This window comes from Ochotona curzoniae, unplaced genomic scaffold (genome assembly GCF_017591425.1).
Source record: "Ochotona curzoniae isolate NIBS_2020 unplaced genomic scaffold, NIBS_Ocur_1.0 scaffold_3208, whole genome shotgun sequence".
NCBI classification, from domain to species: Eukaryota; Metazoa; Chordata; class Mammalia; order Lagomorpha; family Ochotonidae; genus Ochotona; species Ochotona curzoniae.
This window is the reverse complement of record NW_024467106.1, coordinates 33,010,700-33,080,964: the sequence shown is the minus strand read 5'-3', so window position 1 is coordinate 33,080,964 and position 70,265 is coordinate 33,010,700. Positions and strand designations below refer to the sequence as shown.

The 70,265-nt window shown below is 47.1% G+C and overlaps 3 protein-coding genes across 4 annotated transcripts; 2 read left to right on the top strand and 1 right to left on the bottom strand.

Annotated features, from left to right (window-relative positions):
* Positions 1-35,573: 35,573 nt before the first annotated feature.
* On the top strand, positions 35,574-41,458 carry SPINK4 (serine peptidase inhibitor Kazal type 4). The gene is made up of 4 exons (XM_041004639.1): positions 35,574-35,687; positions 38,123-38,163; positions 39,849-39,961; positions 41,323-41,458. The coding sequence occupies exons 1-4, from the start codon at positions 35,627-35,629 to the stop codon at positions 41,366-41,368; spliced, it is 261 nt and encodes an 86-aa protein (XP_040860573.1). The 5' UTR covers positions 35,574-35,626; the 3' UTR covers positions 41,369-41,458.
* A 6,127-nt stretch (positions 41,459-47,585) lies between these two features.
* BAG1 (BAG cochaperone 1) lies at positions 47,586-58,128 on the bottom strand. Its single transcript, XM_040962827.1, has 8 exons — positions 57,886-58,128; positions 57,741-57,795; positions 56,437-56,565; positions 53,871-53,953; positions 51,505-51,618; positions 49,860-49,967; positions 48,359-48,421; positions 47,586-47,826 (listed from the first exon to the last, which is right to left on the bottom strand). Exons 1-8 carry the CDS (start codon positions 57,943-57,945, stop codon positions 47,737-47,739), a joined length of 702 nt encoding a protein of 233 aa, XP_040818761.1. The 5' UTR covers positions 57,946-58,128; the 3' UTR covers positions 47,586-47,736.
* A 248-nt stretch (positions 58,129-58,376) lies between these two features.
* On the top strand, positions 58,377-69,601 carry CHMP5 (charged multivesicular body protein 5). 2 transcript variants are annotated; one of them, XM_040962751.1, is made up of 9 exons: positions 58,377-58,450; positions 58,564-58,661; positions 59,318-59,422; positions 60,907-60,953; positions 63,724-63,817; positions 63,925-63,996; positions 65,420-65,528; positions 66,504-66,616; positions 68,899-69,601. In XM_040962751.1, exons 2-9 carry the CDS (start codon positions 58,593-58,595, stop codon positions 68,947-68,949), a joined length of 660 nt encoding a protein of 219 aa, XP_040818685.1. In that variant the 5' UTR covers positions 58,377-58,450; positions 58,564-58,592; the 3' UTR covers positions 68,950-69,601. The 2 variants fall into 2 exon arrangements, with proteins under 2 accessions (XP_040818685.1, XP_040818686.1); XM_040962752.1 differs by lacking the exons at positions 58,377-58,450; positions 66,504-66,616 and having other exon boundaries at positions 58,480-58,661.
* The last annotated feature ends 664 nt before the right edge of the window (positions 69,602-70,265 follow it).

Genomic DNA, 70,265 nt, shown 5'->3' with positions numbered 1-70,265 from the left:
AGTAGCATGTTATTTAACTTCATGGTGTTGTACCCAGGTTTTGAGATCCCCAGAAATCATCAGGAGTCTGAAGTCAATGCAAATGCATAAGGGTGGTTTATTCAGGCTAGCCTGAGCTCTCAGCCTTCACTCTAGCCCGGCAGGACTGGGAGAGCGTCAGTAGCTGAGCAACATCAGCAGCAGAAGGGGCAGCAGAAGGGCTGAGGTTGGACAGCACAAGGTTTTAATAGATTTCAAGAAAATTCCACACAGTTCTACAGTCATGATTGGTCAGTTTAACTGTTAACTTTTAAAAAGAGCAAGGGAGGGTTATGGGAGGGGTGGTGGGAATCCCAGTACCTATAAAACTGTGTTGCATAATACAATGTTATTAAAAAATAAATAAATTTTTAAAAATAAAAAAAATAAAAAGAGCAAGTTGGCAGACTTCGATTGGTGGGTTTGAAGCAAGCAACTTTCAAATAGTACAAACTGGTGGGCTGTGGGGTAGTGAGCAAGTCTTGTCTAACACTAGAGGCCTCCTTTCTGAGGAGTGCTCTGCCTATGTGACCTGCCAGGTGACCTGCCAGGAATCACATAGACTGTCAGACCTGGAGTTCCCACAGCCCCCAGCCAAGCAAGCAAGACAGAAATCACAAAAAGCAGAAAACACTGAGGTTCTTCATTGGCATTATAAGTTTCTGTTTTTTCTTCCTGTTGTTGGTTTTGTTTTGTGGCTTTTCACTTGGGGGATTTATAGCAACTGTAGTGGAGACTGACATGTCCAGATGTAAGGATATGGTGCAGTATGCATCTCTGCTTCCAGATTGAGGATGGACTCCCAGTAAAACTGTTGGATATGTCTTAACATTGGGATGCTGAACTCTCTGCCACTGTCCCTGCCTGCAATGATGGGCTTAAGACTATCTATGAAGAACTATGCTGTTGTAATGATATGGGAGAACTCATTGGGGCAGGAGTGGGCTATTAGGGGAGGGAAGAGGGGAAATCCCAGGGTCTATAAAGCTGTATCATAAAATAATAATATGATAATAACAATTAGAAAGAAAAGAAAGAAACGCTTATATTCTCAAAGTCAGCATTGTGGCAATTTAAGCATCTGTGACACTAGCATCCCATTTGCTGGTTTGAGTTCTAGCTGCTACACTTCTGATTCAGCTTCCTGCTAGAGTGTCTGGGAAAGCAGCAAAGGATGATTCAGGTGCTTGGGCAACTACACTCACCTGTGAGACCTGAAAAATGTTATCCAGCCCAGCTCTGGTCATTGTGGCTATTTGAGGAGCGAAACTACAAATGGAAAATCTCTTTCTTCTCACTCTCTCTCAAATAATTACAATTTCAAAAATATTTTTAAATTATATTCTGTAATGTTAAAAAAATATATTATGGAATCCCATTTGGGCACTGATTTGTATCCCAGCTGCTTCACTTCCCATCCAGCTCCCTGCTTGTGGCCTGGGAATGCAGTAGACGACGGCCCAAAGCCTTGGGACCCTGCACCCACTTGGAAGACCCTGAGGAAGCTCTTGACTGTTGGCTTCAGATTGACTCAGCTCCACTCATTGAGGTCACTTGGGGAGTGAACCAACAAACAGAAAAATCTTTCTGTTTCTCCTCTCTGTAAAATCTGCCTTTTCAGGCCAGTGCAATAGCCTAGCAGCTAAATCCTTGCCTTGTGTGTGCTGGGATCCCATAAGGCATCGGTTTGTGTCCTGGCTGTCCCACTTCCCATCCAGCTCTCTGCTTGTGGCCTGGGAAAGCAGTCTAGGATGGCCCAAAGCTTTGGGACCCACACCTGCATGGGAGACCCAGAAAAAACTCCTGGCTACTGGCTTCAAATCAGCTCAGCTCCAGCCATTGTAGCCACTTAAGAAGTCAATAGAGGACAGAAGATCTTTCTATCTCTCTTTCTCTCTGTAAATCTGACTTTAGAATAAAAATAAATATTCTTTTTAAATCTGCCCTTTCAATTAAAATAAAGAGATCTTTAATATATATACATACATATATATATATATATTCTAATACTATGTTCCTCTTATTTTCACCTTACCTTAATTGCAACATTCTATGGTTTAACTTTAGAAATCCATAATGTAAGTTGGTTATGCCAGCTGTGAATGCTGAATGTGGCAGCTGCAAAATACTGCAAGAGAAGGGCACTGGGTCTCACCAAGTCAAGAACTAGGGGTGTGTGAGCCACTCACGCTGACTCACGGAGCCAGCACACCAAGTACTCGGTAAACAGAGCCTATTGTGATGAAGGCTGTTATCACGCTTCCTCCCTTCCAAGCACAAATAGGTTGGAGACCCAGGGGACCAGCATAGCTGTGTACCCGAAGAGAAGGTGCAGCCAGGAGTCAGTTCTCCTGGGAGTGGGACGTGGCACAGAGTGACGCAAGCCTGAGTCCTGAGAAACTCTGAGCCTGGCATGCTGCCTCTCTCACAGAACCAGAAAAAAATCTCCCCACAAAAGACTTTCTCTGAAGTCCTGGAAGCCAGATGAGCTACAGGGACCCTCTAAAGCTCCCTCGGAGCATCCCAGCATCCAGAGCTGTTCTCCTGAATTCCCCAGGGCCTGCCAATGTCTAGTTCCAAAATTGCACACCAGACACACACATTGGGCACAGCTAACAGCTGTGGGGAAGGCTGGGATTGGCCCAGAAGTTAGGCTGTGTCACCCCCTAAGGGGAAGGAAGGAGACCAGAGAAGAAGGGAAAAAGGATGGGCAGGAGCAGGCCAGTGAAGCCACCTGGAAGCCTGACTCAAGAGGAGGGAGGTGATGCCACATCCCCTCCTCACCTGCATCTGCCTCTTCATCTCTCCCCAAGCCATCCACTGCCACACAGTGGACTCCCCACAGAACTAATCACACCCCCTCTGAAAGCCATGCAACCCATGCCTGTGTGCCTTTATAAGTACAGTCCTATTCCTGATTTCTCCAATTCGTCATTTATCTAACCGCAAGCTTCCTCGAAAATATTGACCTCTCTGTGAAGCGGTTCCCACTTGAGACAATTACTTCTTGTTTCCATATTACAACCCATACGTGTTGCATCCGGCACGTGGCCTATCAGTTAAGATAATCACGTCTGCTGTCGGAGTGGCTACCTTGGATGCCCAACCCCAACTTCTGATTCTCGCTTCCTGCTTATGTAAGTGCCATAGGACAAGCCATTTTGTCCATCTGAGTACTACTATTTAGCACCATGCACAACAGATTTTTTTAATGACAGCATTGCTTAGTGTAGTTGACAACGAAGAGAAAAAATGAACAAGAAAGGGGAGTGATCAGTGGTGGTTCAAGGAACGGAGCCTCTGCCACACCTCTGGGAGACCAGGATTGAGTTCCTGGATCCCAGCCCTAGCCCCACCCTGACTCTAAGAACATCTGGTAAGTGGACCCATGAATGAAATCTCTTTTTTCCCTCTTCTCAGTAAGATAAAAATAAAATTTTAAATAAATACATTCAATTTGAACTTCTCAAATAAAAATAAAATTTTAAATGTTTAAAATCCGTGGGTCTGCTCCTGCCCATCCTTTTTCCCTCCTTCTCTGACTAAGGTATGAAAACATGGTCATTTATTAACCCAGTAGAGTACTCTCAAACTTCAGTGTGCCTCAGAACTCCCGGGAAGGTCCATTCCAACACAGAGTCCTGGCCTCCTTCCCCCGGAGTGTCTCATTCTGACCCTGGTCTAGCGTAAGACGAAGGATTTTCACTTCTAATAAATCCTGTTGGTTTGGAGATCCCACTTAGAGAACCACTGACTGAATCCCTAGGTATGGCCAGTAGTTAGTTGTTAAATTTATTATTTGTTCATTTGAAGGCAGCATGACGAGATATAGATAAAATCCCCCATCTGCTGGGTTACTTCTCAAATGCCTGCAATGACTGGGTCGGGGCTGGGCTCAAGTTGGAAGCCAGGAATGCAATCCACATCTCTCACACGGGTGGGAGGAAGCTTGAGCCATCACCACTGCATTGGCAGGAAGTTGGAGTCAAGAGTAAAGGGCTGCAAGTGAGCACCAATCCCAGACACTCCAATCTACAAGGCAGGTGTCTTAGCTAGAGTCTTTTTTTTTTTTTAAGCTTTACTTACTTGTGTTTTTGAAAGGCAGAGTTGCAGGAAGAAAGGGAAAGATAGGTCTTCCATCTGCGGGCTCACTCCAAAAATGGCTGCAATGGCCAGGGGTGGGCAGAGAGCTTCATCCGGATCTCACATGTGGATGCAAGGGCCCAAGCACTTGGGTCGTCTGCTGCTGTTTTCCCAGGAGCGGAATTAGAAGTACAGCAATTAGGTCTCATGGAATGTCTGCATCGCAAACAGCAGTTTAACTTGCAATGCCACAATGCCAGCATCCTTAACTAGAATCTTAACTACCAGGCAGCATGACTGGTTAAGCCAGTGCCTTTTTACTAATTCATTCCATGATTTTCTGCTGAAGGCTTCTCAGGTGCCAGACAGGGGCCAGGTATTGAAAAAATCAGTAAGAAACAAAGAACAGGGGCCAATGCTTTGGCTCAACTGGCTAATCCTCCATAGCCAAGAACCAGCATCCAAACATATGGGTGCTGGTTCATGTTCTGACTGCCCCCCTTTCCATCCAGCTCCCTGTTTGTGGCCTGGGAAAGCAGTGTAGGATGGCCCAAAGCTTTGGGACCCTGCACCCATGTGGGAGACCTGGAGGAAGTTCCTGGCTCCTGGCTTTGGATCAGATCATCTCCAGCCGTTGCAGCCATTTGGGGAATGAACCAGGAGATGGAAGATCTTTCTCTCTGCAAATCTTTCCAATAAAAATAAATAAATTTTAAAATAATAATAAGAAGAAGATGCAAAGCAGAAACAAAACCTGCCTCAGGAAACCTCTAGTTGATATGGGGGAACACACAGAGCAAATCAACTTATCAGTAAATATCTAGTAACACCTCGTGATCAGTGCCTGGGAAGAAAAGAGAAAGACTAGAATAACCTGTTTCAGACTGGGTGGCCAGGTGAGAAAGGCCTTTGAGGGAAAGGAGCCTTTAGACTGGAATAATTTAAACACACATCTACAAAATGCGCGTACTGCGCTGTGTTGTTTCTTTTGAGTTTTTCCCTAAAGCTGCTAGGCTGTGTGTTCTTTGAAAGCTAAAAACCTTATGTTACTTTTAAAAATGTTATTTATTTATTTACTTATTTATTTGAAAGAAAAAATGAGAGGGATTTCTCAGTGTTAAGGCATGTTTGAGAAGAACATGAACACAGTTTTTCTTTTCTTTTAAAAGATTTATTTATTTTTATTGGAAAGGCACATTTATAGAGAGAAGGAGAGACAGAGACAGATCTGTTCACTAGCTCACTGCCCCAGTGGCCACCGATCTGAAGCCATCAGCCAGGATCTTCTTCCGGGTCTCCCATGCCGATGCAGGGTCCCAAGGCTTTGGGCTGTCCTCAACTGCTTTCCCAGGCCACAAGCAGGGAGCTGGATGGGAACTGGAGCAGCCAGTACAGGAACCAGCGTCCATATGGGATCCTGGTGCATGCAAGGGAAGGATTTAGCCACTGAACCATTGTGCCAAGCCTTAATCACAGTTTTCTAAATTTTTGCTGGCGTTTCCTTCCTGGAAGAAACTTCTTAAAAAGTATTTCTACCAAGAGTAGTATTGTCATTAACAACTTGGCTTGCTACAGCTTTTTTTTTTTTTTTGAAAGGGAGATTTACAGAGAAGGAGAAACAAAGAGAAAGATCTATCCACTGATTCATTCCTCAAACGTCCATAATGGCCAGAGCTGAGTCAATCTGAAGCCAAAGAACCAGGAGCTTCTTCCTAGTCTCCCACACGTGTGCAGGGGTGTCGAAGACTTTAGCCATCCTTGACTGCTTTCCCAGGGCACAAGCAGGTAGCTAGATGGGAAGTGGGGCAGCCAGGACATGAACAGGTGCCTATATGGGATGCCAGCACTTGGAGGTAGAGGATTAGCCAGTTGAGCCATTGTGCTAGCCCCCTCTCTACAGCTTCTAGCAGCTTTCTGCCATTTGCTCAGTCACTTGGTTGCTCCTTGGAATAAGAGATGCTGGATTCCAGTTCCTTGCCATTCCTCATCTCCTACTGCAGAGCTAGAATAATTGATCACAAGCAAAGATTCCCCTTAAGCTGAAACAGCTACAATGGAGGCTAGCATGAGCAGGAGCGGACATTTTTATAAAAGATTTATTTTTTTTTTTATTTGAAAGGCAGATTTATAGATAGAGGAGAGACATAGAAAAAGAGATCTTCCATCTGCTGGTTTATTCCACAACAGCTGCAATGGCTGGAGCAGTACAAGTCTAAAGCCAGTAGCCTGGAGCTTCTCCTTGGTTCCGTGAGTGCAGGGGCTCAAGCACTTGGGTCATCCTCTGCTATTTTCCCAAGCCATTAGCAGGAAGCTGTATCAGAAGTGGAGCTAGCACTTGGAACATGAATCAGTGCCCACATGGGATGTCAGCATCATAGACAGAGGCTTAACTTGCTATGCCATGGCACTGCCTCCTCTGGAATGGGCACTTAACCTAGCAATATAACTCCCACATCCCCCATCTGAGTGCCTCAGCTCAACTCCCAGCAGTAGTTCAGGACTCCAGCTTCCTGCTAATGTGCACCCAGAAGGGCAGTGGTAACAGCCCAACAGTTCAGTCCCTGCCACCCACGTGGGAGACCTAAGTTCAGCTCCCAGCTCCCACACTTGCCTTGGCAGGCATTCTGGGGAGTGAATCAGTGCTCATCTGTCTCTTTGCCTCTCAGGTAAGTAACGGCTTTTAAAATTTTCAATACATATTGAAAGAACAGAGAACAGGATAAACGGGTGCCTTTCCCTTCAACCCAGATGAACTGGTTGGAGTCTCGGTAGCTTACAAAACTCATTCTAGCGTTCAAACTGCTCCTCCTCTGATCGAGGCACGGAGTGAGTCCATGAGCCTAGGCAGTGTCTCACGACCTCAACCTCTTCCTTCCAGGCTGTCCAATTCTCAAATGCCCCTAAAGGAGCCCCCACAAAGGCCTTGATTGTGGCTGTTAGTGGAAACCAACTGCAGCTCTACACTGTGTCTCAAGGCCCTTGGGATGATTGAACTTCGCACATTCTTGAAGCCTCAAGGTTGTTAGCATGCTGTGTCCTGTCAAACCTCCAGGCCAAAGCATCGGACTTGGAAGGCAGAGGCCTCTAGTGTCTCAGTGTGGCAGCCCAGCCTTGTCTGGAGGACACGGCCAGTTTCTCCTACAACGCTACAGACTCACCTGCACCCCGAAGTCCACGCTGTATCAGGGCCTTGAGCAGGTCCATGAGCCCAGCGGGGTCTTGTTTGAGACACATCCTCCACTCTGTACATGCAGTTGTTCTTATAGTGCCGCCTCTGGGGCTGTCAGCAGCTTTCATGTGAGAGCACTGCTGGAAGGAACCTAATTTGGTCTGTGAGTCCGTCTCCCCTGACTCCTTCATCTGATTTTGCATTTTCTTGTTATCGTAGCTGTGTCCTATGGGAGTCATGGGAGCATGCTGTGTGCCAGGTAGACAGTGGGGTTATTTAGGGCAGTGTTCCACCATGTCTGGAGGGCTGACTGGGGTGGGAGTGGCAGGGCAGGCAATCAGGTAAATGGATACGTTTATTTTTATTTTTTTGGGTTCACCATCATAAAATCTAAGTGCTGGCTCCCAGGCCTGCCTTACCTACTGATCATCAGTTCACACTTAGTTAACTTAGTGTGCTGGGTCAGCATTTCTCTTTGTCACGAGAAACTGACTCAAGGTGCCCTTGGGATTGTGTCTGTCCAAAAGTGGACTCAAATTTGTGCTTTGATTTAGCAGAGGAAAGTGAAACAGAAGCACAACTGTATTACAGGAAACTCAGCCTGCCCTGCATACCCTGATACGTGTCTGGTGTTTGCCCAGGCCAGGGTTAGCCTTAATATTTTTTTTTTAAGATTTATTTATTTTATTGGAAAGACAGATGTACAAAGAGGAGGAGAGACAGGAAGGAAGATCTTCCCTCTGATGATTCACTCCACAAGTGACCCCAACGGCCAGTGCTGTGTTGATCCAAAGCCAGGAACCAGGAGCTTCTTTCCAGGCCTCCCATGCGGGTGCAGGGTCCCAAGGGTTTGGGCTGTCCTTGACTGCTTTCCCAGGCCACAAGCAGGGGGGAGCTGGATGGGAAGTGGAGCCACCAGGATTAGAACCAGCGCCCATATGGGATCTGGGCACATTCAAGGAGAGAACCTTAACCATTACGCTATCGCGCCAGGCCCTAGCCTTTGTTCTTGTCTTGAGTTGTATGTTAGTTTATATCTGAAATATTCCTGAAATGAAAATTTAAGGCTATAGAAAGGATATTTTAAAAAATTAATTTTAGGGCCCGGCGCCGTGGCCTAGTGGCTAAAGTCCTCACCTTGAACATGCTGGGATCCTACAAGTGCACTGGTTCTAATCTCTGCTGGCAGAAGATTAACCTCTATGGCACTGACCCCTGGAAGGGATTTTGTAAAAAGCCTTGCCATCTAATTCATTGGTGTGTCTTATTACATTTCAGTATTGAAATAAAAACTTTGAAGTATAACACTACAGAGATCCCACAATCCGGGAATGACGGTTGCCTCTCAGGCCGTGTGTGTGTGTGTGTGTGTGCGTGCGTGTGTGTGCATGTGTGTCTGTGTGTGCTGCCTGCTGTTAGTCTGCGAGCTCACAGGTCAAGGGTCACTTCACCCTTGTCATTCTTGTGGCACCCAACACCGAGTGCCTGGCCTGGGCTAGGTGCTTACCATGTGTGAGTGACTTCCGGTCTCCTTGGGAACACAGGAGGCTTCACTTCTTTGCTCCCACACTGCGAGGTTACCCACGCTGGCCCGGGAGCAGAGCTCAGCTTGCGCATGAGTTAGAACCGGGACTCTTGGATCGAACCAAATCGTGCCGTGTCCTAGCATTCTTGCCCTCCTGTTCCTGCAGGTCACACGCCTGCCCCAAGCTCTTAGCTCATGTTGCTGTCTGGGAGGGGTATTTGGTGAGGAAGATTACTGAGCAAGTGTGGTAAGAGAGTGGGAATTCATGAGGACACTGTCGTGCAGGGCCTCCTTACTCTAGTTCTCCCTGCAAGAAAGGGGGGCAGATCCTGTGTCACTGACGATCCACGGTGTAGCTGGGCATCTGAGTTGTGGGAGACCATGTGTGGCTTCTTCTCGTTCTGGATTCCCCTTCCAATTGCTACATTGACGCTGGTCTTTGAATCCAATAAAGTTTTGTGAGTGTGCAATACTGTACATGGCAGATTTGTAGATGTGAAATAATCTCAAGTGTATCGTGTTTTTTTTTATACAGAGCCACTAGTATTGTTACTTTGGCCACTTTTGCTGTCAAAAATAAATATCAGGACTCTTTGCAAAGAAAGAGAGTGAGAGAGAAAAGAAAGGAGATGAAGGGAGAGGTAGACTGAAATCTTCCACTCACTGGATGGCTCCCCCTAGTTACTCACAACAGCAGGAGCTGAGTCAGATTGAAGTCAAGAGCCAGGAACACCATCCAGGCCTCACAGGTGGGTGGCAGGAACTCAGCACCTGAGCCATTATTTGCCACCCGCAACATGTGCAAGCAGGAAGTGGGGTAGAGAAGTAGATCGGTTGGCTCTTGAACAAGGTACTCCAATATGGGATGCTGTGCTACAACATCTACCCCAAGAATTTTTTCTTAATATTTGTCCCTTCACCTCTCTGATGAGTTGCAACTCCCACTGGTGAACATGAGAACCAGGCCTGTGGGTGGACCTGGCTAGACAGGTGGTGGCACCTGCTGGCATGAGTGTGGGCTGCATAGTGGGGCTGGTTGGGTTGAGCTAGGCTTCAATGCCCAGTGATGTGTAAGGGAGCCAAATGGGATATGAGACAGACTGGACCAGACTGCTACACATACTGGCAAGCACAGGAAACCAGGGTTGGGGTGGGGCCTGATAGGAGTCTTGGGGTCCTCTCCAATTAGGCTGCATCTCCCACTGGTGTACGTGAGGACTGTGTGTGGTGGGCAGGGTTGGGCTGAGCTACAGCCCCCATTGGTTTGCATAGGAGATGGGGCTGGAGACAGAACTGACCCAGCAATTGCCACTACCTTGTGTGTGTGTAGGCTGATGTGGGTAACAGACAGAGGCAGACCCTGCACTCACAAGTACACACAAGAGTCAGGTCTGGGATCACTTGAGACTGGGTTTCTTTGAGGATTCCCCAAACTGAACTGCTGGACTCAGAACTCCAACCATGGGGAGAATTTCAGGATCTGTGGTCTGACCGTGGAGTGCATGTGTCAGAGCTGGGCTTCTCAGTGGCTCAGATGGAGCAGTGGATGGCATACCTAGATGCTCATGGAGGATATGGCAGATCATTGTAACCTGCAGAGAATGCCTGGTACCATAGCAGAGGACAGAGGGCAGAACATATTGGTCAACTACCCCAGCCAAGCGTTGACAGCAAATATCTGGGTGAATGGAGACTCTAAGGGGGGGCTATGTCAGCCAATAGACCTTGGGAAGGATTTCCTCATCCTAAGATCGGCAAGACAAATAGTATTTTAGAACTATTGAATCTGCTTCAGCAGAACCCTTGGAGCATGCTCCACATCGGAGACCCTGGGATGACATCGGGTGGCTGTTCCCTCTCCTCGGGTACTGAGGTGGTTGGGAGGCTGGGTAAAGCTTCCCCTTGTGTCCCTCCTTCCTCCAGATACAGGAAGAAGAAGAAGAAAATGTGGAAATAATGATCTCACCCACTTTCCCCTAATCCTTGACCCTTCCCACCCTAATCAACTATGTAAACATCATCAAAAATAAAATTTAAAATAAATAAATAAATCCAAGGAATCAAAAATAATAAAAATAATACTTGTGCCTTTAGTGTGCTACACGGGACTGAGCTGTAAGAAGTTGTGAAAGAATGATGGAAAGAGGGAAGGATTGTGAACAGCAAGGACAAATGAATGAAATGTCACACAGAACATGCATGTATACAGGCATAACTGGATGGATGGGTGTTATATCACTGTTTCCAGGAGCAACAGAAAGAGAACTAGAATTCCTGGTGGAAACAGGAATTAAATGGATTTTTAAAAAGCAACAGCAGTAGTAGCTGTCCCCTGGGGCTGACATTGTGGTGTAGCTGCCTACTGTCCCATATCAGAGTGCCTTGAGTCACAGCTGCTTCCAATCCAGCTTCTTGCTCATGCACCCGGGAAGCAACAGTTGATGACTCAAGTATTTGAGTTCCTACAACCCATGCAGGACACCAGATGGGAGTTCCTGATGCCTGGCTTCAGCCTGGCCCTGACCTGACTATTACATCAATCTGGGGAGTGAGTCTATGGATGAAAGCTTCTCTCTCTCTCTCTCTCTCTCTCTCTGCGTTTCAGTAAAAAACCAAAATTTAGCTTTCTCCTTTGTTGTATTTCCAGAGAATTCTTGCCAGTTAAACTGGCCACTGATAGCTCCCCATCCCATTTCCCTTCATTACCGTTGATGAATCCTGGTACCCACATGGATGAATTAGATTGCTTTTATCCCCTGTACTCTCGTGCATGCCACATCACACCAAGTTCAGCACACACACATATCTTACACTTGCCCCCTACTAACCACCTGCTACAGATGTGTCAGGGCAAGCAGTGCTCTATGGTTCCATTCTAGAAGGAAGCAGCTGGGAGGAGGGGGCAGAGGAGAATGTCCTCTCGCCCTTGGGCAAAACAGGCTCAGAGCTTGATGGGTGGAGGGGAGATTGCTACTAAGATAAGTCACCACCAGACTTCAGAAAAACCTTTCAAATGCTGTATTTCCTCTAAGTATGTGCCTCAGGCCGCCTAAAAGGTAGAGTTTATTTAAGGCTGGGTAGGAGTGCCAAAGAAGAAAAGAAATGCACCCAGGGTCTCTCTGAAGTGTTTAAAAACAAATGGAGAGGGCCGGGCACCATGGCCTAGCTGCTAAAGTCCTCACCTTGAACATGCCAGGATCCCATATGGGCGCCGGTACTAATCCTGGCAGCTCCACTTCCCATCCAGCTCCCTGCTTGCAGCCTGGGAAGGCAGTCAAGGTCGGCCCAAAGACTTGGGACCCTGCACCCACACAGGAGATCTGGAGAAAAGTTCCTGGCTCCCGGCTTTGGATCAGCGCAGCAGCGGCTGTTGCAGTCACTTGGGGAGTGAATCATCAGAGGGAAGATCTTCCTCTCTGTCTCTCCTCCTCTCTGTATATCTGACTTAGCAACAAAAATAAATTTTAAAAAATCATTTTAAAAAAAATAGAGAGAGAAAACTACCCAGACCATTCCCGTATGGATAAAGAAGAATGACAGAAACTTAGGGCCTTGCCAGCTTCATTCAGCCCCATGCCTATTTGTTTCCAGTCTTATCCAAGCCCTGTGCTCCTGGGCTCAAGGAACTTGAATTCAGAATGCAAGCCAAGTTCTGGAGGATTTATAGATGGGAGCAGAACTCTTCTGCATCCAGGAGAGAGAGAGAATATGAAAAATCTGGACCATGAAATTCCCTAGGGATGGAAATAAAATATACTTTAATTATAAAGTACCTGACTAGACAAATAGACAATTCTCAAAAGAGGGTATAAGATCAACAAATGCAAACACAATGATCTAATTTCAGTACTAACAACAGAAATACAAATAAAGATTGCATATGTCTGTAGCCTGACACAGTGGCATTGCAGGCTAGTCCTCTGCCTGCAGCACTAGCACCTCATATGGACACTGATTTAAGTCTCAGTTGCTCCACTTCCTATCCAGCTCCCTACTGATGGTCTGAGTAAGCAACGGAGGATGGCCCAAGTGCTTGGGCCCCTACACCCATTTGGGTGACCCAGAAAATACTTCTGGATCCCAGCTTCAGACCAGCCTAGCTCTGGCCATGATAGTCATTTGGGGAGCAATCCAGCAGATGGAAAAATCTCTCTCTGTCTTACCCTCTTCCTCTCTCCGTAATTCTGATCTCAAAGTAAAACAAATAAATCTTAAAAAAAAAGAGAGAGAAAGAAAAAAAGATGTGTTCCTGCATACAGAAGGATACTTCAGTGAGGTCATAGAAAAAAAATGGAATTTAAAGTTGCTGAATTTTCACAAATTCCTTAAAGATGTTGGTGAGTTTATATGCATGTACCACATGCAGTGTAAGTGAAATGTCCACTTCATTTTTCTAGAGGAGAGTTTTCCTTCGTCCATGGGACTCGGCTCTCTACATGGGTTTTGGTGGAGGTTGGGCAGCACTGCCAGGTCTACATTGGGGTGGGAATGCTTGTCCTCCATGCTGCGAAGGGCAACCTGCATGGTGCTGTAGCTCCGCACGCACGTCATCAGGGTTCCAAACTTTCACTGGGCCAATGTCGCTGGTGGCGGTGGCTTCCATGTGTGCCTCAGACGGTGAGCATCTTCATGACCTGGTCCTTGGGCACGCATCAGAGGCTATACATGCAGCAAACAGGATGTATGTGGCCATGGCCATTTGGGCGCAGCAATTTCTGCTTTCTTGTGTTTGTCATCTTGGAAGCAAGAAACCGAGAGAGTGAACTGTGATACTCTGTGAGTCATAACATTCTGAAATGATCTCTAATGGAATTCTAAATTGGTGGTGTTGGGAGAGTGGGGAGTCTTCTAAAAGCATTGGACGGTAGGTCCCAAGTGTCTGTGAAGTGTTTGTACTTTACTTCCAAGAAGAGTAGCACAGGATTTGACATCAACTTATTCCCAGTTCTGATCACCTATCCTCAGGGAATCTCTTGAAATACAAAAACAAAATAACAGCAACAAGAACACCAATCACAGAAACCAGTCTCAGAGATGTGCCTCTCTCTGGGGTTTTCTTTCCTTCTTAAACTCTTATTTATTTACTTAAAAGAGAGATCGAGATAGAGACAGACACAGAGAGATTTTCCAACTGCTGGTTCACTCCCAGACACCCACAGCAGCCAAGGTTGTTGGTTCATGTCAAAGTCAGGAATCTGGAACTCATATGGGTGGCAGAGATCCCAAATATTCAGACTGTTTCCAAGAAGCCAGAACTGGAAGCACAGCTGGGACTTGAACATGAGATGCAGATGTCCCATACAGCATCTTAATTTCTACACCAAACACCTGCTCTCCCTCCTATGTCACTATGCCTAGGAACAGCCTAAAACTCAGCCACCCAGTATATGACTATTAGTAAAAATTCACAGAACATTCTTCAGGCAGGTGTTGTTGAGCAGGGTTAAGCAGTCACTTGGTACACCAGCATCCCATACCAGCATGCTGTTGCCTGCTAATGTGCCTGGGAAAGCAGTGGGAAAAGGCACAAGAACTTGGGTCCTTGCAACCCACATGGGAGACCTTTATGGAGTTCTTGGTTCCTGGTTGCTGGCTTCAGCCTGGCCCAGCCCCAACCACTGTGGCCCTTTAGGGAGTGAACTAACATATAAAAGATGTCTTTCCCTCTCTATAACTCTGCCTTTCAAATAAATAAAATAAATATTTTTCTTAATTGTAGTCAGACTATTTTAACAAGTTTCCTTTTGCCATTTGCCATATGCTAAGCTTTGTCAGCAGAGGGCACAGGAGAGATACTGTGAGAGGAAGGGCTATTCCTTCCTTGTGCCAATGTGCCCTGCTCCACAGGCCCAACACAAACAGTACCTGCTCCTGCATCGCAGACAGCTTATCCAGTCCTGCTAAGGAAGCAACGTTTTCGTTAGACACAGACACATGGAAAGCTCTTCCACCTGTTCGTTCACTACTCGAATGCCACAACAGCCAGGGTTAGCAAAAGATGAAACCAAGAGACAGGCATTCAACCTGAACCACTTCTTTGCACGGCTGAGAACCCAGCACTGACTCAAATATCAACAGCCTTTGAGACTGTACCGGCAAGAAGCTAACTCAGAAGCAAATTTTGAATCACTCCAAGATGGAATGTGGGCATCCCAAACAGCAGCATCAAAGTTGTGTCAAACACCTGCCGTACCACTTCTTCAGCACCAGGTTCCTACAGGAAAGCCAGCTTTTCCAGCATCTGGCTCCATAGATCAGCATCTTACCCTGGCATGTTCTCTCCTTGGCTTTATGTGGTGATCCTGGCAGACACATCCTAAGACACACCTGGGAGTCACATTTCCACCAAGTACCACCCTTGCTGCCCCCACAGCACATTCTCTCCCACCCAGGGAGCCACAGCCACACCTTCTCCAATAAGAGCTGGCTATTATTGGATAATATCTGGGATGCTATATTGTAGCTGCCCCTTACAGCTGCTATGCCTACATACCACAGAACTCTGGTTCCTACTGGTTCGAATTTCATAATTCTGATCCCTGCTAGACCTAATTACTCTTATGTTAAGCCTTCCCTATTCAGCTAACACCATGTGATTTCTCTCTTATGAGTGGTGGGGGGACTAGTCTGGAAGATTTACCGCTTCTTTCTGGGTGACAGGCAAGATTTTACAATGATAAACAGGAACACCCTGCAACCCCTTTTTCAGCTGTGTGAGCTGTAACTGTGCACAAAGGAGAAGTAAGGAAACAGGTGTGCAGGGAGAAGAAGCAAGTGATAAAAACCCCAGAGGCCTGAGTCAGCAAAGCAAGGAAGCCCCCTCCACATTAATCCTTATAAATATTCACCTGATGTTAATCCATCAGCCCCCTTTTTAAAAATGTATTGTTTTATTGCCTTAGTCTCCCCTTACAAAGTCCCTCATTCTGCTATTGCCCACTGGGAGCCCTCATTCTGCTCTGTAGAATGGCGGCTGCCTCTCAGCTGCATCATACACAAATTGTGAATACAAGCCAGCCAGCTCTGCCATTAAAGGTGGCGTGAGCACAAACATGGGCCGATGATTCCCAGTGTCCTATTTGGATCCTCCCTTGGCTATTCTCCATTCATTCATTTGTGTCCTAGGAGGGTGACCAGATAACAATGCTTACCCCTCTGCCTCCCAGCTCAGGGCTGTAGACTGAAGACACTAGGAAACTGGGAAGACAAAAGAAGAGAGATGCTAAGGACTTCACTACCTCAGTCCCTTCCAGCCAGACCGTGGTGTGCAAAGGCTGTGTTCCCTCACCTGCATTCCTGCGGGGGGAGGTCTGTGTTCCACAGCTAGAGTATCCACAGGTGTGCCTCCAGGCCTCAGGACAGCCATACCACATCACTGGTCCCCTGACAGTTTCTTGTCCCCTCACAGGTTACTGTCACTTTGCTTGTAAGCAGTCGGTTCTCAAAACTTCAGAGCTCCCATTGAGTAAGCTGCCCGTTTTCACATGAGACCCCAGGCTGATGGGATTGTCCATGAGGAGGACAAGGATTAGAGTGTGTTACAGCAGAAATGCAAAGAGAAAGACTGAGGATTCCCACTTCGTGGGGTTACATAAAGAGACAGAAACTATAAGGTAGCCTATTGATACTATTACTTCAGATTATTCTTCTTTTAGAATGTATTTCTTTTTATTGGAAAGGCAGATTTACAGAGAGAAGAAGAGACAGAGAAAGATCTTCCATTCGCTGACTCACTCTCCAAATGGCCGCAATAACCAGAGCTGAGCTGATCTGAAGCCAGGAGCCAAGAGCATCTTCCAGTTCTCCCACATGGGTGCAAAGTCCCAAGCATTCTGTATTGCTTTCCCAGGTCACAAGCAGGGAAATGAATGGGATGTGGAACAACTAGGACATGAACCAGCCCCCATATTGGATCCTGGCACTTGCAAGGTGGAAGATTAGCCTACTGAGCCATCATGCCAGACCCCAGATTATTCTTTAATCAGGACCTTTGTTATTTTTTTCTATTAGACTTTGAGAGGGACAACCTGACTTCATCAATAAGCAATCAAGAATATAGAAACCACAGATTCTCTGCACTTTCCCAACCTGTGATATAAGTCTGTAATCACTACAGGAACATGGCTGACTAAATTACACGAGGTAGACTCCAAGGGTTCATGGAAAATGGAATCAAAAGATCAGTTCATTTTGGTGCAAAGCATTGGAAATTCATGCCTATGAGAAGTCTTCAAAATGTTTATGAAAAGTGCATCTTATAAAGATTGCAAATTTTAAAAAATAATAATACATTTACACCTTGAGGCCACAGTTGTAGCACAAGGTGTTAAGGCACTGCTTGCAACACCAGCATCCCATATGAGTTCCAGTCAGAGTCCCGGCTGCTCCACTTCTGATCTGGGATCTGCTAATGCACCTGGAAAACAGCAGAAGATAGCCTAGGTACTTGGGCCTCTACCACCGACATGGGAGACCCAGAAGGAGTTCCTAGCTTCATAGCTGTTTCAGGCATCTGAAGAGTGAACCCGTGGGTGGAAGAGCTTTCTCTGCGTGTTACTGTGCCTTTCAAATCAATAAAATAAAGTACATTTTTTAAAATAAATTTTTAAAAATTTTTCACCAAAGTAAACTTTCATTTTCATTTCATTTCTGCAAACCCGTTGAAGTCCCCTTACCAACAGTAATAGTTACCACCAATTTTCATGCATCAAAGCTTCAACAGTACTACTAAGCAAAAAGTGGGGCACGAAAGGTGCAGGCATTATGATCTAAGTGTGTTAAATATGTACACAAAAACACATAGAAAAAAACTTCCAAGAAATTCACCAGGGTATACCAAAAAAATCCCACCATTAAGTGGTGGGATTAGGAGCTGGATGTAGATATTTTTTCTTGATTTGCCTGTGTTTCTACATTAAGCACAGATTGCTTTTGGAACGAAGCCTTTTTTTTATAGTTCCAAAGAACACACACGTTATGTTCTGTCTGTTATCAGCAACAAACCAGACTGACCCCGGCCAGTGCCAGCCAAGGAATCTGCTTTGGCCTGGTTACTGTTATGCACTTCAGCAAACCCAGCAGTTAACTTCTCCAGAAAGTCAGAGGCCTGACCCTTTCGTGATGAGAGCTGCTGTGGGTACGGGGCTGCTCCAACGGGTTTGGCTGAGCTGTCCGGAGTACCTGCTGTAGACTTAACAAGTCTTCCCAGGGTTTTTAGCGTGAGCCCCTGGGAGGTAAGCAGAGCCAGAACTGACCCAATTTCTGAGGGAAGAGGGACAAAGGTGGGTCTCAGTGGCCAGGAATCTGCACAGCATGTGGCGGGCATCCTTGGAGAATAGAAAGTATGTAGGGCTGATCGGGTCTTGGTTGGATAGCTGCATGCAAGTGGATGGCCCCTGAACCTCCCCGGGGGAGGGTGGTCCTGCCCTTGGAATTTATCGTCTACTGAAAATGCCACCTCCATGCCCACCCACCAAACTCCTGCCTGACTTACCTCTGAAGTTTTAGATAGTACGGGAAGAAGACCAATCCTGCAGAACCCAAGTTCCTAGGGACGCCAGTCACATGCGGCTTCCTGGAGAACGCAGACAGGTGCCCCCTGCTGGGAACACCTTCCACATTACACACTTCCTGCACCCTCCCAGTACTCTCCCAGTGATTAGCCAGTCCTCTGATTACTGTGGCCAGCCACAGGCAGGGCCTGGCCAGAGACGATGCCACTGGAGGAGGGAACAATCAGCATCCCTCAGCCTTCTGAGTCCCACTCATTCCCTCCCTTCCTGCCATGCCTACTACCTGTGCTCAGCCATGGCACGCAGCAGCAGGAAGGACCTCAGGCATGCCCTCAATCCCTGTCCATTCCCCCTGTGTATCTGTGTCTCTGCTGCCCACAGTGCTTCCTATTCTGTCTGTCTGATCTGGCAGGGAGGCGGCAAGGTCAGCCTCATCCAGGAGACCACACAGGAAATACATGGTGGTTTTGTTTACATCCATGTTATGCTATCTAAAGCAGTGCTTTTCTTTCTTTTCTTTAAAAAAAATTTTTTTCCCTTATTTAAAAGGCATATTTACAGACAGGGAGAAATAGAGAGATCATCTGGTGGTTCACTCTCCAAATGGCCACAACAGCCAGAGCTGGGCCAGGCTAAGACAGAAGCCAGGAGCCAGGAGCCAGGAGCCAGGAGCCAGGAGCTTCATCTGGATTTCCCACATATATGCAGGGGCCCAAGCAGCACTTTCCCAGACACATTAGCACACAGCTGGCTCAGAAATGGATCCAGAAGTAGATCAGCATCCAGAATTTAAACTGGTACCTGTCTGGGATGCTGGTGTTGCAATTAGTGGTTTAACCAGCTGCGCCACAACCCGCGCCCAGGGCAGTGTGTAGGACAGAAATAAGAGTTACCTAGGGATCTTGTTAAAGTGTAGTTCTAAGATGGAACCCAAAAATCTGTATCTCTTCTATGGCAAAGATATAACGGACACAGAATCGTGTTCTAGGCTCCGATGAAGTACTGTCTTTTCTAGGAAGCAATAATCACTCAGCAGTATCATTTTTTCTACACCTTTCTTTTAAAAAGAAAAAAAAATGATTTACTTATTTTTACTGGAAAGGCAAATTTACAGAGAGGAGAGACAGAGAAGGAAAGATCTTTCATCCACTGGTTCACGCCCTAAATACCCACAATGACTAGACCTAAGCCAATCTGAAGCCAGGACCAGGAGCTTCTTTCGGGTCTCCCACATGGGTGCAGGGTCCCAAGGCTTTGGGCTGTCCTCGACTGGACCCTGAGAGGCGAAGTGGTGGCTCGAGTAATTGGATTCCTGCCACACACACAGGAGACCTGCATCGTATCCCTGGCTCCCTGTTCCTGACTTTGGCCTTGTTGTAAGCATTCGAGGAATTAAACAAAGGATGAGAGAGAAGCTCTCTGTTTTTCTTTGTCACTCTGCCTATCAACTAAATAATGAAAATAAAAAATAAAGATACAGGCCCACAAGATGATGCGAATTGCTCTCAAGAACACTGACAGGTAGGATTCTGAGGAATCTTGTTAGTGCAACTCTGCCTCTAGACTCCAGGGAATTAGGCACTATTGCCACCTGGTGGCAGCATTTCAAAATTGAAGCAGAATTCAGTTTTGTTTTTGTTTTTGTTTTGTTTTTTTTAAGATTTATTTTATTTTTATTGGAAAGACAGATCAGATTCAAGGAGAGAAGGAGATACAGAGAGAAAGATTTTCCATTTGCTGGTTCACTCCCCACTTGGCTGCAATAGCCAGAGCTGAGCCAATCTGAAGCCAGGAGCCAGGAATTTCTTCCAGGTCTCTCATGTGGATACAGGATCCCAAGGGTTTGCAGAGAGGAGGAGAGACAGAGAAAAAGATCTTCCGCCCAATGATTCACTCCCCAAGTGAGCACAACGGCCGATGTTATGCCGATCTGAAGCCAGGAGCCAGGAACTTCTTTTGGGTGTCCCACACGGGTGCAGGATCCCAAAGCCTTGGGCCGTCCTCGACTGCTTTCCCAGTCCACAAGCAGGGAGATGGATGGGAAGTGGAGCTGCCAGGATTAGAACCAGTGCCCATATGGGATCCCGGCACTTTCAAGGCGAGGACTTTAGCTGCTATGCCATGCCACCAGGCCCCTTGCTGCTCCACTTCTCATCCAGCTCTCTGCTTGTAGCCTGGGAAAGCACTCGATGACTTATATGGAAAACCTGGAAGAAGCTCTTGGATCCTGGCTTCAGATTGGCTCAGCTCTGGCTATTACAGCTACTTGGGGAATGAACCAGAAGATGGGAGATCTTTCTCTCATCTCCCCTTCTCCCTGTAAATCTTCCTTTCCAATACAAATAGAATATCTTTTTTTAAAAACCCACATTTTAAAATAGAGATTTATTTACTTACTTGAAAGGCAGAGCAACAAAGAGAGGGATAGAAAGAGACCTTCCATCTGCTGGTTGATGCCCCAGATGCCTACCATAGCTGGGACTAGGCAAAGCTGAAGCCAGGAGCCAGGAGTTCCATTTGACTGTCCTTTGTGGATGACAGGAACCCACAGACCTGGGCAAGCTTCCACCATCTTTCCAGGTGATCACCCAGGCGCTGACTCAGAAAGGGAGCAGCAGCAACTGCAACAGGCACCAGTTAAGGCACCACAGCAGTGTCTTAACCTACTGTGCCATAATGCTGGCCCCAAATCACACCACTTGAAAAATAAACAACCTAATTTATTTAAATGGCAAAAGACAGTTGAAGATACTCAAATAGCCAAAAAGGTTCAACATTAGCTATTAGGGAAGCACAAATTGAAAACATGAGAAATCATTTAGTAGCCACTATAATATTCAAAGGAAAATATCAAGAGTGTGGAGATACCGGAGGCAATTGGTGTAGCAGACATGCACACGCATGTGCACACGTATACAGAGGAATAAGCATGTGTGTGCACATGTATGTATGCACTGGTGCGCATGAAAATGACAGTGTGCACATGCTCACACATACATGTGCACACATGTACATGGGAATGACAGCACGTCTCTCGGCCAGCACTCAGTTCCTTGATGAAATAAGAACCCATGAAGGGTTTGCACATCTCCGCATGGTCAAGCCAGAAAATTGCAAGGCTAGAAGATAAACCTCATGCTTTCCACTGATTGTTAGGAGCCACTTGGGGTACAGAAACACATATGAAGGTGGGCCCTCATACCTATTCTTTATGTTTTTCGTTCCAGAGGCTTCCCCCCCTCCCACCCAACTTTCTTAAGAGGGAGAAAGGGATCCTAAAGGCAAATCAGATCAAAGTCAAATGACACTGGGTCCAGGGTCAAGAGAGCTGGGCAAGTGTTCAGGGGACCCGCGTCCATCTGGTTTCCTTCCACTTTCTCTTCACTCTCTTTCTCCTTTTCATCATGGCCTCAGTTATGAAATTTTGTCATGAACCAGGCTTTTAAGATGCACATTGCTTCCTAATGCAACACATCAAGGCAGGCATCCTTAGCCCTACTTTGGAGGACTTGGGGCTCCCAGGGTGGGGGAACTTGCTGAAGGTTGCCCAGCTGGTGGATCCATTTCCTGCTGCTGCTGCTGGAACAAACAGCCACATGCTTAGAGGATGAAACTATGCAAGTGCCTCCTCTCACTCTGAAGGTCCAAAAGCTCCCTCTGGGAGCTCCCGCGAAAGATCTGTTCCTTGCTTTTTCTGGTGTCTTTAAAAAAAAAGTTGTATTTATCTACTTCATTTGAAAGGCAAAATGACAGAAAGAGAGAGAGAAAGCAACCTTCTATCCATTGATTTATCCAGGAAGGTCCACAATGGCTTGGGCTGGGCCAGGCCAAAGCCACAAGCTAAGTGGTTTAGGTCTTTCACATGAGTGGCAGCAACTGAAGTACTTGACTTGACATCACTGGCTTCCTCCCAGGGTGTACATAAGCAGGAAGCTGGAAGCCAGGCACTCTGACATAGAATGCAGGTATCCCAAGAGGTGACTTAACCACAGTGTGCCAAAGAGCCTCCCTCAGTAAGGATCTGGGGTTTGAAGTTCAGACTGAAATCGGCTTGAATGCCAGCTCTGTTGCTTGCAATCCTGGAGAATTTGGATAGGTCATTTAATCTCTCTGAGCCCTAACTATCTAATCTATAAAATGGCCATAATTTCAGGCCCACCTCAGAGATTTTGTAAGCATGATGCAATACACGTAAGGTTTCTAGCACAGCATCTGGCACAAACGGGAAGAAATTCCCAGTGTCTGAAGACCTAACAGCCACACAACGTGGCATTGCCATATAGATCCTTGATAACATGGAGTGACAAGGCTCCAGGGTCGTCTGACCCAGCTGTTCTGAGGCAGGGAGGCCTCTTGGGAAGCAGCCAGTGTGTGTCCCATGATGCCAGACATGTCAAGGAGCTCTGGAGTTGAGCAGGATTGGATGGAGTAGCTCCTACATCTGGGCAGCTCATTAGCAATGAAGCAAAGGAGGAAGGGCAGGGGGCAATGGTCCTGAAGCCCCAGGGACATGGAACCTATCTGAGGGTCCTTGGGCTTGGTCCCCAAAGGATGGTGGAAACCTTTGGTATTGTGCAAACAAGTGGCTTCTTTAGGGGCCAAGTACTGTGGCTCAGTGGCTAAATCCTTGCCTTGCACATGCCAGGATCCCATATGGGTACCAGTTCATGTCCTGGCAGCTCCACTTCCAATCCAGCTCCCTGCTTGTGGCCTGGGAAAGCAGCAGAGGATGATTCAGAGCCTTAGGACCCTGCACCTGCATGGGAGACCAAGGAAATGCTTCTGGTTCCTGGCTTCAGATACGCTCATCTCTGGCCATTGCAGCAATTTGAGGAATGAGTCAGTGGATGGAAGATTTTTGTCTCTGTATCTCCTCTCTGTTAATCTTCCTTTTCAATAAAAATAAATTAATTAAAAAAAAAAGCGGGGAGGCTTCTTTGGACTGGGTAATGTTTCTGGAGCTGAACAGAAGATGACGCTGCTCAGGTGAGAAATAAGCAAGGTGAAGGTCATGCCCACACTGCAAGTTTTGCAAGCACTGAAGCCTTGCCTGCCAACAAAGCAAATATTTACTCAGCACCTAGTAGCTCTGACCCCTCCCCCAGCCGAGACCGTGCTGCCTTGCCATGGAGGGCACCGACCGATGCACCTTGGGCACAAAAGGGGTGGGCCGTGAAAAGGAAGCAATTTCCTGGATTCCCAGTACCCACAATGAGGACTTTAGCTTTTTAAATTCTCAGGTCATGACTTCTGCCAGATCTTACAATGAGCACTCATTTCAAACCTCTCTACTTGGCAACAACAGGTGCACGTGATGTCAGCCTGGCCAATCATAGAGGCACAATACCCCGGCCAACAGCAACTGGTTCAAATACAGTGGATAGTTGTCCTAATGGTTGGATTGCCTACATTCTGTATCTGAGTATCTGGGTTTGAATCCTGGCTCTGCTCCTCTTTCCAGCTCCCTACTGAGGCATGCCCTGGGAAGCAGGGATTAAGTGGCTGGGTCTCTGCCACACACATAGGGACCTAGATTGAGCTCCTAGCTTCAACCTGTGGCTGTCCCAGCTATTGTAGGCATTTGGGGAATGAACCAGCAAACACCAGTCTGTGGGGGTGTCTGTTCTCTGTTTCTCTTTCTCTCTCAACAAAGAAAAAAAAAAAAGATCCAAACGATAAGCATGTCTTATCCATCCAACCATAGTCTTCACCTGAGTTTGCCTGCACTGGAAGAGGTTGTGAATGGAGAAGTCCCTGTTTCGTTGGTCCACAAAGTTGGAATACGCAGTCTACAGCTTTCCTGCCTGTCACCCATCAGCATGCAGTAGACATATTCATGGCAGGGGAATGTGAATTCAGGTCCTGCAAAGAAGAATAGGAGGGGAGATTGGAAGCAAGGCTTTGGCACACACCAGAGCAGCCCAGGGTCCATGGGGAGAGCAGAATGGGGGGGTGGTACTGGGGAATACCTTTACCTGCCACTCCAAGGGCCCATGGAAAATGATGCAAGCTTGCCCCATTGCAGCACGTATCACACACAGCTACCTGCTCACAGATGAGCAACTGAGCTTGAAGGTGAAATGACTTTCCCAAGGTCTCCAAACTCTGGAGGCCAGGTTCAGAGGGTGCCATAGCCTCTTGGCTCACCCCTAAAGTCCTGCATAGGTCAGGGTGAAGGCAGAGGGTGCACAGACCTAACCCTGGGGTGTCCAGGACTGTCACTCTGACCCAGCCTGGCTTCCAGGGGAGGGGTGAGCCTGTGGGATAGATTCCATGAGATCTGTGGTTTTTGTGCAACCAGCACTTTTCCTCCTTTTGGTCATAGAATAGTCCCAAGTTTGCTTTGGAGGCTTGCTCTTCTCCCACAGAATGACATCTTTGTCGAATTGTTCAGCAAAATATCCCACCTGCTCTTGCCCAGAAAGCAGGCATGGGCTCTAGGCTCTTTGAATGCTTCCTTTTATCTTTTGTTGTTTTATTTCCTGAGATTTTCATCTAATGTTACATGCAGCTGCTGCAACAGCTACTGTCCATATCCCACCCACAGCCCCTCACCTGTCATTCTTCCTGTGCCTACCTGCAGCTGCCATTTGTACCCTGGAAAACCCAGGGACAATCCCACAGTGTGTACAGTACAGGGAGCACTGGATGCAGGTGACTGTGTGATTTTGCTGTTCATCTGCAGGGGTGTGAACTCACATCATTCTCCACAAGCCCTGGAGTGGCAGTGTGTCCCCCAACAACCTCCACAGGCTCTGCTTACCCCAAGCACTGCAGGCTGCTCTGGGATGCATCAAAGCCTTGTTCCTAATCCCCCCTGCTATCCTCCTTTCCAGGATCTCCATGAGACACTGGGATAGGAAGACTGTCCACGTCACTATTTCTGAAATTGTTCAGACTGTAGCATTTTATAAAGACTTGCTGCATTGTTCCGACCAACTCCTGGAGCAGAAGGCTGCAGGATTCACTTACCTCTATAATCCCAGGAGCCAGCCACAGTGATCGGTGCCCCAGATCCCAAGAAGGGCTCAGTGCTTGACTATCAGGGCAGGCGCCTCCATGGATGAACAGCTTCAGTCCATTCCCATTGCTGAGTCCTTCAGAAGTAGAGCTCAAATGAGTAAATGAAATCTCTCCCCTTTAGGAGAAGGTAAGGTATGCTCCCCTCCTTCTGTCCCCATGCTGGTTAACCTGCAACCCCTGGACAGGAAGAATGGACAACATAGCTGAGACCTGGAATCAGGTGCCCAGAGAACCTGAACAATAGGACATTATGGAACTGGCTGGGTCCCAAGACAGAGGCCTGCACATGGGCTGTCACAGCAGCTACCTGGGCAGGTGGGGAGACTGCAGGCTAGAAGAAGGGTGGAGCCGGATATGAGCTGAGGGCCAGGGAAGGTGGTCCATAGGCAAGCTGACATATTTGCCATGTCATCTGGCAGGCTCACAGCCTGCTTGGGCTCAGTTAACTCACTATTAATCAAACAAGGCCCCTGTCTTCTCTGCCCTTCCCAGGGACTTGTGATTCAAACTAATGGATCCAGTGCTAGCGTCATCAAGGTGTGGCTGTACTCCAGGAGAAGTTGGGTCTGGTCCAAATCTGAGCAGATGGTGCAAAGGCAGCTGGGTGAGGCTAGGGAGTGCCACCCAGTAAGCCTGCACTTCCAGGTCCTCACTCAGACCTGGGCACAACACGGAGGAATCACCCAACTTCTCTGATCCTCAACCTCGTTTCAGGGTCTATCTGTTCTAATTGTAAGGATCCTGGCACACACCTTGGTGCCCAGGGGGAGTTTAGGCTTGGCCTCTGCTCAGGCACCTTTCTTAAGATCACAGCAGCTGGGTCCAGCACAATCGCTCAGTTGGCTAATCCTCCCCTTGCAGGCACCAGAATCCCATACTGGTTCCAATTCATGTTCTAGCTACTCCACTTCCTATCCAGCTCCCTGTTTATGGCCTAGGAAAGCAGTTGAGGACAGCCCAAAGCCTTAAAACCCTGTACCTACGTGAAAAACCTGGAAGAGGCTCCTGGTTCCTGGCTTTGGCTTAGTTCAGCTCCAGCTGTTGAGGCTACTTGGGGAGTAAACCAGAGAACCCTCTGCTTCTCATTCTCTCTCTAAATCTGCCTTTCCAATAAAGATAAATTTTTTAAAAATCACAGCAGTGACATAACTTCATCTCACACGTTGCTCTGCTGGGCCACCATGACTGCTGTTCTTAGAGTCAGAATGGCGGTGGTATGTTTTGGTGAGCCCATTACTCAGATGGAAGAACATGCGCAGACTCAAAGAAGGAACACAGGAATGGGTTGCTTGGCTGGAACCTAACTAAGGCCCATCTCTCCCTTGTTCATTGTACTCTAGCTATAAAGGGATCCTGGGCATGAGGATTCCATACTTATTCCTCCCCGCAGGTCTTTACACAGGCAGGTCTTCAGTTGGCAGACTCTTTCCCCACACAGCAGCAGCCTCCCCTTTGTCACACTCTATTCCCTTCTACATAGCACACCATGTGATTATGCAGCCTTGGGACCCTGCACCCGTGTGGAAGACCTGGAAAAGCCTCCTGGCTTCGGATGGGCTCAGCACCAGCCATTTCAGTCACTTAAGGAATGAATTATTGGACAGAAGCTTTCCCTCTCTGTCTCTCCTCCTCTCTGTATGTCTGACTTTGCAATAAAAATAAATAAATCTTTAAGAAGAAAAAAGGATAGGGACTTTCTGGGACTGGCTTGGTGGTGCAGCAAGCTAAACCTCCACCCTATGGCACAGACATCTGTGTTTGTGTCCCAACTCCTCCACTTCACATCCAGCTCTCTGCTTATGGTCTGGAAAAGCAGCAGAGGATGGTTCAAGCCCCTGGGCCCCTGTATCAATGTAGGAGATCAGAAGCAGCTCCTGGCTCTCAGCTGCAGATTGGTTCAGCTCTGGCAATTGCAAGCATTTGGGGGAGTGGATCAATGATTGGGAAATCTCTCTACTCTCTCTCTCTCTCTCTCTCTCTTTCTATAGAATCTGCCTTTCAAACAAAAACAAATTTTTTAAAAAAGGGATTTTTTTCTGTCTCATGGTGGCTAAAACAGAGCACAGAATATAGTGGGCACTTAGAAAGCAGTTGTCCAATGGATGAACAATTCCAGACTGCTTCACTCTTGGCTCCCAGTGCTTCTCTGTATCCCACAGACGTCAGAGAATGGGGAGAGTGGAGAAACTGGCTCGGCCTGGAGGGAGGAAGCCTGGGTCCTTTGTCAGAGACCCAGCAAGATGTTCTGGCCTAGGCAAGGCTGCCAGGAGGCCTGGTATGTGCCAGGGGTTCTCTTGGGCCCTCATGGCATTCCAGCATCATGGGGGCATCGGTGGGGATGGCCACTGCCTGCCCTTAAAGGCCTTTTACCCAAAACCAGCACCCCCTCTGTCCTTGAGCCACCATCCTCTGTCTCCTCTAAGATATGACACTTGTCATGTATTGAGCACTTACTGTATGCCAGGCTCATAACTGGGCACCAAAGTGATGGAGGCCGGTAAGATACTGTCTTATTTCCTAGAAAGCTTCCAGCTTAGTCAGCAAGGTAGATAAGCCAGCACCACCTGGGCATAGGGAGACAGCTAGAGGAGACAGAAGGGAAGCAGGGCAAAGGAGCTGGGAGGGCAGTAATGACTGTGCCCAACTTGGGGAAGGACATGTAGGGGAGGCTTCAGGAGAGAGAATGATTGAATTGGAATGAGGTAGGGGCTGGAGATGGCAAACAGCATGGTCAGAAGAGAGAACAAATTGCTCAGTGGGTTCAACAGACTGATGCGCAGGTCTGGGGTGGGACAGGTGAAGGCAGAGCTGGAAAGGTGAGCTGAAGTCAGAGGGCCTTGATGCCAGGCTAAGGAGCTGGGGCTCACCTGTGGGCAGTGAGCAGCACAATAGCTTTAGGGCAGGGGGTGAATTGGTAGCATTTGTCCACTCAGGTGCTTGCTTGCCCTGGCTGCAATGCACATGGTGTGTTGGAGTGGCAGGTGGAGAGGCCAGAATGTATTTTAGGTTAGGAAACCTTTAAGGTGGCTAGCTTCAAGGTGGCCAAGATGAAGGAATGGTGGTAGGTTCCAAGGGGAGAAAGGGTTCAAGAGCTACACAGAAAGCAGATCAGCACACTCAACAGCAAGGCAAGCAGGCTGAAGGATCCATTCCTGAGTCTCTCTGTTAGAAGTTAGAGGGACCCGGGATAGGGGAGCAATGGCCAAGGTTGACCCAACACCCGCAGACCATCTCAGGCTAATCCCAGGCACCTCCCCGACTCCCTGCCCTCAGCTTACACCCCTAGATTCCCCGGTCTTCAATGGAGCCAGCCTTCTTCCTGCCTTAGGGCCCTCATACATGCTGCCTTAACACTCAACCTGCCCTGCACACCCATCCTTTGTCACTCCTATGGATGCATCTCTCATTTGTGGGATGGATCCCTGAAGGTGATGACACAGTTCTGCTCAGTCACAAAATCCATGAAACCACATCCAGGGAATATGTCAGAGTGGAGGTTGGCCCTTAGCTGCTTGCTAAACCTTGTGGAAGAGGCCCAGTGCAACGTCTCAGTGGCTAAATGCTCATCATGCAAGTGCCATGATCCCATATGAGTACTGATTCTTGTCCTGGCTACTCCATTTCCTATCCAGCTCCCTGGATAACTCAAGGTTTCAAACTGTCTTAGCTCCAGCCATTGCAGCCACTTGAAGAGTGAACCAGCAGATGGAAGATCTTTCTACACTTGATCTTAGCCAAAAGGCCGAGAAGTGATTGGAAGATCTTTCTACCTGTCTCTCCTCCCCGTAAACCTGATCTGCGAGTTGATGAATGGGCTGTATCTGGATGCACTGACATCCTTAGTGGTACTGTCCAGGAGCGGTTGGAAACGGGTTAACCTCTAACTTTGGTGGAATGATAGGTGCAACAGGGGGATCTAGGAGTTGGCTGTCTCAGGGAGGGCTGCTCAGCAGCTGCCTTCGATTTTACTCTGTTCTTGGGAGGATGCAGGATCCCTGGCAGCAGCTGCAACCAGCACCAGCAATTCCCACCACGCTGATGATGGGGGTGGAAGGCAGGGGCCAACAGCCTCTGCTTCCCTCTGCCCCTTCCTTACTCTAACTTGGGACACTGGCAGATAGGTCGAGGGATCCAATGAGAAATGAAAGAGAGCCAGGAGCTCCATCACCTGCAAGGGCGGAAGGCAGGCAAGGGCTGGACCTGTTCAGCCTGGGCATGTTTGCACAGGTGCAGGAACCCAGAAGCAAAAACTTGGAAGCCCTTCCCCACAAGGAATCTCAGGGAAGGACTCTGTGCCCCACGTCACCCAACGATGAGACCGGTAGGCAGTAAGCTCCCCATCGCTAGTGGCTGAATGGCTTCTTAGAGCAGGGATGGGCTGTGTAGGAAGAAAGATGGCAGATGTTGTCTAGATGCCCTAACTGCAGTTCCCCTCCCATTATGAGGTGATGTTTTTCTTTAGAACAGGAAATTATCCTTAAATATTTGCCCTGCCTGATTAAGCCACAGAAGAGCTGCCACCTGCTTTGGGGCGTATATGGGCTGGGTAAGAGAAGGTTCTGAATGGTGATGGGAAGCTGTACTGTCAAGCTTGGTCCCAGACTCTTGGGGACCTCGGGAAGTGTTCAGTTGCAGGAGTGAGGCCTCTGTGAGCGTGTAGACGTGACTGGTTAGTTCCTCCACCCAAAAGAGCTGTTTCTGGATAGAAATCCCTTTCCAAACAGCAGTGGGGTTGTGGCACAGCATGGCAAGCTGCTGCCAGGGACATCCACATCCTGTATGGGAGCACTGGTTTAATCCTGATTGGAAGTCTCCACTTTCAGTCAAGCTTCCTGCTAATGCATCCTGGGAATCAGACAACAGATGATGACCCAAGTGCTTGCGACCCTGTGACTCCCATGGGAGACCCAGGTGCAGTTCCTGGCTCCTGGCTTCAACCTGGCTCAACCCTGGTTGCTCTGGACATCTGGGGAGAGAACTAGCAAATGGAAGATCTCTTTCTCTCACTTGTTCACTTTCACTATCTTTTGCTCTTTCAAGATGATAAAAGAAAAAAGAATTTTTTCTATCAATATGTTGTAGTATCCTTATAGCTTACCCAAGGTTTGAAATCTTTCAAACTAAATAGGAGTTTTCTTTTTTCCTGGAGATTTATTTATTTTTATTGGAAAGTCAGATATACAGGGAGACAATAGAGAGAGAAAGATTTTTTTTTTTTACTATTTTTTACCTTTTTTTAATTTTAACAATCTTTACATGGTTAATTTGTGCATAAAGGGTCAAGGGCTACAGGAAAGTGGGTAAGACTATTATTTCCATATTGTTTCCTTCATATATCTGAGGTAGAGGGGGATATTGAGGGAGAAGCCCCACCTGATTTCCCACCCACCACAAGTCCCGCATGTGGGGCGTGCTCCGAGATACTCATTGAAGTGGTTTCAATAGGTCACCAGTTTTGAAATTGCTGCCAATCTTGCCTCTCCAAACACGATGAGGTTGTTGAAAAATCCATTAATTGACACTGTCCATCATAGCGTCTCTGTTTGCCCGGTATTTTGTTGCTGAGGTGGTTGATTAACTTGTTCCATCCGTTGATTCACTCCCCAAGTGGCTACAATGGCTGGAGCTGTGCTGATCCAAAGCTAGGAGCCATGAGCCTCTTCCAGGTCTCCAACATGAGTGCAGGGTCCCAAGGCTCTGGGCTGTCCTCGACTGCTTTCTCAGGCCACAAGCAGGGATGGGAAAGAAGGGCCGCTGGAATTAGAATCAGTGCCCATATGGAATCCCAGCACATGCGAGGCGAGGGCTTTAACCGCTAGGCTACTGTGCCAGGCCCCAAGCCTTCTCTTTTTTTCCAAACAAACAAACTCACTAGGGCCAGAATTGTGGTGCAGCAAGTTAAGCTGCTGTCTGCCATGCCAGAGGGAGCTGATTAGATTTCCTGTTGTTCTACCTCCAGTTCAACTCCCCAATAACGCGCCTGGGAAAGCAGCAGAGACTAGCCCGAGAGCTACTGGGCCCCTGTCGACCATGTGAGAGAACTGGACGCAGCGCCAAACTCCTGCTTTGGCCTGGCCTAGCCGCAGCCACGGTAGCTATTTGGTGATGGAAGGTCTCCCAGTGGATAGAAGAATTCTGTCTTTCTGCCTCTCCCACTCTGTCACTCTGCCTTCCTCTGCCTGCTGGTTCCACAGCCCTGGACAGAAAGGGAGGATGGTTCCAATCCTTGGGCCCCTGTCCCCTTTTAGAAGACCTGGAGGAGGTTCTGGCTTTAGCTGTTTGGGGAGTGAACTGGTGGATGGAAGATCTCTCTCTTTCCTTCTCTCTGTAAACCTGCTTTTCAAATAAAAATAAATCTTTTTTTTTTTTTTTAAAGATACAGAAAGACAAGGTAAAGTTATGTTTTAAAAAGATGATTGAAAGAAAACATTGAGCTTCTAATTTAAATATTTTGGGGTGAAGCTCGGTAGTTTTATTTTTCAATTCTCTCCAGAGAATTCTAATGTACAACTGCAGGTAAAAATCATTTATCTGAATAAATGAATGAAACTCTATGCAAACGGCTCTGTTTTTCTTTTTATAAATCAGAAATTCTTTGAAGTCAGAGAAACAAATTACTCATTTATATACTGCCTAGTATGGAGAGTGTTTTTGACATTATTTTTTCTTGAATGAGGTCTTATCTTGAAACTGCTAATAGGCAAAGAAACACATGATATCGGCAAAGTAGGAAGAAATCTTCCGCTGCTTGATTTGTTTAAGGGGCAGAGAAAGAGAGTCAGTATCTGCTGGTTCACAGCAGTCGGCGCTGGGCCTGAGCTGAAGCTAAGAGCTGGAAATTCAAGCTGGGTCTCCAGTGTGGGTGGAAGGAGCTCAGGTACTTGAGCTATCACCCCTGCTTACTGGGCACCTGCTTTAGCAGGAAGCTGGAATCGGAGCATGTGATACAGGGCACTAGGCCAGAGGCACACCTCCTTTCTTTCAATATATTTCCCTTTACCGTTTTTATTTTTGTTGTTGTTGTTAGTAGTGTCCCTTTCATAGCACCAAAATAATAAACAAAAATAATTGCTTCATTTCTGTTTACAACTCCTTTCTTATTTTTAAAAAGATTTATTTGTTTGTTTATTAGAAAGGTATATTTACGGCCCGGTGCGGTGGCGCAAGTGGTTAAGTCTTCGCCTTGCACGCCCGGGATCCCATATGGGCGCCGGTTCTAATCCCGGCAGCCCCACTTCCCTTCCAGTTCCACCTGGCTTCGGAACGGCATAGTATCGGCCCGTTGCACTCACTTGGGGAGTGAATCATCGGACGGAAGATCTTCCTCTCTGTCTCTCCTCTCTGTATATCCGCCTTTCCAATAAAAAATAACAAAAATAAATCTTAAAAAAAAAAAAAAAAGAAAGGTATATTTACAGAGAGGAGAGGCAGAGAGAAAGATCTTCCAGCCACTGGTTTACTCCTCAAGTGGCCACAACAGCTGGAGCTGAGCCGATCCGAAGCAAGGAGCCAGGAGCCTCGTCCAGGTCTCCCACGTGGCTGTAGGGGGTCCCAAGCTTTGAGCTGTCCTCTGCTGCCTTCGCAGGTCACAAGCGGGGAGCTGGATGGAAAGTGGAGCAGCTGGGACATGAACCAGAGCCCATGTGGGATGCTGGCACTTAGAGGTAGAGGATTAACCTCTTGAGCCACAGCACATGCCCTACACCCTTTCCTGCTCTCATCACCTCACATCTTTTCCATGGCCGGGAAAAGGACTGCTGGGCTGGAATCATCACCTCCACTTGCTAAAGAGATAAATTGGGGCTTGTTTTGTTTTGTTTTTTGGATAATGTTTACATAGTTGATTAGGGTGGGAAGGGTCAAGGATTAGGGGAAAGTGGGTGAGATCATTATTTCCACATTTTCTTCTTCTTCCTGTATCTGGAGGAAGGAGGGACACAAGGGGAAGCTTTACCCAGCCTCCCAACCACCTCAGTACCCGAGGAGAGGGAACAGCCACCCGATGTCATCCCAGGGTCTCCGATGTGGAGCATGCTCCAAGGGTTCTGCTGAAGCGGTTTCAGTAGTTCTAAAATGCTGTTGATCTCACCACTCCAAGGATGAGGAAATCCTTCCAAGATCTATTGACTGACAAAGTCCATCTTAGAGTCTCCATTCACCCAGATATTTGCTGTCAACGCTTGGCTGGGGTAGTTGACCAATATGTTCTGCCCTCTGTCCTCTGCTATGGTACCAGGCATTCTCTGCAGGCTACAATGATCTGCCATATCCTCCATGAGCATCTGGGTATGCCATCCACTGCTCCATCTGAGCCACTGAGAAGCCCAGCTCTGACACATGCACTCCACGGTCAGACCACAGATCCTGAAATTCTCCCCATGGTTGGAGTTCTGAGTCCAGCAGTTCAGTTTGGGGAATCCTCAAAGAAACCCAGTCTCAAGTGATCCCAGACCTGACTCTTGTGTGTACTTGTGAGTGCAGGGTCTGCCTCTGTCTGTTACCCACATCAGCCTACACACACACAAGGTAGTGGCAATTGCTGGGTCAGTTCTGTCTCCAGCCCCAACTCCTATGCAAACCAATGGGGGCTGTAGCTCAGCCCAACCCTGCCCACCACACACAGTCCTCACGTACACCAGTGGGAGATGCAGCCTAATTGGAGAGGACCCCAAGACTCCTATCAGGCCCCACCCCCAACCCTGGTTTCCTGTGCTTGCCAGTATGTGTAGCAGTCTGGTCCAGTCTGTCCCATATCCCATTTGGCTCCCTTACACATCACTGGGCATTGAAGTCTAGCTCAACCCAACCAGCCCCATTATGCAGCCCACACACATGCCAGCAGGTGCCACTCCCAACTCTGGTTCTTGTGCTCACCAGTCAGAATTTCAACCCATCAGAGAGGTGCTACATTTTCCTCCATAGGCCCACTCCTACTCCCAGACCTTGTACTCTCCAGGTAGTTCTGCATTCTAGCTTGACAGGATTTACCACCATTCCCAGCACTCGCCAGATGATGCTGCAGCAAAGTCCAACCAGTCTGCACCTACTCTGGCTTATACATGCACCAGTGGGTACAATTGGTTAGCCAGCCTGGCTCTCTCACTAACCCAGCTCACATGCAGATTAACAGATGTTATAGCCCAATCTGCTCCTGATCCCAGCTCTCACGCTCACCAGCAGGAACAGTTCTCCAGTAAAAGAGTCCCTCGCAGCCCCTCTGTTGGGTTCGCACCCTCCCCCACCGGGTCTCAGGTGTGCTGGTGTGTGGTGCAACCCAGTCTGGCATGACCTGCCTTACCTCGGCATTTACCATAGCCTGGCCTGGCCTGCACCTGATTCCAGCTCATGCTGGTGGATGCTGCAGCCTAACTCAGGCCAGCCAGTCAGCCCCTAGTCCTGTCCCTAAAGTGAACTGGCTGGTGTTGCAGCCTGACCTGGCCTGTCTGCATTCTGTCCTGGTTCTCAGATATGCCAGTGGGTACTATGAATTGGCCCATGAGGCCCGGTTTTTAAAAAGTGCTGTTCCTTTTTAAAATACGTATTTATTTGTTCAAAAGGCAGAGTGGTAGAGGGCAACACAGAGTCAGAAAGATTTTCCATCTACTGGTTGACTCCCCACAATAGATGGGCTAGGTCAGGCTGAAACCAGGAGCCTGGAACTCCTTTTGGGTCTCCCATATGATGACAGGAACCCAAGAACTTGTACCATTTTCCTCTTCCACTGCTTTCCCTGGCACAGGGAGCTGAATGAAAAGTGGAACAGCCAGGAATCAGCAGATGCGTACATGAAATGCCAGCAGCAGGCAGCAGCTTAACTTACTAGGCCACAACACTGGCCCCAGATGTTGGTCAGTGGAGGCATAGGGCAAAGGAACCCATGGCTCACCACCCTCCTCTGCCTTCTGCCACCTTGCAGCTGCTGCTTTTTGGTTCATTTTTTCTTTTGATTCTGCCTTTTTCTCTTTCTCTTTCCCACTGTCTCTATCTTGATTACTGTTTTCCTAGTTTAGTGTTCCTCTCTTTTGGCTTCAACCCTCAGGCAAGGGTCAGCTTTGCAAGTTCTCCGGATGTTCTCTGCTAAGGAAATCCGCCTGCCCCATAGCCTTAGCACCGCGTCACCACGTCCCTGCACCCTTTCCGGATGCCTGGGTGCAGGGATTAACTCGGGGTGACGTCTAGCCTCCAGCTGGCCCCAGATAAGATAAGGGTGGGGATCAGCACTATAAACAGGCCCCCATACATCCCCTGGCCCATATCCCAGTCAGCTCAGACCGTACCAGCTGGCCCTGGATCAGCATGGCTATCCACCTGGGGTTGATCACCCTGGCCTTGGCTACTCTCCTTGCTGTGGATGGGGGTGAGTGAGCAGAACCTGGATGCTCTGCAGCATATGGGGGTGGTTGAGTATGTGGGATGGGGTGAGAGGCAGAGCATGGAGCCCCCTTGGAGGCCTCAGTTTTCTGCATGTGCTATCATTCTGTGTGTGCATCCCTATCATAGTTGAGAACATTATGAAATGTGAAGTTACAACCTTGAGTTCCCCTCCTACCTCTAGCCCAGAATAGCCCAAGTCCTCTCCCTTCTTGGGAGCTCAGTTCCTCCAGGTGTAAAGTAGGAGGTTGCCCCCAAGTGCAAGTTATACTGAGTGCCTATGGGGCTGGAGGCTTTGCTGGGGAGGTGGAAGGGAATAGGTGGGTCATGGCCTTCAGGGAAAACTGGCAGGTATGCCTACTGCAGGCTGCTGGCTGCAAGGGGCCAGCTGCAAAGACAGACCTAGCTCAGGGCCTATAAGCTCTCAGTTGGCTCTGATGGGCCATGGTCTGGGATGTGGGCAGGTCGGAGACCTCACTAGGGCTGTACACTACCCCTGGAGTAGTGCCTCCTTGGATTGGGGCATCTCTGTAAGTGCCAGATGCTGTTCAGAGCCCTGGAGGCACATCAGTGACCCAAACAGAAAAGGTGCCATTCTGATAGAGTTTAAATCCAATGGAGTAGGGAAAAGCAGGGGAGGCTGAAGGGGTACCATGTGTGCTGAACAGGATGCTAGAAGGCAATGTAAACTGAAGAAAAAAACACCAGGCTGGGGAGTTGGGCCAGAAGGAACTGTGATTTTACATCAAATGAGGGCTCTCTGAGAGGCTGGTGCTTTTGTTTGGAACTTTATTTGAAAGAACAAGTGACAGTGAGAGGAAAAGATGGAAAGACAGACCAGAGATTTTCCCCATGCCGGTCAATACCAGTCCCCACCCCAATGCTCAGGGCAAGCCCAGTGAGATTGTTCATGGCTAGAGGCAACCACTGCACTAACCTCCTGCACCCTAGGTCCAAGGACCTGCCCTAGGATTTCCCACAAATGGATTCATAGCATGAGTAGTTTTTGGTGTCTGATTTCTCTGGCTCAAACAGGTTCAACCATAAGATTGTGTGCCTCCGTCACTTTATTTCTGCTGCTGAGCAGAACCTTTTTTTTCTTTTTTAAGTCTTATTTATTTTTATTGGAAAGGCAGAGTTACAAAGAGAGGAAGAAACAGAGAAAGATCTCCTATCTTCTGGTTCATTCCCCAAATGGCTGTAACGGCTAGAGCTGAGCTAATCCAAAGCCAGGAGCCAGGAGCTTCTTCTGGGTCTCCCACATGGTTACAGGTTCCCAAGATTTTGGGCCATCCTCTATTGCTTTCCCAGGCCACAAGCAAGGAGGTAGATGGAAGTGGGGCAGCCAAGGACATGAACTGGCACCCATATGGAATGCCAGGACTTGGAAGGGGAAGATTAGCCAATTGAGCCCAGGCCCAGAGTAGAACCTTCTTGCATGGAAGTGTCAGTTTGTCCATTCTCCTGTTGGAGGCTCTTTGGGTAGTTTCCAGGTTTGGCAATTATGACACAAAAAGGGATGGGCAGTGTGATGACAAGGCTAGATATGCATTTGCATGTCCCATTGCCAAGCTTCAATTGCATGGCTGAGTGACTTAGCCTCAATTCCCAGCTCCCTCTTTGCCTTGAAAATCTCTTGTAATATCATCTCCAGGAAAAGGTGAAGCCACATTGCCTTGCCCGCCTCCAACCATGGGGAGCTCTTTGCTGGGGGCAACCTCCTTGGTTGCAACTAAACTCCCCTATAGAGAAAACCCTGTTTTCTAAGGCAGGTAAACCCGCTTTCCTGCTGTAGCGGTGCAAGTGAGGCTGAGTAGGGCTCCAGGACACATCCTACCCTTCTCCAGCCGTTCCCTTCCATAGTTAGCTTCAGATCAGCTCCAGGAGTTGCAACCATTTGGGGAATGAACCAGAGGATGTGAACCAAGAGTCACGTCGCTGCCCTTGGCTCATATCCTCCACCACACAACTCAGCCAGAGCCAGAGGGGCACAGTGTGTGTGTGTAGGGGGGGTTGCCCTGCCGAGCCCCCATTCATACAGAGGGTCCCAGGAAGCAGATTTGGAGTGTGCTGGCAAGTATTCCTGGGAGTAGTGCCCATGAGGAGCGAGGGCAACAGAGGCTGTCAATCCCCCTAGGACCTACAGAATAGGGTGGCCTTCAGTCCCACTCCAAATAGAGACAAAGGGGCTGGGGCCCACCTAGCCACCCACTATAGTACCTCACTGAACTGGAGCAGTGGGATCTAACAACTGGAGCACATCCCCTTTCTGTCTGGTGATTGGAATTCTTGCCCTGAGGAATTCCACATTGGGCAGTGGCTAGGCCAGGCATCCCCCAGTCAGACAAGCAGTCTTCAGACCCCTGCACTCGGCGCCTACAGCCAATATCAATTGCCTAACCTTGCTTCTTTGTCTTTCAGCGGTGCTAATGTCAGCCAGAAGGCTTGTTTTCCCAAAAATGGTAAGGTTGTCACCTGTGCTCTGGTCTTCCCACTGCAAGAAGTCCTCTCATCCATAGCCAGTGCCATGCCATTCCCTCCTCCTGCTTGGACACCTGCCATGGCTCTAAGGTGGCCAGGTAGCCTCTGGAGCCTGTACATTCCCCAGATTAGCCCCTCTAAGCTGACTACACAAGTCTCAGATCTGACTGCCCCCAAATCTCAGGGATCTCCCCAGATCTGGTCTCCAAGGCCACCTTGCTCCATGAGATCTCAGCAAGACACAATACTTTCTCTGCTTTGCATATTACAGACAGAAAGACAGTGGCTGTGCAGGCTAAAGAAGCAACTCTCATACATGGGAATAAGTCGGCCTCTCCCAGCCACATTTCGTCATTCCTCTCTTCATTCGGAGCACACAAGGTTCCTTGGGTCTAGTGGCCCCAGTGATTACAAGGCATTGGTATCAGCAAGCTTTAGACCTTCAAGTCATCCCTTCAGGTAGATGAAACAAGGAGACTAAAAGCCATCTTCACCTCCAGAAGCCTCTGCATCTTCCTCAGCAGTTCTTACCTGGAGCCAAAAAAAGACATAGTTTATGTTCATTATTCCAGTTAACCCCATGTGAACTTTATTTAAAAGGTGTGCACATACACAGAAAGGGAGAGGGGAGAGAGACAGAATCTCTCTTCCATTGGTTCACTCCTCAAAGAGGAGCCAAAAATTTGCCATCCTTTGCCAAATGGTTACAATAGCCGCAATGGCTGGAGCTGGGCTGGATCAAACCCAGAAAGCAGGAGACTCCTCCAGGTCTCCCACGTGGGTGCAGGGACCACAACCATCCTCAGCTGCTTCCCCAGGCACATTAGCTGGAACCTGGATTGGAAGTAAAACAGCCAGGACTTGAACAAGGGTTCATACGGGGTGCTGATGTCACAAGTTGTGGCTTTACCCATTTCACTAAAATGCCAGCCCCTCAAACAGCGTCTTAACCATTACCCCAAACACCTGCCATATTATGCTATTATTATTTACAGTTTTTACAGATGAGGACCCTGACGGCAGAACAGAAATGGCTCATCCAAGTTCGTATAGCTTGAAAATGGTAGAATTCTGGCCTCCAGAGACCAAGCCTTGCACTGCTGTGCCACTTCCCTTATCCCGACCCTGTCCCAAGTTCCAACCCCAGTCTGGACTCAGCTCTGACCCTGGTTTTCAGTCCTGGCCTGAAACCTTTCCAGATGGAGCCCCATGCTCTGCCCCATTTCTCCAGGGTTCCCACTCTGTGCAGCCTCTCTGCCAAGGGCCTGCAGGGCACATAGATCAGGCTGAGTTCGGGTGCCTTTGGAAAAAAGAGGGACCTCCTGAGAATGGTGGCCCCTCTCTAAGGAACGTGGGACTTAGAGACCAGGAGCCCAAGGGCACACCCATAGATGTGAGCACAGATACTCCCTTGGACAGCTGGCATCCCAGGACTTATCAGACAAAGGTGCACAAGCACACACACACCCATAGCCATAGACACACATGCAGTCATATGCACACACACAGCAAACGTGCCAAGGAGCCATGAGTGTTTGATGTTGTGTTTGCTGCACCCACACAAGGGCCTTCTTAAACTCCCTGAGAACCCTCTCAATCCAAATAGAGCCCCCACGTCCCTCTCCACCCTCTGATTGTCATCTCATTTCCTTCCTGTCCCCCACAGCCCATCTGTGAGCACATGGTGGAACCTCCAGAATGTCCCTTGACAGCCAAACCCATCTGTGGTACTGACGGGGTCACGTACAACAACGAGTGCCATCTTTGCCTGACCCGAATGTAAGTCCATTCCCTGGGCTTGCTTGGGAGCACTCTACCTCTGGCGCATGCAAGTCTGAAAGTAGCAAGGCTTGGCCTGAAAAGCACTCTCTGACATTCACCCCCAGCAGAATGAACATAGATGCAATTCAAAGAAGGCATGTGTTTGCAGGCAGAAAGCCAGAAGCTGTGCTGGATTCGGGGAGGGAGAGCTTGAGTTCTTTTCCTTATTCTTCCCTTGAATGACTAAGTGACCTCACTTGTCCTTGCATTCCTCTGGCCAACCATGATTGCTTGAGTGCTTCCTATGGGAAACTTAGGAACACACCCTAAGTTCTAGCAATACTGCCCAGGAGCAGGCAGGCAGTCAGAGGAGGAAGCCAGGCAGATACCCAACCAGTTAGAGCACAGAAAGCTAAAGGCTCGGCTGGGACACACAGGTGCCGTGGGAACAGGGAAGTGGCAGGAAAGATTGAGCACCTGAGCTCAATTCTGCTGGCTATGTTGGAAGCAGCTGGAATAAAGGGACTCAAGGTCATTTCGTGTGAAGGAAAGGGAACTTAAAAAGGCCTAGAGAAGAAAGTTTATGTTTGGGGGAAATATCAAGTTGATCTGCTGGAGTATAAGGTTAGGAGAGAACAGAGGACAGGCAAGGTATGAATCCAGAGAGGTGAGCAGAGCAGAACATGACCTTGGTACCTAAAATCACCTATTGGGCCCCAGTTTCTTGGCCAGAAAAGCCCCCCCTAGAATTAGCCTGAGGTGGTAGAAGAGGAGAAAGGCCTTGGAAACTGCAAAGCTTCAAACTGACGCCAAAGAAAGTCTGTACTGGAAGAAATATAAGGAGGACTTCATTGTCCTAGCTATCCCCTTCAGGTGATACTAGTTAAGGATTCATGGCTGGGAGATACACCGATGTAAATTTGACAGGCTCTGGGTATGACTAGGTGCAATGGCATTAGGAGAAGGTGGAGGGTTGAGTTTTATGTTGTCTTCTAGCTTGTGGACTTGGATGCTGGTGATGCTGTGGGCTGACATGGAGATTGGGGTGGAGAGGTCTGTGGCAGATTTAGGAGGTGGTGCTATTGGTGGACAGTGGAGGGCAGCCAGGTGGAGATGGGTAATAGGCAACTGCATGAACAGGCAAGTCCGAGGGCCAGGTTGGAGAGCGGTTTGGCAGCCATCAGCATGCAGTGACAGATGAAGTCTGGGGAAGCTGCAGTCTCCCTGAAGGGGAGGGTGTATCCATGGGTTCTCGGGTCTGGCCTGCACCCTTACCATGGGTGGGCGGGCATGGCTCAGCAGGGTGTCTGTAAGGCCCTGGGTGAGGTCCATGAAGGATAATTTATAGTTCCTACGGCTCTGTCTTCTGTGGATTCTAGAATAACCAAACGGGACGTCCAGATTGTGAAGGATGGCAAGTGCTGACACTGCAGGAGCACCTCGGGCCATGAAGCTTCAGGCTAGAGAGCAGCGGTGGGCTTGGAGAGGTGACCTGAAATAAAGCATGCAATTCAGCACGGCAGAGTGGGCCGGTGTCTTGGCGGGGCACGGGGGCAGGAGATTCTGCAATCGGGGCTAGAGGGTCAGTTTTGCACTAAACCTGCTCTACTCTCCTCTGGTCCTGCTTATGCCTGTCATGTGTGGCCTTAGAGGTCCCCTTTACCCCTGACCCCAGGGCTCCTATCTGCTCCAGAATAGATTGCCACTCAGCCAGAACCTCAGCAAGATCTACAGCCTCTACTCATGCTGGGGTTTATAGCCCAGCCTCACTACGCCTCTGTGAGCCCTCTGGGCTCTCTCTAGGCTGTTCTGGCAGCATGCGAAGGTACACACATACACACACACACACTTCAAGCCATGTACACAGCATAGCTGGACTGTTTTTTCATAGATGTTACCCCAAGGCCCTTCATCACTTCCTCACCCTATGCCTTCACCTCCCAGACTATTCCCTGGGAACCTGTAGATCTCCATGATCCAGCATCCAGAGTTAATTCCAGGATGGAAAGACAATGTCTCTGCTCTTTTGACTAGCACCCACTATGTTAATATAGGATACAGCCCAGGTACAGTACACCTGCACTGACACAAGGGTCCACAGGAGTACTTAGCACTAGTACTGTGGTACATGGCCAATACCCTCTTTTGGCCTAAGTCCATAGGGAGAGCCTCTTGGTGCCAGGGAAAGGAGTGGAGAGGGCAGCCACATAGGAGGGCGCTTCTATGGATTCAGAGTCCTTGCTCTAAAGGTGGGAAGAAGGAACAGCAGATGTTGTGCAGGAAAGCACACACAACTTGAGAAAGTGGCAACAAAGGCAAGAACTGGCATTCCCTGCACCATGAAAGAGCAACACTGAGCAGGGACTGTCACTGAGTCACAGATGGCAGAGACTGGGAGTCATCTATAAGCCCTTTCCCCACTATTGATCAACTCACTTCCCGCATAGTTGCATATGATGTATGGTTTGGTTTGGTTCTAAAATACAGAAAATCCAAAAGTAGCAGTGGCTTAAACAGATGTTAATCTCTCCTCACACCTAGATGTATGCAGTGACAAATTCACACTCCTCAGGGCAGGCATGAGCTGCCGGGTTCCTTTGCCATTGTCACTGTTGTCCTCAAGTTTCCACCTCCAGGTCGAAGGTAACAGCTCCCATTCCAGCCATTGTGTCTACATTCCAGGCCACGAAAGGTGGAAAGAGGCACCCTGTCTGCCTCTAAGGACACTTCCCATAAGATCATGCAGTCTTCAGAAAGTTCATGGAACATGTGTATTATGGAAAACAATGATGAATTCCAAAACTTTTAATTCCATTTTCCATAAACTTCTACAACTAGCCTTATAATACTGTTTACACTCCATTGGCTCAAACCTAGTCAACGAGTGGACCACACTGGAGCAGGAATCGAAAAAAGCAGTCTCTAACTGGCCAGCCATTTGTTAAACTGAAAATTAGGAGTTCACTTATAATAGGACAATGTAGACACTGGTGACATCTAAAGTTTCTGCTCAGGGACAGTGTTGTGGGACAGTGAGTTAAGCAGCCTGTGATGACATGTCACATGAGAGCACGAGTTCAAATCCTGGTTGGTCTGCTTCCAACCCAGCTCCCTGTGAATACTCCTGGGAAGGAAGAAGATGGTCCAAGTTCTTGGGTTCCTGCCACTCATTGTGGGAGACCAAGATGAAATTTCCAGCTTTTAGCTTTGGCCTGATCCAATCCTGGCTGTTGTGGTCACCTGGGGAATGAACCAGAAGATGAAAGATCTCTCCTTCTCTTGCTGATGCTCTGCCTTTCAAATAAATAAATAAACCTTCAAAAACAATAAGATTGTTCTCTAGGATTTTTTAAATTGCCAACAAGAAAACAGAGGCAGTTCCTCTCTGATAGGAAAGCTGCAAGGTGTGTGACGTTGGAGTTGCTGGTTGCTACTTTCCCTACTTCATGGAAGAAAGAAGACTGAGAATGTGTGGATATTCAGAAATAGGGAGAATGATTTGGGGCCATGCTTGCATTCCTGAAGCCCACCTACTCTTGACCTTCCCAAAACTCTGAGAGTAACTTGCCATCTTGCCCATCAATTTTCTACCAAATTTCCAGTTACTTTGGAATTAGGCTTCTGGTGCTTTCAAGTAAGAGCCTGACTAGCACACAAAGGGCTTAAGAGGTGATCTGAAGGAATAAGTAGAAATTGCTACCAATCCACTAGGCAATGTGAGAAAGAATTCTCTGAGGTTGAAGGGCCAGTCTGTGGGACCACACACCTGCAGCAGGTCTGATTCTGTCCCAGGACAGAGGACAACTAAGAAGAGTTGTCTTTTCCCTGCTCCCAGGCAGGGTCACCCCATGGAGGAGCAGGTCTGTGTGCATGAGCCCTGTGTACACAGGCACAGGTCCCCGTTGCCACCCTTAGTGACCAGCAGTTTGTGCCTCGTGGCCCCCTTTTTGTTTGTTTAAAAGTTTTATTATTATTGATGATCTTTATATAGTTAATCAGGGTGGGAAGGGTCAAGAAGCTGGGGAAAGTGGATGAGATCATTATCTCCACATTTTCTTTTTCTTCTAGTATCTAGAGGAAGGAGGCAGACAAGGGGAGAAACCACATCCAGCCTCCCAACCGCCTCAGTACCCAACAATGGGGACCAGCCAATGTCATCCCAGGGTCCCCGTATAGAGCATTTTCTAAGGGTTCTGGCCAAGTGATTTTGACAGTTCCAAGATGCTGTTGATCTCGCCACTTCAAGGATGAGGAAATTCCTCCAAGGTCAATTGGCTGACATAGTCCACCTTAGTCTCCATTCGTCCAGAAATTTGCTATCAAGTTTTGCTGGAGTAGTTGACTAATTTGTTCTATTTCTCCTTCCTCTGTAAATCAGTGGGTGCAGGGACCCAGCCCTGCTGGCCACATGATCAGCCCTCAAGTACACCAGGGGGAGCTGCAACCCAATCAGAGCAACCCTCAATAACCCTCACTGGACCAACCCCCAGCTCTGGTTCCTGTGCTTGTGGCCTCTTTTCAACCTTTAAATAAGACAGTGTCCATGGACAGTGTGGATTCCAGTGCCAACAGAGTTTCTGCGGAAACTTTGGTATTGTTGGATGCATTAAACATCCATTCACTCTCCAATTATCTACTGCAGGCTTACTATATGTGGGTCAGTGTGTTTGAAACATGGCCATTAAAGACACAGAAGCCCTTTAACCCAAAGAACTCCAGTCTAGTGTTATAGGCTAATACAAATAAACCCTCCAACTAGGACACATGCTTCCCAAGAAAAGGTATGGGAAACCAGGAGAGGCCCACTCAGGGGTCTCAGAAGCAGGTAGGTTTCTCTAGGAACAGATGTTTAAGTTCTGAAGATGAGGCCCCTAGGAAAGGCATGGGGTGGAGGAAAGGTGGTGGCAAGTTGTTCAAGTAGAAGTGGCCTTGGGAAAAGGGCTCAGGGCGGCTGAGGCCCTGAAGGAAGACTGCAGTGGCTGACAGTAGAGAGCAAACAGGAGAAGGCATGGAGATGAGATTGGAGGAGCCATGAGCGAAGGACTTTTATCTTTACTCTGACACAAACGGAGAGCCATGCATTGGCTTCTAAGCCTGGGGCTGAATCACATTTCATGATCATTCAGATTTGTCCTGTTAACAAATTTGAGAGAGAGGAAAGGAAGAGAGCAACATGGAGGGAGATGGAGAGAAGGGACAAGAGAATGACATGTACAACCTTACCTGGGTTAAGAGGTAGCACAGTATATGCGCTGTGAGGATTAAATTACCATTTGGGGCCAAAATTGGAATGCAGAAGGTTAGGCTATCACCAGTGAGGTTGACATCCCCCGTGAACACTGGCTAAGCACAGTACAGGCTACTCCACTTCTGATCCAGCTCCCTGCTAATGGACCTGAGAAAACAGCTGAAAATGGCCTAAGGGCCCACACCATCCAACAGGGCAGACCTGGATGGATTCAGGCTCCTGGCTTGAGCCAGACCCAGCCTTGGCCATTGCAGCTGCTTGGGGAATGAATCAGAGGATAAAGGACCTCTCTGTGTGTCCTATTCCCTCTCTGTATAACTCTGCTTTTCAAGTAAAATAAATCTTGCTAAGAGATTGATATACGGAGAACTTAAACGTGTCTAGCATAGTCAGTTCTCATTACATGCAATGGCTTAAAGCCACACACACAGAAAATTAGGGTCCAGAGTTGTGGCACAGAGAGCTAAGCAACTGCCTGCTACATTGGCATCCCATATCAGTGCTGGTTTGCACCCTCATGGTTCGGTTTCTGACTAACTCCTTGCTGATGTGCCTGAGAAAGCAGAGGAAGATGGCCCAAGTACCTGGACCCCTGCCACTCACAAGGGAGATGTAGATGGGGCTTCATGCTCCTGGCCTTGGCCTGAACCAGCCCCAGCACCTGCAGTTTTTTGGGGATTGAACCAGTGGTTGGAGGATCTGTCTCTTTCTATAGTACTAGTATTCATTCAAATAAATTAACACATCTTTAAAGAGAATTAGGGGCTGGCACAGTGGTGCAGCAAGCTAATCCTCTGCCTGTGGCGATAACATCCCATATGGCCACCTGTTTGAGTCCCAGCTGCTCTACTCCCAATCTAGCTCCCTAATGACCTGGGAAGGCAGCAGAGGATGGCTCAAAGCCTTGGAACCCTACATACCCATGTGAAAGACCTAGAAGGAGGAGTTCCTGCCTCCCAGCTTCTGATTAACACTGCTCTGACTGTCATTTGGGGGAGTGAACCAGCAGATGAAAGATCTTTCTCTGCCTCTCTTTTCGTAGCCGTTTCAAGTAAGATAAATCTTTAAAAAAAAAAAATAGAATTTGTGAACCATTCTGACAAAAGTTGGAGGTGGGTTGGGCTGGCCCCTGAGTCTTTAGCCTCTGGTCCACCTCTACTCCATTGCTGAGGCCTTGCCCACCCAGCCCTAAGTGCCTGGGAATCAGGGAACCCTTCTTTATTGAAGTGGCCCTCAGAGTGACCTGTTATAAGCCTGTCTCCTGGACCCTTTGCCAAACAGTGAAGTGACATGGGATCTGTGTTTGGCCCCGAGTTAAAGCACTGTTTGGGATGCCTACATCCTACTGTGGTGCCTGGGACAGACTTCAGTTCCACTTACAGTTCCTGCTTCCTGCTAATAGGCACCCTAGAAGCAGCAGATGATGGGTCAGCTACTGGGCCCTGCCACCCATGTGTGAGACCCAAACTGTGCTCTGGGCGTCTGTCTTCAGCCTGGTCCAGATCCTGTTCACTGTGGGAATTTGTAGAACAAGCTACCTAGATGAAAAATCTCTTTCAAATAATATAAGAACAAATAAGAAGAGAAAAACTGAAGTGATAGCAGCTAAGAATTCCAGCATGCAGGACCAGAACCATATGGGGAGGAAATATGACTAGAGCCACAAGATGGAAACAAAATAATCTCCTGCCTGATGAAGGGCACACACACTTTTTAATAATGGGAGGAATGGGGAGGGGAGGGGATGAGGGGACGGACAAGAACAACCATGAGGGAAACAACTGCTCCCATGAGGGTGTGAGTAATAGAAATGCCTTTGAAGGAAACGTCACTCCTGAGCTTTGCCTTGGCCTGGGCCACCTGCTTTACTCTATTTGGCTCCCTCTTCAGCACTTCCTAAACCACAGCTGTGGCTTGGCTTCAGCCTGCTCTGGGTTCTCACCCTCTGCTGAAGGTTTGCTTAGGGACAGGAAAATCTGTACATCTCAAGTCCCCTACAGGATGGCCCCAGGGCTGGGCAGAGTCTATAAACCAACAACTCAGCCAGATGCTCAGGAGCTGGGTTACATCGGGGGATATTTGGATTGTCCGTGTGGCAAACACCTATCCCAAGCCACTCAGTATTTCTGAATGGATCCAGCTATCTGGTGATTCTGGTTTACATCTATGAGGCTGTGGGAACACTATGGCAAGAAACCTCTTGTGTACCTGAAGGCCAAGGCAGCCCATAAATCTGGAACTCACCCAGGGCAAACAAGCTCTCTCCAGCCCAAAGAAGGCACCTGAAAGTTAAAGAGCTAGAGAAGCTTGGGTAGAGGGTGTCCTTTCCAGAAAAGGTAGGCTGCTATACAGCATGGCCACATGGGACAGAGAAAACAGACAGGAGCGCTAACGTCAGGTGGCAAAGACAATACTTTTTCAGAGAATTGCTGTAGGAGGGGGAAATCCAGCAGCTGGCCAATTGCCCTTTGCAGCCCAGAGAGATCCTGGCCAAGAAGTTGGTGACACCGTTCTTCAGGGCAGCACTGCTTCTCTTCATGGCACATCAGTCGGCCAAGGCCAAGTTTGTAGACTGGAGTCGCTCAGTCTCCTCGCAGATATTTTGTTCCACCATGTCACATTCAGCTAGGAATGCCTAAAAGATAGACACACAGAGCAGTGAGGGCTTGCTGAGGCGGCCTGCTGAGGCCAGCCAACGCAATGCCCACACAGAGCCATTCTGAGCAATTCATGTGTGTATGAAGGGCACCTGACCTGGGCTTTAAGGTAGTGGGAGAACAGAAGAGAGCAGGAAGGCCCAGCACCAGGGTTTCTGACCATGTTCTAGATCAACAACTGCCTAAGAGACCTAAGGACAGGGTGCCTTGCCTCGGGGCTGCTGCACTGCAATTGCTCATCTCCAGGGGACACGAGAATGGGGCCTTGCAGAAATATGCAATATGTTAGTCCTACTTGTTCTCCAGGGTGCTTCCCCCTTAAATAGCTCAAATTCAAATATTACCACAGGGACACGAAGGAAACTCTTTTTGATATGCTGAGTTCAAGGTGATAAGTAGTACCCGAAAAAAGCAATGCTCCACACACTTCTACATTACCCAGCTTCAAATACATACATAAACATGAACCCAACATACTGCCACTTTGTCCTCTACTACCACAGAACTCACCTGAATCTTTTTCACCAAACCCTTCCTTTTCAGTCTACTGTCTTTGAAATTTTCTGGCAGGATCTATGAAAAAATGAGTTGACACATAAGCAATCCTTTGTGAAAAAGAAATGAGAATCTTTCAGGAACATAGCAGACCCTGATGTGAATGAGACGTGCATTTTCAGCAATCACTTCCCCAGCTCTGTTTCCTATATGGCCCTTTCCACGGCTCCCATCCCTGTAAAAGTGTCCTTTGTCCTCAATGTTGGAACTACTGAAGCTAATGTAGAAGAGACTTTGTGCTTTCACTGTTTCCTGTGTTAGCCTACCCTGCCAGGCTACGCCATGACTCACCATGACTTAGAAAAGCACCTTTTGTTTGTCTGCAAAACCTGCCTTCAGCCCCCACCTTCCTGCCTCGGCTGCATCTAAAGCTCAGAGAAGCTCACAGCAAGACAGGGGCCCCAGACTGGAAATGCCATCACTACTTGTCTGTGTGAAGCTTGGCTCAATGATGCTCATAGCCTCACAAGATGTGGACCTACTGGAATTCTACAGAGAAAGAGATGAGCTCACTGAAGTGTTAGTTACATGAGGAACAGAGAAAGGAAGCCCCGTAGCTTCGTTTTTAAACATCTACTTTATTTTTACTAGAAAGGCAGATCAGATTTATGGAGAGGAGAGACAGAAAGATCTTCTATCCACTGATTCTCTCTCCAAATGGCAGCATGGCTAGAGCTGAGCCAATCTGAAGCCAGAAGCTTCTTTTGGATCTCCCACACACGGGTGCAGGGTTCCAAGGCTTTGGGTCATCCTCTACTGCTTTCTCAGGCCATAAGCAGGGAGCTAGATGAGAAGCGGGGCAGCCAGGACACAAACTGGTGTGCATATGGATGCCACCTCTTCCAAATGAGGACTTAGCTATTGAGCCATCACACTTGTGGTTTTTTTGATCATGACATCAGGGACCACTTGGGTTCCAGCTATATGATGTTGACAGATACTAACAGCATACATGAACATATATGACAAAAGCCCTTTCTTATGGGCTAGTATTGTGATATAGCACATTAAGCTACCACTGATGACTTCAGTACTCCATACAGGCACCAGCTCAAAGCTGTTCCACTTCTGAACCAGCTCCCTGCTAATGTCCCTGGGAAAGCAGCAGCAGATGACCCATGTACTTGGGCCCCTGAATCTATAAGAAGCTCTTGGCTCCTGGCTTCAGTCTGGCTTAGCCTTGGCCATTGTGGCTGTTATAGCCATTGGGGCAGGGCAATGAATGGATGGAAGATATCTAATTCTACCTTTCAAACAATTCTAAAAAAAAAAAAAAAAAGCCCTTGGTTGAGTTATGAGTATCTACAAATCGGGACTGACTCTTTGGTGTGTTCACACAGTGGGAGACATTCAATGCGCTTGAAGAATGGGCTTGTTCAGGCAATTGGATGGAGTTACTGAAAGAGTGAAATGAACCAAAGGAATGTCACAGAAAACTAGTTCTCAGCTCACTTACCAGAGTGTCAATCTCCTCCAAAATCTTCATAAAATGCTCAATGGTGCCTTTTACTCGCCTGTCAAGCTTGCTGAGAGCTTCTGCTTGCAAATCCTTGGCCAGAAAACCCTATGGAGAAATAACAGGTTATCATAAGAGCTCTTTGAGGCTCATGGAAAACTGTATCAATGATATGACGAAACCCTGAGTCTATCACTGCTCTGACAGGCCTGTTCACATCTCAGGCCCAAAACTTATTCTTGGCAATAACACAAAGGTTGTAGGCTGCTCTATCTCCTACAACCCTCTGGGACGCTACTTTTGCTGAAGCCCTCAGTCCCAGTCCTGCACACAGGAAGCGACTCTAAGAGCACAGGTTGAGCAGCAAGTAGGCTTTAATCCTGACTGCTACATACCAGCTTGTGATCTTATAAGACTGCCCATGGCATGAAACCCTCATTATTTAAAATATCTATTGATTTTTTTCTTTGAGAGTTCCCATCCACTCTTACTAACCCAGATGACCACAATGGCCCTGGACCAGGGTGTGAGTCAAAACTGGGAGCTATAGGTTGGAGCCAGAAACCCAACTAAATTCTCCCGTATGGTTAGCAAGATGCCAACCACTCAAGCCATCACTACCACCTTCAGGCTGCACCAGCAAGAATCCAGAATCAGGAGCAAGAGCTGGCCCTGAACCCAGACTGTGTGATTAGGGATATGACGGTATCCTAACTGGCATCTTACTGCTGTGTTCAATGCCTGCCCCAGGTGTCCTTAGTATACTCCTTGGAGAATAAACAAAGATGTTTAATACAACTCCTCAAACAGACAGATGCTCAAAAATGCGAGTGGCCAGGCTCAACACAATAGTGTAGTGGCTAAAGTCCTCACCTTGAACATGCCAGGATCCCATATGAGCACCGGTTCTAATCCCGGTGACCCCACTTCCCATCCATCTCCCTGCCTGTAGCCTGGGAAAGCAGTCGAGGATGGCCCAAAGCTTTGGGTCCTTGCACCCGCGTGGGAGACCTGGAAGAAGCTTCTGACTCCTGGCTTCAGATCGGCTAAGTTCCAGCCATTGCGGGAGTGAACCAGACAGAAGATCTTCCTCTCTGTCTCTCCTCCTCTCTGTATATCTGCCTTTCCAATAAAAATAAATAAATCTTTAAAAAAAAATGGGAGTGGCCAGTCATTGTTTCCCCCCGCCAAGGTTTCACTGAATCACAGTGTTTCACATTTCTTTATCCAACACCCAACTAGATGGAGCAAGGATTGGATCACACAGAGCTCTCAAGCTGAGAGCCACAGATGCAGATTGACAACATGAAGCAAGAGATTTTTTTGTTGTTTTTTTTTCAAAGATTTAATTATTTTCATTGAAAAGACAAATTTATAATGAGAGAAGAGACAGAGAGAGAGAGAGAGAAATCCTCCATCCACTAAGTGGGTACAATGGCCAGAGCTGAGCCAATCTGAAGAGAGGAACCAGGAGGGTCTTCCAGGTCTCCCACATGTAGCAGGTCTACCCAAGAGTACTGGATCCACTCTCTGCAGCTTTCATTGGCCACAGGCAGGGAGCAGAATCAGAAATGGAGCAGCCTGGCTGCACTCTACTCACAGTTCTTATAGAAGGTAGCAAGCCAAAGCTAAGGAAAGAAGTTACCTGTTGGATTCCACTAAGTTCTTTATTCAGCTCTTCAAGTTGGCTAGCTATCTTCTCCACAGACCTCTCCAAATTTTTCAACTTCTTTAGTTCAACCTCTTCCTCTGGACAGTTCTAAAATGTTTAAGAATAAAATGAAGTCAATAATCACCAAGAACAGTAGCCTCCAGTTGGAAAAAAATCTGACTGTAACTGGGATAAACAACTTATCTAAAGAGGGGTCTTAACTCTGTTACTCTGTGAACACCAAGTCAAAGGGTTATACTTGGAAATTTCTTAAATACAAAGATTCAGGCCAGAGGGAGATGTCAGGTAAACATTCCAGGGAGGGTCCTGGCAGCTTGAATTCAGAGAAGAGAGACAATCAAAGTGTCAGATTCAACCTCAGACCCAGGCTGATCAACAGCCAGACAGAAACCTGGAGGGTAAACAAATTACAGTGAGTCACTCACTACAAAGAGTCCAGAATGCCAAGACAAGCAAAATTATCATTTTACTGTTGCCTCTGAAGTGAGATCTCTGTTTCAATAAGATGACTATAATAAAAAGCCAACACAGCTACTGAATATTCCCTATACACCAGCCACTACACTTAAATAAAATATACACATGTGGCCTGGTGCTGTAGCCTAGTCACTGAAATCCTCGCCTTGCACACGCCAGGATCCCATATGGGCGTCGGTTCTAATCTCAGCGGCTCTGTTTCCCTTCCAGCTCCCTGCCTGTAGCCTGGGAAAGCAGTAGAGGATGGCCCAAAGCTTTGGGACCCTGCACCCATGTGGGAGACCCGGAAGAAGCTCCTGGTTCCTGGCTTCAGATCAGCTCAGCTCTGGCCACTGTGGTCACTTGGGAAGTGAATCAGTGAATGAAAGATCTTCCTCTCTGTCTCTCCTCCTCTCTGTATATCTGCCTTTCCAATAAAAATAAATATATCTTTATATGTTTTATAAAACATAGAGCATCAGAGAGAAAGGTAGAGAAGGAAAGGAAGACAGGGAGAGCAATATCTTCCATCCATTGTCTCATTCCTCAATGCTGGCCCTGCCAGCCACTATCCTAGACACATTGCCTTCATGATGTTTTTTTCTTTCTTGAGAGGCAGAACAACAGAGACACAGGGACAAGAGATGAGACACAGAGAGACAGACACAGAGAGCCCCTATGTGATGGTTTACTCCTTAAACACCCAGGTTAAAGCCAAGAGCCAGAAACTCCATTCAGGTCTCCCACACAGGTGGCAGACATTCAATCACTTTAGACATCACCTGCTGTTTTCTAGGTGCGCACCAGCAGGAAGCTAGATATGAACCAAAGAAAGACATGATCGCTGGTACACTCAGATGAGATGCAGGTCCTAGGTGGTGACTCAATCTGCTGTGCCACAATACCTGTCCTATATTACTTTCTTAAGTTTTACCACAACCCTGTGAGAAGTACTTTTACAAAGGATGAAACTGAAGATAAGACAGTAACCTGAGGTCACTCAGCCAAAAGAGGCAGGGCAACTTGAATTCCGACTAGGCTCTTTACACCCTGGGGCAGTCCCCAACTCTTCAAACTCCATCCTTGGGTACTGCCCCCTGCCCATCCTCATTCTCCATGATTTTAGAAAATGTTTCCCCTCTTTTACCAAAACACTGGGTGGCAAAGTTTGTTACACTCTCCCAAACTTCACTTCTCTTTGTGGCCAAATCCTGAGGCCCAGGTTTTTGACAGTTTCAAGTCTATATTAGATTCTTTGCCCCAACTTGGCTAAAATCAGCTGTCACTCTGCTTGGCCACCTCAAAAAACTTCACAAGCTCAACAATCCCACTGTGTCACAATGTAGGGCTGCTCCATTCCTCTCTCATCATTTCAGGGCAACTACTGTCACCTGCCACCTCCTTCCCCTACCACCAACTGACTCCTGGGAAAGAACTGAGTCTGATAAAGAAGGTTTTCCTCTCATGGGAGGGGAAAAAAAAAAGTAAAGGGAGAAAAGCTCTTAAAACTGGCACATAGTACTTATTTATTTATTTAAATATTTCCAGGTTTCTTTTAGCCAAAAACTCCCTTGCAGATTTCACTCAGAGTGAATGAGGTCTGTTTCAGACACTAAGCCAGAGATCCCACCACCATGACAAAGCCACATTGTCAAGGAGACACAGCCAGCCTAGGTCCTGGAGCTCAAGGCCTGACCAAAAGGAGCAGGAAGATACAAGAACACCCAATAACCCCATCCAACAAATGGAGACTTGTGTTTGTGTGAAGAGGCGCTTGTCACCCATGCGGAATCTAGGTCCTGTCTGACTTTCTCAATAGAATCACATAGGAAAGCCTTGAGTCTGCTCAGAGTCAGGGATTCTGGATGGAAAAAGCCACTTACCTTTTCCCCAATTAACATGATCCGGCAACCATCTTGTATTCCAAGGGCTGACAATGGTGTCTCCATTTCCTTCAGAGATCTTCCTGAAAAGAGGAGACAGGTATGCCAAGCTGTCACAATTGTGTAACACACTGAATATAGATTTTTAACAAGTGTACGAGAAATAGACAAGTTTATTCACTAATCGATGATAAATCAGTCTAACTTTTTTTTTTTATTGACAATCTTTACATAGTTAATCAGGGTAAAAAGGTTCAAGGGCTACAGGAAAGTGGGTAAGACTATTATTTTTCCCATATTGTTTCCTTCATGTTTAAAGTGGGGTATTAAGGGAGAAGGCCCACCCAATTTCCCACCCTCCCCAGGTCCCGGATGTAGCGTAAGCTCTGAGGTTCTTGGTCAAGTGGTTTTGATATTTCAACAGTTATGAATCGCTTCCAATCTTGACACTCCAAGCACTGTGAGGTCGTTGAAGAATCCACTGATTGACATAGTCCATCATAGAGTCTCTGTTTGCCCCGTATTTCGTTGCCAAGATATAGCTGAGATGGTTGGTTGACCTGTTCTGTCTTCTCTCTCAGTATAACACTTTTGGAGGGTGTCTTAAGTAACTTTATACTTCTAGACATTTGTCGTAAGTAACTATTGCACGTGTCTACACAGTGACTACTATATGATAATGCTCAGTACAATCTTCATCACAGTGAGAAACCAGAAAGAGTCAAGTATGCGGGAATAGGGGGCTGTTTAAAAATACCACTGAAGACTTTATAAGCATTAAAGCTTTTTTAAATTTCAAGAATCTTCAATGACACAATGAATTTTAAGAAAAAATTCATCATAAGAAAGAAATGTAAAGTATTATATAGAGCTACACCCAGAGGAATGTTCTCCTTTATGATTTTGTCTGTTTTGAAACATGAATATCTATTGTTCTTATAGTTCAGAAATGAAATTTTTGTTTTGTTTTGTTTTTAAAGAGAGAATTGGAGTTGTGCAATGGATTAAGCCACCCTCTGTAAAGCCAGAATCCCATATCAGAATGCTAGTTCCAGTCCCCGCTGATCCAGTTCAGATTCAGTTTCCTGCATATGTACCTGGGAAGCCAATGAAAGACACCCCAAATGCTTGGGCACCTGCCACCCACATGGGAGACCCAGATGAGGCTCCAGGATCTTGGCTTCAGCCCTAGCCATTATGGCTATTTGAGGAGTGAAACTGCAAATGGAGGGTCAATCTCTCTGTTTTTCCTTCTGTCACTCTGCCTGCTAAATAAAACAAATCTTTAAATAAAATATATTTTTTTAAAGATTTATTTTATTTTTATTGGCAGGGCGGATATACAGAGAGGACAGACAGAGAGGAAGATCTTCCATCCGATGATTCACTCCCCAAGTGAGCGCAATGGCCAATGCTATGCCAATCCAAAGCCAGGAGCCTCTTCCGGGTCTCCCACGCAGGTGCAGGATCCCAAAGCATTGGCCGTCCTCGACTGCTTTCCCTGGCCACAGGCAGGGAGCTGGATGGGAAGCGGGGCTGCCGGGATTAGAACCGGCACCCATATGGGATCCCGGGCGTGCAAGGCGAGGCCCTTAACCACTGTGCCACCACGCCGGGCCCTAAATAAAATATTTTAAAAAAAGAAAAGATAAGCAATTGTACTATGAAATAATAAAATGTTATCTATCACTAAATTCTTTATAACAACTGGCACCCGATGAGATAAGTCTATCCCCATCAGACACTACAATTGGGTTTTCACAGGCGGGGGAAGACAGGATAGAGGTGGGCAGGGAGTGGGTTCAAATATAAACAGGCATTATCAACTAGGCCTGCAATATTCAAGCCTGTCATAAGTTTGGTACAAAGGTCAAGTTGACACTTAGAATGCCTGCAAACCTTATCTGAGTTCTAGCACTTGCTCCACTGTCAGTCCCAGGTTCCTACTACATAGCCTGATGTACAACCTAGGTGGCAACAGGGGATGGCTCAATTTTGTGGATCCCTGTCACCCAATGGGAGACCCAGACTGAGTTTCTGATACTAACTTTGGCCTGACCAGTCCCAACTTGTTGCATACATTTGGAGAGTGAACTGGTAGATGGAGGATCTCTGTCTTTCTGCCTTTCAGTAAATAAAAATTAATAAAAAACTTCCTCTAAGTTGGCACAATGTCAAGCACTAGACACAAGACAGTACCCCTAACCTAACACTTAACAAAGTTTTATGTTAAGCAACTAAGAAAGCAACTCTTTAATAGCAATCTCATTACAAGGCATGCAGAAATGATAGGTAGTACCATGTGAACACACAGTGGGGAGATCTAACCTAGCCAGGGAGGTCCGATTATGTACGTACACAATGGTGAAATTTCTGTCATCACGTGGTTTCAAATCTGATGCCTGTTCAGATGAACAAATGTGTCAGATACAAGGCAAACCCTCAGTAAGCATCTGCCGAAGGAACGAATGGCCCAGTTTGAAAACAGAATTCCCTTTGAGTAACGTTAAGCAGTTTTAAATCTGTCCGTTAGCCATCAGGATTCAAAGCTGGAAAAGATGCCTACCCTTAAAAATGAGTTTCTGCAAAGGTAGTGGAACCCCTATGGCATCTTCAACAACCTGGGCCAGGTCTTGGACGAGTGGCTCGCTACTGCCCTGCTGGGGGATAACGTGAAGGTCATGCTTCTCATTGCCTGAGGAGACAGAAAAGTGGTGAATGAAGATGGATTCTTTCACATACAGCGACCCAGGCTGACACTGTATTACATCTGTGTAGCACCAGCCTTCAAGCCCTGGCCCTAGGCTCCCAGCAGCACTGCTTTCCTCTGGTGATCTGCTGCAGGAGTTTTGTTTGCTCTCACACAATACCTAACAGGAGGCACAAGAGGTACATTTAAAACACACGTGAGGGGCTGGCACTAGACTCATTTTATATACCAAAAACAATCCCACCAAAACATGTATGCTACTGCTTAGACACAGACTGAGTTTGACTCAATTAAGATCTGCCTGTGGAGACCCAAACTAGATGGAATCGGAATGACTCCTCACAGGCGCAGGTGTCCTGACCCACTGCAGGCAGACACAGCACCACCACGTACAAGCCAGACACAGAACCATAATCACACAGTCACATGCTAACAGGACACAGAACCCGCAATTATACATACACACAACACAGATCCCATGATCAAGCACACACACTCAGGATACAAAACCCGCAATCACACACACACACTCACACACACACACACACAGGACATAAAACCTGCGATTAAACACACACACATACACATCCTGACATAGATCCCACGACATACCCGACACAGATCCTGCAATCTCGCTCGCACACACACACACAGAACCTTCGACTGAACATGCACACACACACAGATTCCCGCGACACATCAGACACAGATCCCACAATCTCGCATATACACACTAGACACAGAATCCGCAATTACAAACACATTCACACACATACACACACTACACAGAAACTGCAATACATACACATGACACAGAACCTGTGATTATACACACACACAATTCAGATCCTGCAATCAAACACACACACACAGGACACAGAACCTGCAACACACACACACACACACACACGGTAAAGCACAAACCCGCGTTCACACACACACAGTCTGGCCCAGCGGTGAGGCACGAACCCGCGCAACACTTAGGTCCCAACAAGTGCCCAAGACCTGGCCACAAGCAAAGGTGTGAGGACACAAGTTCCACGCACAAGCTGGCTCCACGGACACAGCCGAGAAGCCCACGCTCCGGGACACTCTCCCGGAGGACTCGTGGCCGGACCTTTCGAGCTCCGCACCGGGCCCACCCTGCCGCCCGCGCTCACTGTGGGTGACGGTCACGCAGAGCCCGGCTGCCGCCATTTCCTCGGTCCCGGTGAGCTCCTCTGCCTGGGTCACCTCGTTCGGGATCACGTCCTCGGCCGGCGGCGGAACCTCCTCGGCCGGGGGCACCTCTTCCACCTGCGGAGCCTCCTCGTCTCGCGGCGTCTCCTCGCTCCGGGCCGAGCGGGTACGGGCTTTCTTCTTCATCCGCGGCCTGGCAGCGCCGGAGGCGGCGCCCCGGGTGGATCGGTCATGTCCACTGGCTGCACTCCTCAGGGATGGACGACGAGAGGCCTGCTGGCGGCCTTCGGCCAGGGCCTCCGACGGGCGCGACTCCCGGCCGGACCGAGGAGCGCGCCGCCGGGGGCCCAGCTGGCCCCGATCGCCGCGAGGTCTCCGCGCGTGGCCGCGCTCCGCCAGGCCCGCGCTTGTCGGCCGCCCAGCAGCCGTGGGAGCCGAGCGCCGCGTCCCGCCACCCTGCCCCGGCCTCCCGGACCCGCCTCTCGGCGCCGGCCGGCTCCTGCCCCGCCTCATCCGCTAAAGCCACCGCCCCAAGCCCCACCCAACGAGCCTGGGCCCCGCCCTGCACACAGGAAACCCCGCCCACCACATCACGGAGGCCCCGCCCCCGGAGGCTCCCTTCCCGCCTTCCCCAATCCTCTGGCCCTTCTCCCCCATCCCCCGGAAGGCCAAGCTGAAAACCCGGAAAAAGGTTCGGGAAACTCCAGTCAGTCACATCGCGCTTGCGCGTGGTGGTGTCGTGGGAGGGGGGGCCCGGAAGTCGGACCGGGAGTGATTCTGCTTCCGTTTCTGATTTCGCTCCAGTGTTTGGGTACTCTCCGCGGCCGCCCAAGATGAACCGATTCTTCGGGAAAGCGAAACCCAAGGCTCCGCCACCCAGCCTGACTGACTGCATTGGCACGGTGGGCACTTGACCCTGAAGGACTCGGCTCAGGGACTCTTGACATCCCGACCCCGCCCACCCCCGGTCCCTGGGCGCCTACCCCTCCTCCCCATTCTTGGGCCCATCACTCCCCAACCCTCCATCGCACCTTCCCTCCTTCATTCCTGTGACCCTTGTCCTTCCGATGCCACAAGCCAGGGACCCCTTGGCCCCATCACTAGCTCGCCTTACCCGTACCTGACCCATTGCCCCCTCCACACGCTGCACTCTGATCCTCTGCACTCCAGCCAGCCGTTTTGGCCCCCTATACCCTTCCCATCATGTTCAGCCTGACTCCGTGTTAGAACCCTCAGCTTGGTGTTTGCATCATAGTGATGCAAAATTAAGAACCCTGGTCCCTCCCCTCACTGTCCACTGCATGCTTGTTGAACCTCCACCCTGGTCTCCAATGCCAGTGAAAACCTCAGCTTAGAACCCTGATTCTCCAGTTATTATTCGGCCCCCAGTACATTTAAGGGAGATCTGGTATTAGAATCTAGAGAACCCCCTGTGTGTGCTGCTGTTTCCTGCCATTATCCTTCACCATTCTTTGTTTCTTCCTCCATACCCCTTTTCTCCAGCACCTTCCCATGTTAAGTGCAATCACTGTGACCACATTTGATATTTCTCTCCAAGGTGGACAGCCGGGCCGAATCCATTGACAAGAAGATTTCCCGACTGGATGCTGAGCTGGTGAAATACAAGGATCAGATCAAGAAGATGAGAGAGGGCCCTGCAAAGGTAAGGCGGGCAGCAACGGCTGCCTGAGGAGCAGAGTGTGCTACCTGAAGCACCGCAGAAAGAGGGCTGGGGTGGGAGGTGGTGAAGAATACAGAAGAAATGCTCATAGCTTGGTGAAAGAACAAGGCATCATTAGAGGAAGGCCAAGGTGTGGCCCGATAGGGAGATGATGCTGATCCTAGCTCCAGAAATATGTACACAGAATCAACATATACTGCTGAGAACGTGACAGAGCAGGGCCAGGTTGTGCCCAGGAGCAGTGACTCGTCAGGCCGGTCAGCTTAGGTGTGTGTGATAGATTGTTTAGGAATGGCATGCTGGGAAAGCATGCCAAATGAGGCACATGGGACCAGCATTCTTTCTTTTTATTTTTTTTCTGTTTTTATATTTTTATCAGAAAGGCACACCCCCAGATGGCCACAATGGCCAGAGCTGAGTCAATCCATAGCTAGAAACCAGATCTCCTATGCAGGCACAGGGTCCCAGGGCTCAGGGCTGTCCTCCACTACTTCCACAACAGGGAGCTGGATGGGAAGTGGAGCAACCAGGACACGAATGGGGACCCACATGGGTTCCTGGTGCTTCCAAGGGGAAGACTAGCTAATTGAACCACTACGCTAGGCTGGAAGCAATGTTGTAAAACACTGTCACCACCTACTAGCTGTGACCCTGATTAAGTAGGAGCAGAGTGTTGCATTTAACTGCATTGACTAAGCATATGGAACTAGTTTTTTTCCAGCTCTGTACTGTATCGACCATCTAATCAGGGTATCACTTAACTAATTTTCTCATCTGCAAAATGGGAAAAATACTTTATAGTGTAAGGATTAAAGTAATTTACATGGCATGAATTTATGGCATGCCTGGTACATAGAAACACTCAGTAAATGTTAGTTGCCATTGTCTGTGTCCTCCCTTACTGGAGAAAACATAAAATGATGTACAAAAAGGGAAAGCCTTTTCCCATTCACCTTAATGGATAGTGTGGAATGAACAACACAGAATGAAGCCCACCTAGACTCGAGGCGGAGCCCGACCCAGAGGGTAGTCAAGAGATAGCGTGAATCAGTTTGAAAGTAAGTTCTTAAAATCAGCAATGAGTTCCAGTGCAGAGAGAAGAAAGGTAAAGTTCTCCTTCTAGAGGGGTTGGAGACTATAAGACAAGATTGAGGCTTAGGGGAGTGAAGCTTAAAGCAGGAGAGCCAAGTGCAGAATCCCCGCTTAAGGCAGATATACAATGTCAGAACTCAAAATAGAGATCATACGTACTGGGAAAAGGAAAAGGAGTCCCGAACACTGAGAGTATGGGATGCACGGGCAGCTGGGAGCGAGAGCTTCAAGACGGGGCCTTCCAGGTGGCCCTGCAGAACCAGAGCCAGGTGTCTGCTTCCTTTGTAGGCATGTGAGTCAAGGAATATGGACGGTTTATCTTTGTATGTGTCTATTTTCTACTTGTTTGTAATTAAGTCTGTTTTCTTCCTCAGAATATGGTCAAGCAGAAAGCCTTGAGGGTGTTAAAGCAAAAACGGATGTAAGTCGCATGCATTTCTTTCCCTCTTGCAGGTTTAGCACCAGAGAAATGGTCTTCCATCCCTTCAGGTTTCTGTTGATTTATGTACAAATTTTCATTCACTTAATGCAGTTAGTAGGGTATCCCCCTTAAAAGTTCAGTTACATCTGTCTATACCTTCTATTTTTGAAGATGTCCCATATGTATCTTGTGTCCATTATAATAACTGCTTGCCACATGTGGCTGTTGAACACTTGAAATGTGACTACTGTGACTTAAGGCCTGAAGTCTTTTTCTTTTTTTTTAAGAATTATTTTTATTTGAAAGGCAGATTTACAGAGAGAAAGACCTTCCATCCGCTGGTACATTCTCCAGTTGGCCGCAACAGCTGGACCTGAACCGATCCAAAGCCAGGAGCTTTTTCTGGGTCCCCCACTTGGGTACAGTGTCCCAAGGACCATCCTCTGTTGCTTTCCCAGACCATAATCAGGAAGCTGGATGGGAAGTCGGGCAGCCAGGACACAAACTGGTGGCCATATGGGATGCTAGCACTTGAAGATGGAAGATTATCCTGTTGAACCATGGTGCTGGCCCCTGAAGTTTTAATTTAACTTAGTGAATTTAAGTAGGCATGAGTAGCTAGGGCCTACTGCTTGGAAAGGACCATATCTATAAGGTGTTTTTCCTCTCAGTATTTAGTTAGAGTATGCCATTTAAAAAAAATATATTTAATTAATTAATTATTTTATTGGAAAAGCAGATTCACAGAGAGGAGAGATAGAGGGAAAGATCTTCCAGATCACTCCCCAAGGGGCCAGAGCTGAGCCTATCCAAAGCCAGGAGTGTCTTCCAAGTCTCTCACATGGATGCAGGGTCTCAAGGCATTGGGCTGTCCTCTACTGCTTTCCCAGACCACACGCAGGGAGCTGGAATTGAAGTGCAATAGGCAGGACATAAGCCAGCACCCACTTGGGATCCCAGCAGTTGCAAGGCAAGGACTTTACCCCCAGGCTACTCCATTGGGGACCTTTTTTTTTTTAAATAAAGTTAGGAATTCTGTGTCCTTACCATTAGAATACATATTTATTTAACCATCCTTCATTTGTTTTGGTATCTGTGCTGCAGTGTTTATATAGAAACCAAAAGCAGTGGTTAAGATGCTACTTAGGATGCCACCTCCCAGTTAGGGGTGTCTTATTCAAATCCCAGCTTTGCTTCTAGTTCTAGCTTTCTGCTAATGTGCATGTGGTGTCTCAAGTACTTGGGTCCCAGTCAGTCTTGTGGGAGATTTAGATTGAGTTCTGACCTCCTGGCTTCAGGCTGTCCTACGCCTGGTTGTTGTGGGCATTTGGGGAGTAAACCAGGACATGCAAGGTGTCCTTCTGTTCATCTATCTCTCTGCATTTCTGAACTTTTCAATTATAAATGTTTTTTAAAAAGACAGTTTTTTTAAAATGTGAGTTTTCACCACTGTGAACTATACAGCTGATAAGATATAGCTAGTAGGGAAGCAGAAAGGTTGTTGCTATCTCTGTTCCTAATTTAAAATGACTTTTCATATCTGATGTTCTCTTCCTCCTTTGGATTTGATCAGATTGGGAAAAGAAATTCTAATGCCTAGAGTGGTGTGAGTGTAATAAAATTACTACCTTTTTAATTAGTGGCCAACAGGCTGCAGCTTCCAGCAAATGCCAAGACTGGGGACAGGCCATCTTAGAATGGGCTGTAGCAGCTGCTGGCACACACAAGACTCAGGGCTGGGAGCAGGCCTGGTAGTAGAACCTAGGGGATTCCCTTATGGGCCAGCTGTTTCCACTGGTGAGCATGAGAGCTAGGACTGGGGGTGGGCTGGTCCAGGCAGGGCTGCAGCACCCATCAGCTGGTACGTGGGCCGGATCTGGGGTGCAGGCCAGGCTGGGCTAGGCTGCTATACCCGTTGATGTGAGAGAGACAGCCAGAATGGGCACAGGCCAGCTGGTCTAGGTTGCAGCACCCACTGGCACTCACTGGGTGTGAGTCTCATCAGGCTGGACTGCAGTACCCATAGTAGGCAGTACCCCTTGGCTGGCATATATGTGGGCTGGGTCTGGAGGCAGATCTGAGCTTAGCTGCAGTACCCATGGGTGTGTATAAGATCCAAATGAAATACAGGACAGACTGGGCTAGGCTGCAGTACATGCCAACTCATGCAGAGACCAGGGCTGGAGCGGTCCTGGTAGGGTTTTTGAGGTTCTCCCCATCTAGGCTGTGACACCCGCTGGTGTACATGAAGACTGAACCCGTGGCAAGCTGGGTTGGGCTAGGCTGCAGCATCCATCAGTTCATGTGAGAGATGGGGCTGGAAGGTGGGGGTGACCAGGAAACTGCATGGGGGTTTGTGTGTTGCTGGTGCAGGTGACAGACCAGGCCTGACCTTGTACTGTCTGTCTGTCTGTCTTTTTCTCTAAGGCTGCCTTTCAAAATAAATGTTAAATGCAAAAACCAACCTGGAATTCCATCCAGTTCTCCCATGTGGTTGGCAGGGTCTCCAGTACTTGGGCCATCTTCCACTGCTTCCCAGGCACATTAGCAGGGACTGGATTGAAGTGGGGAAGCCGGGGTTCAAACCACTGCTCCTTTGGCATGCTGGTATTGAGGTGGCAGTCTTAACAGGCTGTACCATAATGCCAGTCCTAATTTGCTGTATACAAAAAATATTTCTGAAGAAATTCTCCTTGATTGCCAGGGATATTTTCTTCTTGAAAATTTCTTTTTGTCTCACATTTGCCATTCTCAACTCATGCTAAACAAGGTATGAGCAGCAGCGGGACAACCTTGCCCAGCAGTCATTTAACATGGAGCAGGCCAATTACACCATCCAGTCACTGAAGGACACCAAGACCACGGTACGCCAAAAGCACCTTTGTCCATTATTTTATTTTTATATTCTTGGGATTTCTCCCCTGTGATTTGCAACCAACGTGGCTTCTTAAGACACTATGTTTTCTTTTAGGTTGATGCTATGAAACTGGGAGTAAAGGAAATGAAGAAGGCATACAAGCAAGTGAAAATCGACCAGATTGAGGTGAGATGTCTGCCAGGTTCTGCAAGAACTTGTACCAGTTTCTGAAAGAATGTGAACGAACTTGAGTGATGGAAGCAGCAAAGAAGAAGGACTGAACTTCAGACCTGGCATCTGTTGGTGGTATAAATAGAAATATCTACGTGGTATGTCTGGTGCAGAACAAGCACTTAGCAGTTACTTACAACTCAATGCTTTTTGTTCAGTTTCCTCAGAAGGCAGTGACATTGCTGCCTGTATTAAATGAGGATATATGGGTCCGGTTATTAACACAATACCTGGCATCAAGTTGGTTCCATTTTCCATTAGTTACCTTTTTAGATTTTTAAAAATTTATATATTATTTATTTCAAATGCAGAATTACAGAGAGGGAGGGAAACAGAGAGGTATCATCTAATAACTGCTGATTCCTTCTCCAAATGGCCACAATGGCCAGAGCTGGGTCAAGCTGAAATCAGGAGCCCAGAGCTTCTTCCAGGTCTCTCTCTTGGTTGGCCTCTGGTCCAGCTTCCTCCCAGTGCGTACTCTGGGAAGGCTGCAGAGGATGGTTCAAGTACTTAAGTCCCTGCCACCCCTGTAGGAGACCTGGATGAAATTCTGGTCATTAGATTTTGTCTAGCTCAGCCTTGACTATCAAATGCCATTTGGAGAGTGAACCAATGGGTGGAATAGTCTCTCTCTCTGTCTTTCAAATAAAATTAATATACTTTTTTAAGTAGTCACTAACCTTTTAAAAAAATAGGTGCTGGTATTGTGGCATAGCAGGTAAAAGCTACAGCCTGCATTGCTGGCATCTCATATGTGCACCAGTTTGACTTCTTGCTCCTCTAATTCTAATCCTGTTTCCTGCTAACGTCACTTGGAAAAACAACTGGAAATGGCCCAAGTGCTTGGGCCTCTGCCATGCATGTGAGAGACCCAGATGAAGCTCTTGGCTCCTGGCTTTGGCCTGGCTCAGCACTAACCACTGCTACCTCTCAGGGAATAACCTAACAGATAGAGAACCTCTATATATGTAACTCTGACATTCAAATAAATAAATAATTCTTTTTTTTTAATAATCTTATTTGATTAGGGTACAAAGGGTCAAGGGCTACAGGGTGAAAGTGGGTAATATCATTGTTTCCACACTAATATAATCATTTTTCCCTGTATCTGGGGTTAGGGGAGTAGCAAAGGGAAAAACCGCACCCAACTTCCCACCCATCCCCTAAATAAATAATTCTTAAAAAAAAAAAACAAACATGCAAAGTGGTCACTAGCAAAGGATTTAGATAAGGCACTTGAACTAACAAAATGAGAACTGATTGTAATTTTGACATTTTACTAACTTTTAAAAAAATCACTCATTGCTAAGATTGAAAGGAAAAACGTAAGGGAAGGGAATACTTAGAAAAAAAAAATTTGTGACACATATTTCTATAGGATTTACAAGACCAGCTAGAGGATATGATGGAAGATGCTAATGAAATCCAAGAAGCACTGAGTCGTAGTTATGGCACCCCAGAATTAGATGAAGATGACCTTGAAGCTGGTAAGTTATGAGAAAAACAATGTAAATCTTTAGAGCATGAAAGGAGCAAGTAGCTAAGACCTGGGTGATGGCAGCAGAAGTAGAGGTAATTGATTGAAGAGATGTTAGGAGATTGAGTGATAAGACCTAGTGGTTATCTGAGTACAGAGGAAAGGGAGGCACTGAGGAGGACAGTTGCTGATTTCTGGCATGAATAAGTGGTGGAATCACTCCGTATTTAGTTTTTGTTGCATGATTCCCCATTACTGCTTTTTTCTTCAAAGTCTGTACTTGCTTAAAGCCTTTTATTATCTTTTATTTTTTAATTTTCCATCTTGAATGTCCCCTGATGTCTCTGCCTTCTAGTGCCATTTTTCCAGGCTGCTTCCAATTTGCCTTATTACAGGTTTTTTTAGAGCTTAATTTCTTGTAATGATCATGTAATATGCAACAATTTCATTCCTTCTTTCAAATCCATAAATAGAATTGTTTGCATTTGTTGTCAGGATTTTCTTTCTTGAATTGGCCAATTAAAGTCTTCTTATGAAGACTGGAGTCTTGTAAATTTGTGCGGAAATGATTATTTGTTTTACATGAATTTTTGCTTTTGTTTTTTTTATAGATTTTTCTACATAAATCTCCTTAAAATTTCTTAGTCACTTTGTATCTTTTTTTTTTTTTTAAATACATTTATTTCATTTTATGACACAGTTTCATAGGCTCTGGGATTCTTTCAACCCTTCCCCAAGCCCTCCCCTCCATATTGAATTCCTCCATATTGTTACAGTAGTACAGACTGTAACTAGTCATGATTCCTTCATTGCGGCCACGGACCATAGTCACCTTGTATCTTGAGACAAGTGATGAAAAAATCCTTTCTCTTTGAATTTAAGTTTTCATTTTATGATAAATAATTGACTTGGTTAACATTGAAACACATCAACCTGACAATTGCACTGCTTACATTTTCATTTGAAATGCTGTTTTCCATCTCAGAGTTGGATGCCCTGGGTGATGAGCTCCTGGCTGATGAAGATAGTTCTTACTTGGATGAAGCAGCGTCTGCACCTGCAATTCCAGAAGGTGTTCCCACTGACACGAAAAACAAGGTGAACATTTTTCCTGTTTGTATTTCTAAGAAAAATGGTCAAAGTTGTATGCCTGATCACCAGCCTGCAAATCTAAATGGTAGTCATTAAGTTAGGACAAAGACAATCCTGGTGATTATTTTGAGAACCCTTGAAAGGCCAGTTTTCCTGTACTGGATGATAACAGGCTACTTTAATTGTGTCACTGGGACTTGGGAATGTGTTTTACAATGGCAATTTGTTTAATACATATCATAATCCCCATTGTGAGCTAGCACTGGGTATCATTTGCCGGTTTTAGACATTTTCTGGGGAAAACATCAACCGTGAGCTTCCCATGAGGTGAAGTATTAAAGAAAGTCCTGCTTTCCAGACGTACTGGTGTTAATTTTTGAATGGGTTTTTTTAAACATGGGATTAATAATCTAATAGAAATCTTAATGGAGAAGGATTCTAATTGCACAAGATCAGGACATCCATCTGGCACTAACTGTGATAGAAAAACTGCTGTGAGTTTTTCTGTTCTTTGCATCTGTGATGTGCAGGTAACTGCAAATATTTCACAGTAGTTGTCTAGGGCAAATTAAATAGTGTTATCTAAAGAACTCTATAAACTTAAAGCTTTTTCCTGGGGCTTGTACTGTGGCATAGTTGGCAAGCCACCTCTTGTGGTGCCAGCATCCCATATGGGGATCCATTCATGCCCTGGATGCTTCACTTTCAATTCTTCCTGTTAATGGCCTGGGAAAAAAGCCCCATAGAACCCCTACTACTCATGTTGGAGACCTGGATGAAACTCCTAACTCCTGGCTCCTGGCTTCAGCCTGGCCTAGCCCTATCTGTTTCAGCCAGTTGGGGGGTGAGCCAGCAGACAGAGAAGATCTGTCTCTCCTTCTCTCTGATTCTCTCAAATGAGTAAGTAAACCTTAAAACAAACAAACAAAAAACCTTGAAGCCATCCCCAACTCTACATAATTGTTATTGTAAACAGATTATTTTATTGCTTATAAAATCTCATTGACTGCATCTTAGTTCCACCTTAGTATACTCTCATTTTTTTTTCTGTAATTACTGCATATTTATAGTCTGGTGTTTACTTTCCCACTCTGAATCCTAAATCTATGCAATGTAGTTGGCAAACTGTGTGGGAGCCAGCCTTAGTTGTGCCTTATTCACATAGTTATGCCTTTATTTACCATTTGACTTTGAGCCAGTCCAAAACTTACATCTTTTCTCTGAACATCATCAATTTTTCCCACTCATAAAATGTAGAGAGCAAAGGTCAGAGAGCAGGTGATTTCTCAGGGCCCTTATAGCTGATTTCTTAGACTGTGCAGTATCTCCATTGGTATCATGCCTTCTCTCTCGAGCCTGAGCAGTTGTACCCTCTCAGTCCAACCTCTCTGAAGTTCCAGGTGCACACATTGTCTCTGTGTCCCCAAAGTAATTTAGATTAACACTACCACAGTTACCGCTTTCAAGTCCCTAGTAGCAAGTTCCTGGATCATCTATGTTAATTCCACTTTTATAAGGTCACAGATTTCTGAGTTAAATGTGCTATGTGGTTTTTGTTTTTTATTTTTAAGATTTATTTATTTGAAAGGCAGAATTGGAAAGGGAGACAGAGATTTTCCATCTGCTAGTTCACTTCCCCAAAGGCTGCATGAAATCAAACCTGGAACTAGGAGCTTCATCCTGGTCTCTCTCATAGGTGCAGGGGCCCAAGCACTTGGGCCATCTTCTGCTGGTTTTCTCAGGCCATTAGCAGCAGGGTGGATCAGAAGTGGAGCAACAGGGACACAGAGTGGTGTCCATATGGGATGCTGACATTGCACACAGGAGTTTATCTGCTACACCTAACAGGCCCTGATTTCTTAATAGTGGTACCAGTGCCTATGATTTTGTAAAAAGGCATAATCTGGAAGTGACTGGGGGCACTGTTCCTTCAAGGATTTGGGAGGCTTCTAAAGGAACTGGATCTACAGGATCCATCTTAGGAATCAGGGCAATTGTGAATCTGGAGGGATGGACTAACAGCACCTCTGCCTTTTTCTTTTGCCCTTCAAGCTTCCTTCACCCTTTCCTGTGTTCACTCATATATGCTGTTTCCCTCCCTTTACCCAAGAAAGGATCACACCCTTTTCTGTTTTCTGATTCTTTTCCTGATTCACTTACCCTCGTCTTCTGAGTAGGATGGGGGCTTTTACTGATGAAATACTTGGAAATGAATTTCAACTAAACTGGTGTAATGATTTTTCATTAAGTGGAAAATAGTGGTACTAAACATTACCTCCTTTTCGCAGGATGGAGTACTGGTGGATGAATTTGGATTGCCACAGATCCCTGCTTCATAGACTTCAATGACTCAATTCCATCACGTAAAATCAGCGAATATTCTGGGACTGGAAAATATTCCTCTTTCCAAATTTACCATAACAAATTTGGGTTTTTTCCCTTTCTTTTAAAGAAAAGCTAATCACACTGCTCTTTTGTTTTCCGTTAAGAGACTCATTGCTTGGGGAATGCTTTCTTTGTACTAAAATTTGATTTTTTTTTTCTCTTATGAAAGATTAACTTACTTAGAAGTGTCTTTGACTTTGTATGACACGTTTTCATTCATTAATAGCAATTTAAAATAAAACCTAGGAAATGAGAATATTTAAATTCCATGACAGTGGAACTCTGCAGTCTCAAAATGAGCTGATAAATTTCTGAAGCAAAGATGAAATTATTGAGACTGTTCATATTAAAATTCAAAACCATTTTCTATTGTGGCATTATAGGGTGGTTAAAGTGATGGCCTTTTTTGATAGATTTTGTTGTGTCTTGTGAGCAAATCACTGTGTGCAGTATTGGAATGGAATTATCACTACTGTATCATAAGTGGGTATATTGATTCTGTGGTTCCCTCAGTATTGTAGTCTGACTTGTAACCAATAATGAATATTTCTTGATATTTAATGTATAGGACATTTATTTATACTCAATAAATATTTTTCAAAAGGATATAACTTTATTAATATCACTTTTTAGCCTAAATACTTCATCTCAAAATCAGATTTAATATAAATTTAATGTTAATTCAGAATCCAATTTGAGTCCACAGCATTGTACTATAGAAGAAAGAGTAAGGCGGGGCTGGCACAATAACCTAGTAGCTAAATCCTTGCCTTGCATGTGCTGAGATACCATATGGTTCGTATCCTGGGTGCGCCACCTCCCTTCTGGCTCCCTGCTTATAGCCTGGGAAAGCAGCAGAGGATGGCCCAAAGCCTTGGGATACTGTACCCCTGTGAGAGATCCGGAAGATGCTCCTGGTTCCAGGCATCGGAACGGCTCAGCTCCTGTTATTGTGGCCACTTGGAGAGTGAACCAGCAGCCAGATCTTTCTTTCTGTCTCCTTCTCTCTGTAAATCAGGCTTTCCAATCAAAAGTTAAAAAAAGAAACAGCAAGGAACAATCGGGGCTTGGCCCTGGGTGCTACCATCTTCTAACTGCTGAGTAGTCTACTACACTTCTCTAAATGCCTGCTTCCCTGCTAACAAAACCATGCTTATTGTACATAGCTTTTGTGAGAAACAATTGAGGTAATCATCATAACTACTTTTGTTTACTGCAATGTGCTCTTCTCATATGAGAAATTATTAACCATAAAAAAAGCAAGGGCTTC

Excerpts from the sequence above, each read along its gene's own strand:
- CHMP5 (XM_040962751.1), top strand. The coding sequence starts at position 58,593 with ATGAACCGATTCTTCGGGAAAGCGAAACCCAAGGCTCCGCCACCCAGC. Across the intron at positions 58,662-59,317 it reads TGACTGACTGCATTGGCACG|GTGGACAGCCGGGCCGAATC; the intron begins GTGGGCACTTGA and ends TTTCTCTCCAAG. Across the intron at positions 65,529-66,503 it reads TGAAGATGACCTTGAAGCTG|AGTTGGATGCCCTGGGTGAT; the intron begins GTAAGTTATGAG and ends TTTCCATCTCAG.
- BAG1 (XM_040962827.1), bottom strand. The coding sequence starts at position 57,945 with ATGAAGAAGAAAGCCCGTACCCGCTCGGCCCGGAGCGAGGAGACGCCG. Across the intron at positions 56,566-57,740 it reads CTGCGTGACCGTCACCCACA|GCAATGAGAAGCATGACCTT; the intron begins GTGAGCGCGGGC and ends CTGTCTCCTCAG. Across the intron at positions 49,968-51,504 it reads AACTTAGTGGAATCCAACAG|GGTTTTCTGGCCAAGGATTT; the intron begins GTAACTTCTTTC and ends ATTTCTCCATAG.
- SPINK4 (XM_041004639.1), top strand. The coding sequence starts at position 35,627 with ATGGCTATCCACCTGGGGTTGATCACCCTGGCCTTGGCTACTCTCCTT. Across the intron at positions 38,164-39,848 it reads GGCTTGTTTTCCCAAAAATG|CCCATCTGTGAGCACATGGT; the intron begins GTAAGGTTGTCA and ends TGTCCCCCACAG. Across the intron at positions 39,962-41,322 it reads CATCTTTGCCTGACCCGAAT|AATAACCAAACGGGACGTCC; the intron begins GTAAGTCCATTC and ends TGTGGATTCTAG.